The following is a 72,089-nucleotide window of genomic DNA, read 5'->3' as shown; positions in this document are numbered from 1 at the left end:
TAAAAAGAAAAAATTGAAAATTATAATCATGATAGTATATATAAGTCTTAGATAATTCAAATATATAAAATAGAAACTTTATAAACCATCTAAAACATGACATATGTCATAATCACGTTAAAGGATCGATGACCTATTTACTCCTCAGAAGTATCACATTGTACCAAAACTATTTAGCACTATGACCTCGTCTCAAATATTATTGAATCGTAAGTTCTCAACTTATTTCTACCCGAATCAAAAGTTCTTATATATTTCTCTATATATCTTGGTTTAAACGGTTTACTAACCAAATTCGATAGAAAACCACATAAATTCCGTTTGAAACCAATTTTAGAATGATTTACTGTTCCAACTTCCGAAATTTCAAAATCGCTTCTCAATTACTTGATCAAGCAGCTCTTGTTTCAGTACTGGAATCATTGACATTATCTAGAAGAGAAAACTCTAGATTTTGATCAGAAACATCAACCACCGACTAATCTTCAAAACTTATAATGCTACTAACTATAGAATCACTTTTGGAACCTCCACCAGTGTTTCCATCCTCGATTAATTTAGCGGGCTTTATATATTTTAATTCCATTTTATTGCATCTGATAGCTTCCACTGAACCTATAAAATGTCTTTTAAACAAATTAAACAACTTTTATATTGCTTTACTTTCATTTTGGCATGATTATAGTTCTTATAATTATTAAAATATTTTGTGACATAGTTTCTTTAACCATGAATTTTTTAACTCCAGAAATATTTTGGATGAACAACTGCTGAAAATTATCTACTTGATTATAATGATTTTATGACCAACCCAATAAAAATTGAGAAATTGAAACAAAGTTAATATAACATAATAAAAAGAAAAAATTGAAAATTATAATCATGATAGTATATATAAGTCTTAGATAATTCAAATATATAAAATAGAAACTTTATAAAGCATCTAAAACATGACATATGTCATAATCACGTTAAAGGATCGATGACCTATTTACTCCTCAGAAGTATCACATTGTACCAAAACTATTTAGCACTATGACCTCGTCTCAAATATTATTGAATCGTAAGTTCTCAACTTATTTCTACCCGAATCAAAAGTTCTTATATATTTCTCTATATATCTTGGTTTAAACGGTTTACTAACCAAATTCGATAGAAAACCACATAAATTCCGTTTGAAACCAATTTTAGAATGATTTACTGTTCCAACTTCCGAAATTTCAAAATCGCTTCTCAATTACTTGATCAAGCAGCTCTTGTTTCAGTACTGGAATCATTGACATTATCTAGAAAAGAAAACTCTAGATTTTGATCAGAAACATCAACCACCGACTAATCTTCAAAACTTATAATGCTACTAACTATAGAATCACTTTTGGAACCTCCATCAGTGTTTTCATCCTCCATTATTTTAGCGGGCTTTATTTATTTTAATTCCATTTTATTGCATCTGATAGCTTCCATTGAACCTATAAAATGTCTTTTAAACAAATTAAACAACTTTTATATTGCTTTACTTTCATTTTGGAATGATTATAGTTCTTATAATTATTAAAATTGTTTTGTGACATAGTTTCTTTAACCATGAATTTTTTAACTCCAAAAATATTTTGGATGAACAACTGCTGAAAATTAGCTACTCGATTATAATGATTTTATGACCAACCCAATAAAAATTGAGAAATTGAAATAAAGTTAATATATCATAATAAAAAGAAAAAATTGAAAATTATAATCATGATAGTATATATAAGTCTTAGATAATTCAAATATATAAAATAGAAACTTTATAAACAATCTAAAACATGACATATGTCATAATCACGTTAAAGGATCGATGACCTATTTACTCCTCAGAAATATCAAATTGTACCAAAACTATTTAGAACTATGACCTCGTCTCAAATATTCTTGAATCGTAAGTTCTCAACTTATTTCTACCCGAATCAAAAGTTCTTATATATTTCTCAATATATCTGGGTTTAAACGGTTTACTAACCAAACTCGATAGAAAACCACATAAATTCCGTTTGAAACCAATTTTAGAATGATTTACTGTTCCAACTTCCGAAATTTCAAAATCGCTTCTCAATTACTTGATCAAGCAGCTCTTGTTTCAGTACTGGAATCATTGACATTATCTAGAAGAGAAAACTCTAGATTTTGATCAGAAACATCAACCACCGACTAATCTTCAAAACTTATAATGCTACTAACTATAGAATCACTTTTGGAACCTCCACCAGTGTTTCCATCCTCGATTAATTTAGCGGGCTTTATATATTTTAATTCCATTTTATTGCATCTGATAGCTTCCACTGAACCTATAAAATGTCTTTTAAACAAATTAAACAACTTTTATATTGCTTTACTTTCATTTTGGCATGATTATAGTTCTTATAATTATTAAAATATTTTGTGACATAGTTTCTTTAACCATGAATTTTTTAACTCCAGAAATATTTTGGATGAACAACTGCTGAAAATTATCTACTTGATTATAATGATTTTATGACCAACCCAATAAAAATTGAGAAATTGAAACAAAGTTAATATAACATAATAAAAAGAAAAAATTGAAAATTATAATCATGATAGTAAAGATAAGTCTTAGATAATTCAAATATATAAAATAGAAACTTTATAAACCATCTAAAACATGACATATGTCATAATCACGTTAAAGGATCGATGACCTATTTACTCCTCAGAAGTATCACATTGTACCAAAACTATTTAGCACTATGACCTCGTCTCAAATATTATTGAATCGTAAGTTCTCAACTTATTTCTACCCGAATCAAAAGTTCTTATATATTTCTCTATATATCTTGGTTTAAACGGTTTACTAACCAAATTCGATAGAAAACCACATAAATTCCGTTTGAAACCAATTTTAGAATGATTTACTGTTCCAACTTCCGAAATTTCAAAATCGCTTCTCAATTACTTGATCAAGCAGCTCTTGTTTCAGTACTGGAATCATTGACATTATCTAGAAAAGAAAACTCTAGATTTTGATCAGAAACATCAACCACCAACTAATCTTCAAAACTTATAATGCTACTAACTATAGAATCACTTTTGGAACCTCTATCAGTATTTTCATCCTCGATTAATTTAGCGGGCTCTATATATTTTAATTCCATTTTATTGCATCTGATAGCTTCCACTGAACCTATAAAATGTCTTTTAAACAAATTAAACAACTTTTATATTGCTTTACTTTCATTTTGGCATGATTATAGTTATTATAATTATTAAAATATTTTGTGACATAGTTTTTTTAACCATGAATTTTTTAACTCCAAAAATATTTTGGATGAACAACTAGTGAAAATTATCTACTCGATTATAATGATTTTATGACCAACCCAATAAAAATTGAGAAATTGAAACAAAGTTAATATAACATAATAAAAAGAAAAAAATTTAAAATTATAATCATGATAGTATATATAATTCTTAGATAATTCAAATATATAAAATAGAAACTTTATAAACAATCTAAAACATGACATATGTCATAATCACGTTAAAGGATCGATGACCTATTTACTCCTCAGAAGTATCACATTGTACCAAAACTATTTAGAACTATGACCTCGTCTCAAATATTCTTGAATCGTAAGTTCTCAACTTATTTCTACCCGAATCAAAAGTTCTTATATATTTCTCTATATATCTTGGTTTAAACGGTATACTAACCAAATTCGATAGAAAACCACATAAATTCCGTTTGAAACCAATTTTAGAATGGTTAACTGTTCCAACTTCCGAAATTTCAAAATCGCTTCTCCATTACTTGATCAAGCAGCTCTTGTTTCAGTACTAGAATCATTGACATTATCTAGAAGAGAAAACTCTAGATTTTGATCAGAAACATCAACCACCGACTAATATTCAAAACTTATAATGCTACTAACTATAGAATCACTTTTGGAACCTCCATCAGTGTTTCCATCCTCGATTAATTTATCTGGTTTTATATATTTTAATTCTATTTTATTGCATCTGATAGCTTCCACTGAAGAACCCACATAAATGAAAGACCCACAATAGATCAGCAAAGTTATATCAGGAAAAAAAAATCAAAGATCAAAGGTTTTGATATAAACATGTAAATTTTATGTAGATATATTGTTATTTTTTTTTAGATTTTTTATTTTCTATTTATTGATTAATAATAACATACATGCTAAATGTATTATTTTTTTTGTTTATACATGTCAAAATCTAATTGAGAAAACATGTATAATATAATTATCGTACAATGGAATATATATTAGTTTTCTTAATTTTTTTTTTGATTTAGGAATTTTCATATATATCTAAACATGTAAATTTTAAGTAGATTTAATGTTATTATCTTAATTAGCTGTTTTGAAAATAATAATTTTTCGACACATGTCAAGATCTCATCAGTATACTTGACACGTGTCACGATCCTGTTAATGGCTAACTTTAAAAACCCAACTTTAAATAATAAGATTCATTTAAAAAAAAATCAAAGATCAAAGGTTTCGATATAAACATGTAAATTTTATGTAGATATATTGTTATTTTTTTTAGATTTGTTATTCACTATTTATTGATTAATAATAACATACATGCTTAATGAATTATTTTTTTGTTTATACATGTCAAAATCTAATTGAGAAAACATGTATAATATAATTATCATACAATGGAATATATATTAGTTTTCTTAATTTTTCTTTTTGATTTAGGAATTTTTATATATATATAAACATGTAAATTTTAAGTAGATTTAATGTTATTATCTTAATTAGCTGTTTTGAAAATAATAATTTTTCGACACATGTCAAGATCTAATCAGTATACTTGACACGTGTTACGATCCTGCTAATGACTAACTTTAAAAACCCAACTTTATATAATAAGATTCTTTTTCTTTTAGGATTAGGCCAAGAATTAATATAACGTAGGATTGTTTTGTATAAATATAATTATTGTAGAAGGATTTCTTTAGGAACTACATGTATCTTTATTTTAAGATTATTTTTATAATTTATTTTATGATTAGTAATTTATTTTTTTCTTGATTTTTTTAAAAATATTTCTTTTGTTTTAAAATTAAAAATTTGTGTAAAAATTGACACTTGTTATGATCTTATAAGTTAGTAGCTTTTAAAATTGACATGTGTCATCTGGTGAGTTAGTAACTTTTGAAACCATACTTTTATGTAATAAGATCTCTCTAATTTGAACAAACTCGAGAATTATTCTCAACATCTCTGCTTCTACCCACATCCTTTTTTAGTAATGCGTGATACAACAAAAAATTTTGTTCCCCACCACATTCTTCCAAGAAAACGAATGAGCGACGACAATTCAACTTTTATTTTTAAAATATCTTCAAGTCATGTTATATAAGCACAATTAAATAAACTTCCAGATCCAGAAATAGTATGACGTACCATATACCTTAATTACTTCCCCATATTTACAAGTCATGTTTTTGACGAGGTAGCATATTCAACTTGATTTATGTATGGCATATGAATATTTATGTATCTTACAAAAGTATGACCGGCCGAAGAAAATGTCAATCTTGTGACCGGAACAGTGATTAAAATCCTCGATATAACGTCTATTCTCAAACACTGTGAAGCAAGTATTACGCAGGCGCTGATAATCCATGCTGAGGAGGAAAAAAAGACCCACAAGATATGAATTCAGAAATAATTGAACAAAAATATATATCCATATAGTCATATATGTTATAATAACAAAAGGGAGAGTATCTAAATTATAAATATTTAGTCGTCTTCGTGATAGATGTAGGCGCCTAGGAGCGCAGCGGCGGAGTATATAATTAAAGACGGGCACAATGCTGTTTCACCAAGGAAGAGCATTTGGTGGTGAAGTTATTCCTGTTTTTGGAATTAGGGTTCTTCTTTGCTGGAAACTCAGCCATGGTAGGACTAAACTGATGATTCAAAATAAAATATGAATGAGGCTATATGCGTCTGATCTGAGAAGAGAGAGAGCGAGACGCAACGAGGTGGAGAAGCCTCTTGTGGGTCAGTTTAGTCATGTTATGGCTGTGGGAAGCTTCATTAATGGTGGGAGAACATAGCCGGAGTGAACAGAGATGAAAAGGAGAAAGAAAGTGGATGAAAGGTTGGAGATAAAAGACAGTGTGGAGGAGCCGACTTTGGAGGCTTCCCGCGCCGGATATGACAGAGGTTCATTAGGTTCTTTCTATAGAAGCTTACCAAGTCCATTAGGTTCTTTGGAGGTTCTTTCTACAGAGGATATGCTTACCGGCATGATATGCATCAAGCCAAAATTCTATAGGAGCTGACAGAGGTTCATTAATATAGACATTTTTAAATTTTTGAAAATGACAAATTCATAAGATTTTAGCAAATCAGGCATATACGTAAAATTTGCCTAAAATTAGCATTTTCTATAAGAATTCTTGCAATCTATCTGAATTTGATTTTTGGAATTCAGGAAGGACCATACGCTTAGTATTAGAGCGCATACAACACATATGGTTAGTTTTACTAATTAAAGTGATCATTATCAATTTATCAACTAATTGTAAACTACTGCTCGGATTGATTACAATATTCTCTAAAAATTTATGTGTGATTTGCCTTGTTTTAAATCCTCTTCATATCTAATCAAAGAAAACATTGTATGGAGTCGAACTAGCAGATAATATATCTATGTAAATTTTCGTTATTGAATTTATATATCTTGATTTTGTAAGGTGTATTATCCTATTTTGCCAAATATTATAATTAGCAGTCTCATTGACAAGCCCGACCATGCATAAATAATAAAGCGTTATAAAAGATAATTTTATTTTATTTATGGAAAATAAAAACTTGCATGCGGGTATTATTTCAATTTTTTTTTTAATAAATCCCTTCAAATCATGTTACACATAATATAAGCACAATTAGATAGCTAGACTTTCAGATCCAGAATTAGTATAACATACAATAAGATGTAGCATGTTACTTGAATTTTACTACAGTAGCATGTTACTTGAATTACATAGACTTCCATCGGATGTATTACGTATAGCAGATGAATACTTATGTATTTTATTATCAATATGTCATTTTTTAATTATCAATATGTCATTTTTTAATTATCAATATGTCATTTTTGTTCAGTGTAAAATTAATTATCAATATGTCATTTTTTTAGTTGCATTTAATTTTTTTGTCATTTCTTCTAAAATCTTATAAATTTATTATTTTGATGCTACAAAACACGTGAGATGCGTTTTATTTTGTTATATTTACGTTTAGTCGATTATATTTGTTCATAAGATTTAGTATTTGTTATAAAGTATGTATTTCAGCAAAAAAAAAAATCATTAATATAGACATTTTTAAATTTTTGAAAATGACAAATTCATAAGATTTTAGCAAAACAGGCGTATAAGTAAAATTTGCCTACAATTTGTATTTTCTATAAGAATTCCTTCAATCTATAGGAATTTGATTTTTGGAATTCACGAAAGACCATACTCCTAGTATTAGAGCGCATACAATATATATGGCTAGTTTTACTAATTAAAGTGATCATTATCAATTTATCAACTAATTAATAGTAAACTACTGCTAGGATGATTACAAGATTCTCTTATATGTGTGATTTGCCTTGTTTTAAATCCTCTTCATATCTAATCAAAGAAATATTGTATTGAATCGAACTAGCAGATAATATATCTATGTAAATTTTCGTTATTGAAATATATCTTGATTTTCTATTTCCCAAATATTATAATTAGCAGTTTCATCTCATTGACAAGCCCGACCATGCATAAATAATAAAGCGCTATAAAGGATAATTTGAAACAACCCTTTCCGTTTTTTTTTATAATAAATGCACTATATAATCAAGCATCCCATACTACTTAATTTAACCATTTCAACCCACAACTCCACATTACATCATCAATAACCATTAAGCACAGCGGAAACATACAAATAACACAAAACAAATACAACAACATTTCCAACCATTTTATTCAGCAACCTAACATAACTCTAACTAAGGTTCCATCAACATATCCAATAAATCTAATAACACACAAACGAGACCCTAGATCATCCTCCTCCTCATCGCCTTGATTCTACGATCACCCTTTGCCTTTACCTGCACCACAAACACATATTGAAATGCATGAGTATTGTCATAAACACTCAGTGAGGCAATCCTCCCATCTACTGGGCTATACACACAAGCAACTGAGATTCAAATGTTTAACAAACAACAAATAACCAAAACAAACCAGGAAATCACGAATCAAACAAGATGGTGTCGACCGACACCAGAGAGGTGTCGATCGACACTGGCCCAAACATGGTGTCGACCGACACCAACCTGGTATCGATCGACACCGACTCCGCAGACGCGTTCTGCTCAAAGCCGATCGTCGAATCTCCATTCCAATCCATCTCCAATCCATCCATAACTCACCCAAAAGTCACAGAACCATTAGAGACACTAAAGCAATCACAACAAACAAGAAGAACACCAAAACAACACCACACAAGTAAAACATAAGAGATCTCAGGCTTAGATCAGCCATGGTCATGCACTCACCTTATCAACTGATTATAACCACGAATACAACCAGTTGAGACTCTCCTAATGTCTGAAACAGCCCAGCAACGCCCTACAACAAGCCACACAACCAAAAACGACTTATAGTAAAACTGGACAGAAATATCCGAAAAGAACAGTCTCAAAGACGAAACCCTAAAATAAAAACCAACCGTTAACTATCAAATCTCTCCGGTGAAACGCTATCCCTAGACGTGACGAAGCTTCCGACAAAATTCCAGCACGATCAGATATCAGATGAAACCGCAATCGATCCTGAAACACCCGCTGGTCTCAATCCGCGAGTGAGAAGAAACGCCCCACGAAACTGCCGATATCTCTTACAATATTAACTCAAATTCACTTATGTAAAAAGGAAAGTGTACGAAAATCTCTTAGCTACAACCATACCAAAAATCAATACCTTTCAAAATTACTTTAGCAGTCGGATCTTCGTTCTCCCAAACCCTGACGATTCTGTTTCCTTTGCTTTGAACACCAAAAAAATCAAGTTTACTCTCCCTTCCCCTCTTTCCCTTTGTTTTCAGCGGCTATACAGCAAAAAAACACGACCTAGGTAGTTCTCCCACTTAAATATCACGGTTTAATGGTTCTCCTTAAACCAAACCGACCAAAATCGACAATTAAAACAATCTGATCGAACCGGATAACATTGGTGTTGATCGATACACCAAGGGTGTCGATCGATGCTCAGACAAAAAATACAATATTTGGTTCGCGATGTTACAATTCTCCCCCACCAATAAGAATTCGTCCTCGAATCCCGCAGCACCGTCCATCCGTCAGGGACCTCCGTGCCACCGTCAACACGGCCCGCACGTCCTCCGACCGCACTGAACACTGTCGGCTAAGGTTTCCCGTGGCACTGTCGCAACAGCCTGCACACCTCCGACCAAACCATGAGGTCTCCCTCTAGCCAATATACTCACATCAAAGACACTATTTCCTCACAACTTAGTGCTTCCCCCGTCCGTGGTCGCAACTAACAATCATGCCGGCTCGCTATCAGGCCAACCGCCTTAAGCTACGACATCTAGGAAGTCACTCACACACACTCCCCGGTATCCAGGGACTCTCAAATATCCCGCTCTTGGATCGTCACCCTAAAGCGCGCCCTCGGATCGTCATCGAAAGCAACATACCACTCCCACTCTCTGGCCACAAAGTCCATCGAGCTATCGGTATCACATGAGTTGGTCCCACACAGCCTTGAGCAAACAAGTCTAATGTCATCAAGTATCTCCCGACTAGATATACCTCAACAATTCCGCAAGAACATCGCAATGTCCTACGGCCAACACTCGCCACAAAGGCTACCGAGACGTCACAAAGACTATAAACACGTCACAAAAGCCACACCAACGTCTCAAAAGACCGCCACACACGGGCATAATGACTCAAAAGTCCGCCACGAAGGCCACACAATGTCTCAAAAGACCGCCACACCCGGGCACAACGAGTTAAAATTCCGCCATAAAGGCCGCACTAGCCCCTTCAAGGCTCACAACCACTAAAAATGAACAATACTAACTCCCATAAAACTTCCATTTCTAGAACTTTCTACTTTTGGAATCTTTCCTCTTTTAGAAACTTTATTTCTGGAACTTTCCCTTAACACCATCATAGTCCCAAAAGACTCTTATCAAAGGAATCTTCTTCTTCCGAAGTTCCTTAATCCTCCTCCCGAGAACCCTCACTGGTCTCGCCTCCAAAGTCATGTTAGGCTGAAGATCTTCAGGAATCTTAGCCAACAACTGTTCATCCTCATGGAGACACTTCCTCAACATAGAAATATGGAACACCTTGTGGAACGCGCGCATAACCTTAGACAACTCCAGCCTATATGCTACCGGTCCCACCCGCTCAATCACTCTAAACAGACCCATAAACCTCGGATTAAACTTAGTCTCTGTCAATGACCTGTTCGGACACCGCAACATGGCCATCTTGAGGTATACTTTGTCTCCTACCTGAAACTCAGCCTTCACTAGTTGGCACACGTCGCACCTGGCGACCCAACTAGCTACATCTTTCTTTATCCCGACCCAGTGATAGTACCTCTTGAGGTCACGGTACATCCTAGTCGCTCCTGTATGAATAGAAAACTTGCTCCCATGAGCCTCTCACAGGATCTCCTGCCTCAACTCCTCATCCTTGGGCACACAAACCCGACCATGCACCAAGATAATACATTACCTGAGACCTGATACTCTGAATCAACATCCCTAGAGGCATTCACCAGCCCCAAATCTTTCTCCTGAGCCAACCACACCCTACTCAGAAGATCTGCTCTATCAACTGCCTCCAAACCCAACGGTTCTCGAGAAACCTGCACACAAGCTCAACGCACTGATCTCTCATCCCAGAGACTTCATCTCCTGCTCCTGTAGTAATCTGCCAAACCACGGAAACTCTAGATCTCCATGGCATTCTGCAGTCTAGGCCAATCCCTGATAGCCTGAATCTTATCCGGACCTACAGAAACCCCCTCTGCAGAAACTATGTGACCCAGAAAACCCATCTCACGCTGCCAAAAACTATACTGATCAACTTAGCAAACAACTTCTGCTCCCGTAGCTTCTCCAGAACTGCCCTCAAATGCGCCGTATGCTCCTCAGAACTCTTAAAATAAACAAGGATGTCGCCGATGAAAATAATGACAGACACGCCCAAAAACTCCTGAAACACGCTGTTCATAAATCTCATAAACGCTGTTGGTGCGTAAGTCAACCCAAAAGGCATCCCCACAAGCTCATAATGCCCATACCTCGTCCTGAAGGCAGTCTTCCTTACATCTGCCTCATCTATCGGTATCTGATGATAGCCCGACGCCAGATCTACCTTAGAGAACCAAGTAGCACCCCTCAACTGATCCAACAACTCATCAATCCTGGGAAGAGAGTACTTATTCTTCACAGTGACCAGGTTCAAACCCTGTTAGTCAATACACAAGCGGAAACTCCCATCCTTCTTCATAACAAATAACACCGGCGCTCCCCATGGTGATACACTAGGACGGATGAATCGGTTGCTCCATAAATCCTCTATCTACTTCCTCAGCTCGACCAAACAAATACTCAAGTATGCCGACATCAACTCGCCACCAACTGAATATCCACCCTCTTGTTCGACCAAGAACCTCTAGTAACTTGCCTCTTGGGAAAACTTCCACAAGATAACTTATTCCAAAAATAGCTTTCTGCTTGGCAATTCTCCACAAAAAATCATCAATACGAGCGTAATAAAACAAACAAGTACCATACGTTCGCATATTCTGATTCACCGCGTCAAATGCTTTGCAGGCCGCTAACTCAAACCACTTGACTTATTCCCTTCAACAAGCTTACCAAAACCTTGAATCTAGCAACCCTGTCCATCTCCAATGAACTTTATCCACCATCGTCGCAACGATTAGTTTATCCTGCCATGAAGGCTTTTCGTGAATCTTATGTACATGGCAACCATGCCCTTGCCGGCTCATAGCTGCTGCAGCTGTCCTTCCCGGGACTCACCGACTACCCAATCATGGCACATCAACCACACCTTAATGACCACACCAATCATAAAACCCTGGCCCACCGGCCAACATAACTCCAGGTCTACATTCAATCGTTACGTTTATACTCATGTCCTAGGCATTGCTTGCTCCCAACTCTTCCACTCTTAGGTCACAACCTTTGAGTCATACCGATCTCACACTTAGACCAGCGTCTTCGATTTATACCGTCTCGCTCTTGGACCACAATCCTCAAGATCTCGGTATCAGGGGAACTACTCATCCCCTCAGGAGAACACCATCCCCTCTGCCACTCTCGGAGCCCTCAGCCCCTCGAGCTATCGGTACTCAGGGGAATAACCATCCCCTCAGGAGCAACAATCCTTAAGACTATAAACATCTCTCGACACAAAGTACCTTCTGTGGTCTGAGTATAACATTGCAATGTTACACCTGCCCACTCAACTTCTAATATCCAACTGGATTAACCACCAAATAGAGAAATATCTGCTCCAACTGCATATGTCCACCTATCCGCCTCTCTAGGCCCGATACCTTTTAAAAATAATCTCATACCGGTCATCTACAACTACTCCATCCTCTTAACATAAGATGGAAAGTCCTCAACATCCGCAGCCCTGGGCTGCCCCCACCACATGCGGCACAACAGGAGCCTACACTGGAACCCCTCCCGGTAACCGCTCCAACAGCACGCCTACAGATCCTCCAAGCGATCATCTCGACCATGGGCTCCACCTGCTGCAACCCCACACATGGGTTACCAGCACCCCCGGCACGCTCTCCGGCTAACCCTCTCTGGTCCCTCCTGATACGCTTGCAACCCCCTGACGTACCTCTCGTGGAACTCTGGACCACACACTCGATAGCCTCGGGACCTGCCCGACTATGACCACGACCACATCTCCGTCCACGACCATCAACTCAACCAACTTTAACCACTGATCTTCCAAGAACAGAGGCTAACAAGCATAGAACAAATCAAAACCACACAAGGAGACATAACAATAACTCACCGTGGAATCTCATTAAAGGCTCGAAGAGGATGATACTAGGACTCCAAACCACAAACAAATTGACTAATTACTCATAATCAATTTCATCACACAGCCTCACACATCAAGCAACAGGAAAATAATTCTACCAATTAAATTTCCTTAAGCCACTCTTAACAATCCATTAACCCGCCCTAGAACCGTAAGGGCTCTGATACCAAAATGAAACAACCCTTCCCGTTTTTCTTTTTATAATAAATGCACTATATAATCAAGCATCCCATACTACTTAATTTAACCATTTCAACCCACAACTCCACATTACACCATCAATAACCATTAAGCACAGCTGAACACATACAAATAACACAAAACAAATACAGCAATATTTCTAACCATTCTATCCAGCAACCTAACATAACTCTAACTAAGGTTCCATCAACATATCCAATAAATCTAATAACACACAAAGGAGACCCTAGATCATCATCCTCCTCATCGCCTTGATTCCACGATCACCTTTTACCTTTACCTGCACCACAAACACATATTGAGATGCATGAGTATTGTCATAAACACTCAGTGAGGCAATCCTCCCATCTACTGGGCTATACACACAAGCAACTGAGATTCAAATGTTTAACAAACAACAAATAACCAAAACAAACCAGGAAATCACGAATCAAACAAGATGGTGTCGACCGACACCAGAGAGGTGTCGATCGACACTGGCCCAAACATGGTGTCGACCAACACCAACCTGGTATCGATCGACACCGACTCCGCAGACGCGTTCTGCTCAAAGCCGATCGTCGAATCTCCATTTCAATCAATCTCCAATCCATCCATAACTCACCCAAAAGTCACAGAACCATTAGAGACACTAAAGCAATCACAACAAACAAGAAGAACACCAAAACAACACCACACAAGTAAAACATAAGAGATCTCAGTCTTTGATCAGCCATGGTCATGCACTCACCTTATCAACTGATTATAACCACGAATACAACCAGTTGAGACTCTCCTAATGTCTGAAACAGACCAGCAACGCCCTACAACAAGCCACACAACCAAAAGCGACTTATAGTAAAACTGGACAGAAACATCAGAAAAGAATGGTCTCTAAGACGAAACCCTAAAATAAAAACCACAAAATTCCAGCACGATCGGATCTCAGATTAAACCGCAATCGATCCCGAAACACCCGCTGGTCTCAATCCGCGAGTGAGAAGAAACGCCCCACGAAACTGCCGATATCTCTTACAATATTAACTCAAATTCACTTCTGTAAAAAGGAGAGTGTACGAAAATCTCTTAGCTAGAACCATACCAAAACTCAATACCTTTAAAAATTATTTTAGCAGTCGGATCTTCGTTCTCCCAAACCCTGACGATTCTGTTCCCTTTGCTTTGAACACCAAAAAAATCAAGTTTACTCTCCCTTCCCCTCTTTCCCTTTGTTTTCAGCGGCTATACAGCAACAAAACACGACCTAGGTCATTCTCCCACTTAAATATCACGGTTTAATGGTTCTCCTTAAACCAAACCGACCAAAATCGACAATTAAAACAATCTGATCGAACCAGATAACATTGGTGTCGATCGATACAACAAGGGTGTCGATCGATGCTCAGACCAAAAATACAATATTTTGTTCGCGGATGTTACATAATTTTATGGGAGAAAAACTAGATTGACCCAAATTAAGAGTTTAATTACTAAACTAACTCATAAAATATGAAGGTTAGATGAATTATTTTTTTGCCTAAAATACCCTTTTTTGCTTTATTAGGAAAAAAGTAAAGTGAAATTTACCCTCCCAGAAATTTTTTTAAGAAAATCTAAATATTTTCAAAAGTCTGTTGGACTAGTTGTGACAGATTTATTTGTGTATGACAGATTTGTTTTGGCACAACTGATTTATTTTTGTATGACAGATTTTTTATGATAGACTTATTTTGAATGACAGATTTTTTAGCTACACTTATGACAGATTTTTTAGCTACACTTATGACAGATTTATAATTGATGACAGATTTATTTTTCATGACAGACTTATTTATAAAGACATCACAGATTTTTACAATATATGACAGATTTGTAAAATGTCTGGCAGATTTATTTTCTACAGTTATTTCAAATTTATTTTCTTGATTAAAAGTCTGTCGTAAGATGACAGATTTTTTTACAGAAAAATAATTACTAGGTTGACCTCTAGTGATAACAGATTAGTTTTAAGTTACGACAGATTTTTTAATTGAACCAAAAATCTGTCGTTTGATAACAGATTTATAATATTTTTTAAAAATTGCTAAAATGACCTATGTGAATACCATATGTTATGGCAGGTTTTCTTACGCTATGACAGTTTTTTTTATTTGCTTCAAAAATCTGGTGTTTGATAACAGATTTATTAGATGTAAAATGTAAATATAGTGACAACAGATTTGTTTTGAGTTATATTTTTTCAGTCATATTTTATTAATTATATTTTCTATAAATCATACTATGAATCATATTTTTAATCTCATATATTTAAAGCATATTTTATACATTTTAAAATTTTCTTAAATCATATTTAAAAAATTAACATCATATTTTAAAATCATATTTTTATATATTATATTATATTTTCATAAATCTTATTTTAATACTTCTAATATACATTATTTTTAGTTATAATTTCATACACTATATTTTAAATAAAACTTATTTAAACTATATATCTTAAACCTCATATTTTTGTAAATTTTTTGAATATTATTTTAATACATTAGATTTTATATAAAAATATTAAATGCTATATTGTATTTTCGTTTTTGAATAATATTTTTGAATAATATTTTTTATAAACAATTTTTTGAATATATTTTTTATACATTATATTTTAAATCATACTTTATTTTTAAAAATTATATTAAAAAAATAAGCATCATATTTTTTAAATCATTTTATGTTTTTCATTAATCATATTTTTAAATCAAAATATTAGATGCTATTTTGTATTTTTGTTTATAAAAAAACAAAAGAAAATAATTTTTCTGTATTTTTAGTCTATTTTTAATCATTTTATGTTTTTCGTTAATTATATTTTTAAATCAAAATATTAAATGCTATATTATATTTTCGTTTTTTTAAAACATAAAAAAAAAAATTTTGGTTTTTAGTCTTTTTACCTAAAAATTGTGTCATTTTAGTTATTGGATAGGATGAAATGTTAATATAGCAATTAATTGCCAAATTTGTGTCAAACTAATATATTTTCACTAATTTTATTTTATTTATGGAAAATAAAAACTTGCATGCGGGTATTATCTCAACCCATTATTTTTTGCCATGGACGAGTCTCAGGCTTTTTTTTTACATGATTTTTACCAGTTGACTTGTAGCTAGAACGGGAACATTCTTAGACCTAACTTCTCAACCAGAGAAGTAGAAGTAGTAATAGTCGCTTCATCAAACTTTTTGAATATGATCAGTAAGGTTTTAGCCTTATCATTGGTAAGAACTAGTCGTGGTATCCCGAAAGCTCCTGGCTTAGTTCCAATAAGTCCGGCAAAGTTGGTCAGCTTATAGGTGTTTGCTCCGGATCGTTCTCCGGCTTTCTCAATCTTGAACCAGCTATTCTGTTCCTGCTTTGTACCACCAACGAGAATGGAAGGCTCTTCGTATTAGATTAGGTATAATCTCAATCGATGATTTGTGAGTATTGTTAGACAGAGGTTATATACAAAGCACAGAAGAATATAGCCGTTAGAGGCTAGTTAAGAGGTTCCCTAAATTACATACAGAGATATATAATTTCCTATTCTAATACCCTCCCCCAGTCTAAACGTTATGAATGTGTAACGTGGAGGCTGGACTTGAAGGCATTGAATAAAGGAGCAGGTAGCCCCTTTGTGAAGATATCTGCATATTGATGGGAGGAAGGCACATGGAAAACTCGAACTTGTCCTAGTGCAACCCGTTCGCGTACAAATAGGATGTCAAGCTCGATATGTTTTGTGCATTGATGTTGTATGGGATTTGTGGAGAGATAGACCGCACTAACGTTATCGCAATAGACGAGTGTGGCCGTAGATAGAGGACAGTCGAGCTCTAGAAGAAGATTGCGGATCCATATGGTCTCAGCGACAACATTCACAACACCTCTATATTCGGCTTCTGCACTAGAGCGAGAGACCGTTGGTTGTCGTTTGGAGGACCAAGAGATGAGGTTGTCGCCGAGAAAAAATGCAAAAACTGGAGGTGGATCGTCGTGTGTTTGGGCATCCGGCCCAATCCGCGTCAGTGTAGGCTGTAAGAGTTGAGGTTGTTGATTTGGACGTAAGCCTTGAGAAATGGTTCCTTTGAGGTAGCGAAGAACACGCTTCATTGCTTTAAAGTGTGGCTCTCGTGGATCATGCATAAAAAGACATAATTGCTGGACTGCGTATGCAATGCCGGGGCGTGTGATGGTTAGATATTTTAAGGCACCGGCGAGGCTTCAATACAATGTTGGATCTACGACTGGCGGGCCAACACCGACTTTGAGTTTGGCGGATGTATCAACCGGAGTGGTACACGGGTTGCAGTTTGACATTTTGGCACAATGTAAGATGTCTGCAGCATAATTTTTTTGTTGTAACATCATGCCATGAGCGTCCCTGCGAACAGATATACCAAGGAAATAGTGAAGTAATCCAAGATCGGTCATTGAAAATTCAGAGTTAAGTGAGGAGAGAATTGACCTGAGGAGAGTGGGTGATGAAGCTGTGAGAATGATATCATCCACATAGAGAAGAAGATACGCAATCGATGAGCCTCGACGTAAGACAAATAGTGAAGCGTCACTTCTACTGTTTTTGAATCCGACTTTGATGGCGTAGTGTGCAAAACGTTGGAACCAAGCCCGAGGAGATTGTTTGAGACCATATAGAGATTTTCGGAGAAGACAAACGTGGTTCGGTTTTGTGGGATCAATAAAGCCCGCTAGCTGATGCATGTAGACAGTTTCTTCTAGATTACCATGGAGGAATGCATTTTTGACATCTAATTGGTGAATTGGCCAATCTTTTTCAAGAGCTCGGTGAAGGACGGTTTGAATTGTCACTAGTTTAACAATGGGGCTGAACGTCTCATCACAATCAATACCAATTTGTTGAGACTTGCCGTTGGCAACGAGCCGAGCTTTGTAGCGAGAGAGAGAGCCATCTGCATTAAATTTATGTCTAAACAACCACATAGAGCGAACCACGTTAGTATTAGGTGGCCTTGGGACTAAGGTCCATGTGCCAGCAGACATTTGTGAATCATATTCAGCTTGCATTGCATTGGTCCAATGAGGATCTTTGAGAGCTTGAATGTGAGATAGAGGAAGAGGAGAAATGAGATCAGTGTGAAGAGAGAATATCTGTTTTGGCTGGTGGATGCCACTTTTGCTTCGAGTTTGCATTTTATGGGGTTGTGGGGGCAACGGAAGAGGTATAGGTGCGGGTTTGATCGGAGGAGACGTAGGCGGAGAAGGTGAAGGATGATGAAGAAGTGGAAGGTGTGGTATAGTAGGTTAAAAAGGATGATGGAGAGGATGATGGAGAAGTGGGAGGTGTGGTGGTGTTCGATAGAACGGGAGAGGATGGTATAGTAGGTTGAAAAACAGGGGAAGGAAGAGAAGTAGGTCTTGGTGGTGCAGGTACAACAGGAGACGGAATAGGGATAACCGTAGTTGGAGTAGAAGAGGTAGTGGAGACTGGAAGAATAGAAGACTGAGAGTGTGGTGAAAGAGGTAAGGTGTATGAAGAGGGACTATGATAAGAGGATTTTCACCCAGGGTATCAATTCCCTATCCAGTTGTAGTACAAAGGGTTATCAATCCAAATGGTTGTTATGATAGCAGATGAGATATGATCAGAACTATGCAAGTCAAGCCAAGCAATCAATGGTTTGATCTAACAATCCTAAATAAACAAAATAAAGCAAATAAACAAGAACCACACGACCTAAGCACTCGATGCAAGCATTCGAGTATAGGATCGGGTGGGGTAATTGAGTAAACAAGATGAGTATGAACAGCTTGAAGGTGTACTCGAAGCAGGTAATCGTGTAACTATTCGGTAAGTGATCGAGTTATGAATGAAAATGTAAACAATCAAAATGCGAAAGCTCCTAAGGATGGGGTAATCGACTCCTAAGCGTTCCTGACCAGAATGAATGTCCTACATGCCTCAAGCAAATATTCCCTAAACAATGAATATCTAAAATCTTGTTAAAACACTCTCGTGATAGAAACAATCAACCTTGATCACTCCCCTACCCAACTCTCATTGGAGAAATATGACCAAGCAGGCAATACAAACCGATTCATTATTGTCAATAAACTCCTTACACATCTAATCTCTTAGGCTAAGTGAGTAAATATCTAGCATTGATTGATTCAAGCTTTTCATCTACACCTCTCGATGGTAAAATACCCTAGATCTATTCTCAACCTCTCGGTCTGTTGATAGCATTAACAACACCAATCTAGAAGGGAATTTATAAAACATAAACAACCAAGCTAAGACATCCTAACCGATCAAGAACACAAAATTGTCTATCCCATCCCTAGAAACTTTGTTTCACTACTCAGATCGCATTGCAGAAAACACAAAAGCATAGATAAACGAAAATTGCATTCTATTGAAAATAGAGTAAAGAGGAAGAGTATAGAATCAAAAATGCAAAAGAAAATAACAAAATGAATCCTAACAAAGTGGAAAAGGTGTTTGAGTCGCTCAAGATCTCTCTCAGAAGCTCTCGCTCTCAAGTTTGAGTGTCTGCGGCGTGCTAGGGCGAGAGGAAGAAGAGGGGAGTTTATATATGGAAACCTTTTAACCCTAGCAGTCCAGTCATGCCCGAGGGTCTGCTCGAGGCGGTGCTCGAAGATGTGGTCGGGTAACTCCTCGGATAGGTCCTCGGGTTGTTCTTCCCGCCCTTTGATCCTCTTCGATCGGGTTGAGATTCGGACTGTTCTTCCTGCTCCATAGCTCCTTCGGGTACATGCTCGGATTTGACCTTGTTTCTTCCCATTTTAGGCTCTAAAGCACCTGTTTTCATCCAAAAAGTGCAAATGCAAGAATGAAACATCCTAAATGGCCGAAAAGTGGATTCCTACAGTAAATGACCTAAAAATGCGAAGGTTAGGGTAAATATTATGCAGATTATGGACAAAAAGGATGCTTAAAACATGTAAATTAGAGAGTTATCAGACCCCCAAACTTAAATCTTGCTAGTCCTCTAGCAAGGAATTAGGAGGAAGAGGTTAAAAATGGGACTCATAACCTTATGAGCTAAGCGAAGGATTCAAGCTATAGTCCCTAAAGATAGTTTAATGGTGCTAAGATCAATCAACATACTTACAATTTTTTTTCTATGCTTATCACCATGCATCGATCTAGTTCATCCTCCAACTAAAAGTAAAGACTTGCAATTCCAAAGAACATCTCTTTCACATTCATTAAAGTATTTGGCGAATTCTTGTAAATGGAAGGTGAATCAAGCTCAATCGGTTTCAAGGGTAAGGCTTTTTGGTAGGGTGATTTCGAACAATATCCTTGGGTGGTTTTCTCTCAAAAGAAGGAATGCTAGACTGTTGTGAAAACTATCCAAAATTGAGAACAATTAGTGCATACAAAGCTTAACTCTTGTTAATCTACCCTTTTTTCACTCACTCTTTTTTTTTATCAAACCCCCTAGAATAGAACTACTCACATCCTTGATTGTAACTCCCCCCCCCCCCTTTTTTATAAGGGTGAATGACACTCACACCTACTTTGTCAGTCAAGTTTTTCACTTACACCTATTTTTCTTCCTTCCTGTACTTTTACAAGTTTATTGCAAGGATAGACACACATTTTAGACGATTTTGCCTCTCTCCTCTTTCTCTCCTTCTTTTCTCTCTTTTCTCTTTTTTTGTTGTTAGCACTTTAAATGGTTATCATAAAACAAATTATCTATTTATTTATATCAATATATTATGATTATATATTTTCTATATTTTAAGATACATATTGCTATATTTTTGATGAATTTTTAGATTATACAGTATCTATTTGTCGTTGACCATTTGTTCAATGATAAGTGGATAATCAATTGCAGTATTGTTAATAGATAGTTAATTGTGTTCATTCATACAAAATATACATACATAAATTTGGTTAGATCTTTATCCATAGCATATTATCCATAACACAACATAGACCAAATAAGTACAAAACCCTTTAATTCTAAATCCTAAACCCTAGAACATAAACCCAAAACCAAACCTATTCACTTCAAAAAAAAAAAAACAAAGTTTAGTGGATAGAAAACCTATGGATAGATCTCCATGGATTTACAAACCATATCTAGACATTAAGATTCATGATTTTCATCCAAGCCCATCCAAAACGTGCATATACTTAAACAAAAGTTCTCCATGAACTTGATGCACTTGAAAGGAAACCTATTATATCTCAAAGGACAAACATCAATCATTTATTTAGAGTCAAACGAGTTTTAAAGCTGAAGAATAACAATTGAATGGTGGTTATGGATGTGATCATGTGGATATTTTTTGTGGATACCAATGTAGACAAACCAAAGAATCATCATAAAACATCCACAAAATAAAATCCATAGACACCATGAGCTCGTTGCTTCATGTTTTGTGTTGGTCCAGAAACATATGGTTAATAAACAAAATAAAAAACAACAACATTGATTTATTTAGAACATTGTATATCAATCATGTGGATTACTAGTTATGGATACTTATCTTATAATATCTTGCTCATTCTCTACATGAGGAGAAATTTGTCCAAGATAAATTAGCCACTTAGATGTCTTTTAATCAAATATTTTTATACTATTTTTCAGCTAGAAGTAGGGATATTAGAACTTAGAAGTGTTACTAGAAGCATACTACACAATAAGCATGATCATTATTAATCTCAAAGTCTATCCACCAAACTCTGACCACGTAGTCAATAGCAAACTCTTATAACATCTTGCTCATTCTTTACATGAGGAGAAATTTGTCCAAGATAAGTTAGCCACTTAGATGTCTTTTAGCCACATGTTTTTGTACTACTATTCAGCTAGAAGTAGGGATATTAGAACTTAGAAGTGTCACTAGAAGTATACTACACAATAAACATGGTCATTATTAATCTCAAAGCCTATCCACCAAACTCTGACCACATGGACAAGCAATCCAGATGAAATTTATTGACAAGTTTGTTGCATGTTCAAACATCACCATAGTTTAGGGTTTAGTGTAACATCCCCATTTTTTAATTAGTGGGCTATTTGAAGTTTTAGCCCATTGATAGCCCAAGTTAACCAAAGTTAAAACGACAAAGGGTTTATGGTGTAAGTGTGGATGCACTCATATCGCCGTCCTTGTTTTGTCGAGAGAAGAGAGTTTGTGAACCCTAATACTAAGTCTCTCTCAACGTCGTAGTTCACCATCATCACCGTCTTTCTCATGTTGTTGTCATTGCCATCGTTGAGAAGGAGAGCAAGAGGTCACGGGGATTTGTTGTTCGTCATCGTCGCTCACCACCGTTAGTCAGCAACCCATCGTGAATCACCGGAGTTTGAAACCATGTGTTAATGTCAGCCGCTGTCTCCGTAACAGCCATAGCCATTGTTGAGGCCGTTAAGGGTAAGGAAGCCCTAGTGTTCTTTTGTAACTTGCGCATGAAGTAAATGATGTTGTCTAATGATCTGTTGTTGTTGTTTGATTGTGAATCATGAGAACTGAACACCAACGTGAGCTTGAGCCTTTTTGGATCCCTGTTGCCGAGCAGACTCCGTTGCTTGAATCGTGGAGCAAACTCGTCCGAGTGTAAACGCCGAGAAAGGTAAACGGTGAAGCTTACTCTTGTCGTTGTTGTGTTGTTATTAAACCGGATCTCAACCAGAGTAAACCAAGAATTCTAAGTTGCGTAATTGACGTCTTGAACCGAAGTTTCAATACGTGAGTTGATTTGTGTTGGTGTGGTCACGTGTATAAGTTGAACGGCGGTGTAATGGATAGTGTGCTGTAATTGGTTATTGATTATACTAAGTTGTATGATTGTGGTGATGAATTGTGATTATTGAACTGAATCATGGTCTCGTGGAATTATTAAATTATTGGATTTTGGTTTGGTTTACTTACTAAGCTAGATCTAATTAATTAACTGGAATGTTACCCAGTCAATTTAAATAGAGATTTTGGGATGGATTAATTGATTATAGTCATCTAAACCGCTGCAGATCGAGGATTGTTGCTGAAGCAGGTTTCTGTTGTTGCTTTTTCTAAACCAAATATTAAATTCAATGGCTAAGGTGAGGGTGGTATTTGCGGATAACAGTAACCTCTTTCCTTATGTACTCTTCGATAGTTGCTGAGTATAGACTCAAGAATTGTTTGTTGATTGAAAGTGTTTGTGTGGATTTGTGTACATGGTAAAATAGGTTGTTAGTAACATGATATATGTGAAGCACATTAGCTACATAATCTGATGTTATGAATTAACTTATATATTTTTTTATTATAAATATAACTATGAATATACATGAGAATGAGATGAGATGAGAAAGGAAAAAATACTTGAGGATGTTGGACTGTAATGGACCGACGGGTTCATTGCAGGTCATAAACCGCTGACGAGCAGGGAAGAATCGAGCTATTGGCTGTGGTCTTCTAAGAAAGGGGGTTTGGGAGCTAGAAAAAGTGTTAATGGCCAAACCTATAAGGAACGTAAAACTTCTAAAATAATATAAAGAAAACAGAAATGTTTAAGTGTGGTAGTTGCCACAAAAGTATATAAAATAAAATCGATGTTATTGATGAAAAATAAGATGTTTGTTTGTTTGTTTGATTGATAAACATTTTGAATCTATGCTAAGTAATAATTGTTGATTATATTTGGAACGTTATAACTGTATGTCCAGTGGGCAGAGTTTGATCTCCTCACTGAGTAAACTTGTTTACTCACCCTTTTTTTTTCCTTTTTCCCAGGTTAGTAAGTCTCAAGATTTGCATCTCTAAGTTTGTTCGTTGGTGAATTTTAAAGAAAGAAACGTTTTTGGCCAGACTGGATGGATTACAAGTTGTCCCGTATTTTGAGACGGTCCGGGTGTTACATTTGGTATCAGAGCCGGTTAAGGCCACTCCGGTGCTGACCCGGAGGGTCAAGATTTCAAAAATGATTTGTTTTAAAAAAAAATGTTTTCAAAGAAAGTTTCCGGAAACGAGTTTTGTTTTGTATAAAGATTTTGAATTCACCAACAACAAACTTGTTCTTGACTTTCATTTTGTGAAAGTTAGTAGGATTCCAATCTTAAGCTCGATTTTGTGGCGAGTGGAAATCAATCCTCAAAAGCGGTGTAAAAACTTGAACCGCATTTGCGCGTGAAGCCAAAAGTGTGTGATGAATGTTTTTTTTAAAGAGGAAGGGTGAGGAGTCAATACCGTGCGAGAGTACTAGGGATAATTCCTCTAGTGGGGAAGGTTGGTGATGAAGAAGACGAAGACTTGCACTGTGTTTTATGTTTGTGTGCTTTGCTTGCTTTGATTGAAATTGAGTGTTGCATTATTTCTTTGAGTGGACTATCTATTGCGTGTTGGTTTATTATTTTAGAGAGTCTTGATTGCATCTTCTGGTTTTTGTAAAGAAAAGTTGAGGCTTTTGTCTGTAAGCTTAAAAGAGAGAGTAAGAAGTTCCAAGTGAAGATCAGTTCGTCAGGACAGTCAGGAAAGTATAGTAAATTTTTTAATAGGGACGGAACACCCTAAGATATGTGTGGCAATATTAAAGTGACAAATAACGTGGAAAGGAGCCTTATAAACTGTAGAGGAAAAAAAAATGGGAAGGAATCTCATATGGATGATAACACCATATAAGTCGATATGGTTTTGGCAAGAATGTATACTTGTGCGACATGCAGTAAGGTTAAACAAACTACTCAACTAAGTGGACCTGAATAGACGAAGGAGTGTGGGAATTGTTTCTAAAAGTTGGAATGTAAGTTGACTTGGAGAAGTTAATGTTGAAGACCACGAATGCTATTAAGATCGGTAGTTTTTGGTAGTTTTCTCAGAGTAGTAGATCACAAACGGAAGTTTGGTACATGATATGCTAGTATGGCTAAACCAATTACTCGATTCACATGGAAGGACGTGTTGTTCGAGTGGACGAAAGTGTGGGATACTAGCTTATAAAATTCAAATGGACATTTGACAAAGTAATGGTGTTAATATTGTGGAAGGACATTTTTTGAGGGGACCACAAAGTTTAAAGATGAGGTATTGTATAAAGATCACTAGTTGAGGTTATTCTAGTGCTTGGAGAGCACAAACCACACATTAATGTACATTATAAATTTCTAGAGAGTATTGTATGTAAGCGTTACAGATGATTAAAAAAAAGAAAAAAAAATGTGCTGTGACAGTGGAGATATGCTGTTTATAATTGGAAGTTGTCTTAACCCGAATTGGAAAGGGTATGGTGAAAATGGAGATTGTTAGTGGATTGATGCGGACGACTAGCAGTAAGGAGACAACTTGGGTAGTTGTAAAGCAGGATGAGTCACGAAGAAAAAAAAAAAGTGGTTCATTCAATTTTGGGGCTTTGGAGAGAGCTTTAGAAAATGGTTGTTATTCTAAACGAAAAAAAAATGATTTGAAGAAGAGAAAAACGCTAAGTCTACAACGTATGAAGTTTGATAGGTGGTATAGGAAGCCATTAAGGATAGTGAAATGGAGATCACAAAGAAATATGAGGAGGCAACATTATTTTGATTTGGTGTTTGAGTAATGCAGAATGGTCATCATGTCGCGAGGATTATATGGAAAGTACTACTTTGACAGGAAAAAAAAAATGCATGGAAGTGTGAAACCTAAAAGGAACCAGAACCGTAAGAGAGTGTTAGGAAAACACTATGTTAAATTTAACATTGGAAAACTTTCAAAGGGATGTCAACTTTACAAGGTGAGCACAATAGAAGCTTGGTGGATCACTTAGCTCTGTGTTGCACAAAACCGTAATGGTCATGGTGGATGTGTACACTTCAAAACAATGTTAGACCAGGTCGTAGGTCGTATGTTGGTGAACTGGTTATTTTCACAAGTCAAGGTAATGGAAGAACCTTTTGTTGGAAATTGGAGTATTATATTCAAGTTTAAGACCTTGTTTAAAGGATGTGTATTATGTCTACGCGATGGAAAGTTAAAGGAACTGTGAAAGTTGACGTTCCATGTTGTGATATTACTAAACGTCGGAACTAATCGTAGTAATGGAAGAATTAGTTTTGTATTGGTTAAAAAGCTGAAAATGAGAAGCATGAAGGAATTATTTCTAGTAAATGAAAACTAGAGTGATTACAGTATATAACCAAGTGGAACTTGCAGTTCATTGTTGTTCGGAAAAAGTTTGGAAAGAAGTCAAAACGAGCATATAGGAGAACGACACTCCAAGTTGGATTGGATAATCTAAAACGTTAAAGATCAAAGAGAAAGATACTCCTAAGTTGGGACGAAAACAAAGTGGAGGAGAAACTGTTTCGAAAATTCGAGGACGAATTTATTTTCAGTGGGGGAGAATTGTAACATACCCATTTTTTAATTAGTGGGCTATTTGAAGTTTTAGCCCATTAATAGCCCAAGTTAACCAAAGTTAAAACGACAAAAGGGTTTATGGTGTAAGTGTGGATGCACTCATATCGCCGTCCTTGTTTTGTCGAGAGAAGAGAGTTTGTGAACCCTAATCCTAAGTCTCTCTCAACGTCGTACTTCACCATCATCACCGTCTTTCTCATGTTGTTGTCATTGCCATCGTTGAGAAGGAGAGCAAGAGGTCACGGGGATTTGTTGTTCGTCATCGTCGCTCACCACTGTTAGTCAGCAACCCATCGTGAATCACCGGAGTTTGAAACCATGTGTTAATGTCAGCCGCTGTCTCCGTAACAGCCATAGCCATTGTCGAGGCCGTTAAGGGTAAGGAAGCCCTAGTGTTCTTTTGTAACTTGCGCATGAAGTAAATGATGTTGTCTAATGATCTGTTGTTGTTGTTTGATTGTGAATCATGAGAACTGAACACCAACGTGAGCTTGAGCCTTTTTGGATCCCTGTTGCCGAGCAGACTCCGTTGCTTGAATCGTGGAGCAAACTCGTCCGAGTGTAAACGCCGAGAAAGGTAAACGGTGAAGCTTACTCTTGTCGTTGTTGTGTTGTTATTAAACCAGATCTCAACCAGAGTAAACCAAGAATTCTTAGTTGCGTAATTGACGTCTTGAACCGAAGTTTCAATACGTGAGTTGATTTGTGTTGGTGTGGTCACGTGTATAAGTTGAACGGCGGTGTAATGGATAGTGTGCTGTAATTGGTTATTGATTATACTAAGTAGTATGATTATGGTGATGAATTGTGATTATTAAACTGAATCATGGTTTCGTGGAATTATTAAATTATTGGATTTTGGTTTGGTTTAATTACTAAGCTAGATCTAATTAATTAACTGGAATGTTACCCAGTCAATTTAAATAGAGATTTTGGGATGGATTAATTGATTATAGTCATCTAAACCGCTGCAGATCGAGGATTGTTGCTGAAACAGGTTTCTGTTGTTGCTTTTTCTAAACCAAATATTAAATTCAATGGCTAAGGTGAGGGTGGTATTTGCGGATAACAATAACCTCTTTCTTTATGTACTCTTCGATAGTTGCTGAGTATAGACTCAAGAATTGTTTGTTGATTGAAAGTGTTTGTGTGGATTTGTGTACATGGTAAAATAGGTTGTTAGTAACATGATATATGTGAAGCACATTAGCTACATAATCTGATGTTATGAATTAACTTATATATTTTTTTATTATAACCTGATATATGTGTTCGATAGTTGTTGAGTATAGACTCAAGAATTGTTTGTTGATTGAAAGTGTTTGTGTGGATTTGTGTACATGGTAAAATAGGTTGTTAGTAACATGATATATGTGAAGCACATTAGCTACATAATCTGATGTTATGAATTAACTTATATATTTTTTATTATAAATCTAACTATGAATATACATGAGAATGAGATGAGATGAGAAAGGAAAAAATACTTGAGGATGTTGGACTGTAATGGACCGACGGGTTCATTGCAGGTCATAAACCGCTGATGAGCAGGGAAGAATCGAGCTATTGGCCGTAGTCTTCTAAGAAAGGGGGTTTGGGAGCCAGAAAAAGTGTTAATGGCCAAACCTATAAGGAACGTAAAACTTCTAAAATAATATAAAGAAAACAGAAATGTTTAAGTGTGGTAGTTGCCACAAAAGTATATAAAATAAAATCGAAGTTATTGATGAAAAATAAGATGTTTGCTTGTTTGTTTGATTGATAAACATTTTGAATCTATGCTAAGTAATAATTGTTGATTATATTTGGAACGTTATAACTATATGTCCAGTGGGCAGAGTTTGATCTCCTCACTGAGTAAACTTGTTTACTCACCCCCTTTTTTTCCTTTTTCCCAGGTTAGTAAGTCTCAAGATTTGCATCTTGAAGTTTGTTCGTTGGTGAATTTTAAAGAAAGAAACGTTTTTGGCCAGACCGGATGGATTACATGTTGTCCCGTCTTTTGAGACGGTCCGGTGTTACATTTAGACTTTAGAGGGTATATAGATTCAGTGTCTATGGTTTGAGTTCAGGTTGTATTGTCTAAGGTTCAAGGTGTAGGAAGGTGTAGGATTTAGGGGTTAAGGATAAAAGTTTAGGATTTAGGTATGTGGATGATGTGTCTATATTTTTAATTTATGGTTTAGTATTTAGGGTTCAAGGTGTAGGGTTTAGGGTATAGGGTGTAGGTTTTTGGGCTTATATGGATTTTGTGTCTATGTGGTATTATGGTTACGAGCTAGGGATATATCTAACCAAATTTTAGTGGTGGAGAAGGTGGATGGGCTTTAAAGTAAACCCTAAACATGGTGATGTTTTAGGGTTTAGAGTTTAGGATTTATGACTTATGTGGATTTAGGGTTTAGGATACAAGGAAAACATCAAATCCATATATTCATGGTTATGTGGATACCAATAAAATTTGGGGGTTCTAGAGATTTAGGGTTTAAGATACAACGACAATATCAAATCCATATATTCGTGGTCATGTGGATACCAATAGAATTTTTGGGTTCTAGAGATTTATGGTTTAGGATACAACGATAGTATCAAATCCATATATTTGTGGTCATGTAGATACCCATATGATTGGTGGATTCTAGAGATTTAGGGTTTAGGATACAACAACAACATCAAATCCATATATTCATGTGGATACCAATAGAACTTGTGGGTACTAGTAACACATGACCATAAATGTGGGTATTAGTAACACATCAAAGTTTGTTATCAAATCCATATCACATGACCATAATTATGGTACTAGCAACACATTAAATCCGTATATTCATAGTCATGTGGATACCAACCGAATTTGCGGGTTCTAGAGATTTAGGGTTTATGATACAACGACAACATCAAATCCATATATTCATGTTCATGTGGATACCAATAGAATTTTGGGGTACTGGTAACAGATCAAAGTTTCTTAAAACTTATCCAAATAGATAACTATTTATGAATACAATATTTTTTTTATCCATTATGCATCTAATTTAAGTTTAAAGTATGTGGACAAACAATATATTTCATATTGAAATTTTAGTTAAATAAATTCATTAATTTCTAAATTATTTAATTAATTTAGTTTGAACTTAGAAATTGTTGATTTGACTATAAACACCAATTCAATTGTATTTGATTAAGATTAGATTCATAAGTTTTTTTTTGTGGAAAGAAAAAATATTGAATGATGCAAAAAATATTTATTTACAAGTTACTTAACTTTTTTTTTGTTTGGCAACTACTAAAGTTACTAAACTTAAAATTTAGTAATGAAAATGAAAAACAAATTTTTAAAAAAATATATTAAAAAAGAAAGAGAAAATAGAGAGAGAAATGAGAAGAAAAAAGAAAAAGTAGAAAGAGAAAGTTAATTTAGTTAGAGGGTGTAAGTTGTAATTTGACATAAGAAAAGTATAGGGATAGTAGAAAGTGGGTGTAAGGGTGAATACTTTAGGGAAAAGTGGGTGTAAGTGCAAAATTCTCTTTTTATAATCCCTAAAGGTCTAAACTTTAAATATCTAGCTCTTCTCTTCTTCTTTTTTTTCTTTCTTTGCTAAACTCCTAATAATATTCCTATATTTATATTTTTTTTTCTTTTTTTGGAGACTATGGCAAGATCTTTTTCTCTTCTCTTTTTTTTACTTAGAGACTTAGAGCTAATTGAATCGAACCTTAGGGACTTTCTTCTTTAATTTCTCTTTTATGCTTCAACCCAACCCCTAATGATCATGCTAGCCACCTATCTTTCAAAACCGATCCTAATAGCTAGTTCAAATGATTCTAACTTAGCTAAATCAAGAGCCAGTTCTTTGTCGTTCTCAATACTCTCAAGGTTTCACAACCTATAGCACAATGAAAAGGCCTCACTCAACAATTCAATACAAGGTTTGAAAGAAAGGTTTGGGTTCAAGGGTAGGGAAAAACGAATCGGGTTAAACGAAAAGATTGGTAAAAATGAAGTGTTAACCCGAGCTTAGAGTTACCATGAGCAAGTATTCAAATTCTATAAGCAAGACAATTTAAGTTTAAGTTAAGTCCAATAATATAGAGATGATGCAATCTTCAAGCAAGTTTCACACAAGTGGAGGGAGCTTTCAAAAGACACAAGGTTTTAAACAAAGATTTTTCATTTTTTTCCAAAGATTGATCTAGCAACAATGAACTGTGATTAAGGGCTATAGCTTCAATCCTAAGGTTTTGTTTTAAACAAGGTAGTTTTAATCATTGTCCCCTAAAATGCATGTGCAACAATCCTATATGAAGCAATCTAGACTCAATCCTAATATGGAAATGCAACTACATGAACACCCTTGTTTTTTTTTTTTTAGTTTAAATTTTTCAAAAAAATTTTTTTTTGGGTTTTTTATGCAAATAGATGCAGAATCAAATGAATAAAACTAGCATGCAAAATTTTGAAATAAGAAAATAAGAAAATAAAACACAATGTTATATACATTCTCAGACCTTCCCCCAAACTTAAATTACACAGACCCTTGTGTAAATAAAAGTCTAAAAAGGAAATCTGAGAATCACACAAAATGAAACAAAATAAAATGCAATGGTATAAACAATGGTTTGGATGAAAGTGGTTCCTCATGGGTTGGTGAAGAAGGAGGTTGTGGCAGCCTCCATGCTCGCCAAGGTATACCCATGATCGTCACCGGCTTCAGCAGGTGACGGGTTCGCTCATCAGAGAGCTCCGTTATGCGCACGGACGACCTGCTCGGACCAGCATCCGAGGGGTTGATCGGGTAAGGCGTCGCGTAGGTCATCGGGTACGGCATTGGGTAATACGACGGGTATGGTGGGAGAGGTCCGGAATGATCAGCCGTATAGCCGCTTGCAGGGTGCATCGAGTAGGGCATCTGTTATGGCATCTGGTAAGGCATAGGGAAGGTACCTGAGTGGTCAGCCGATTGGGTGTTCGGCTGGGGCATCAAATAGGGCATCGTGTACCCCATCGGGTTAGGAGTTGGATAGGCATCCGAGTGGCCTCTCCGCGATCTATCGGGTCTGGTGACATCCTCCTTAGCTTGGGGCTCGTAGGAGGATGCCCTGTGGGGCTATGGAGGTGCTAATCCTCGGATTCCTCCCAATGGTCCGCTCCTCCCCATCCATGTGGGTGCATAAGCCGAAGTGGGAGCTGAGGCACAGCTTGCCTTGTCTTGCAGCTCCTTGATTTGTACTCCTATCACCTTCACTAAGCCAGTGAGGTCTTTTACCTTTCTTGCCAAAAACTTGTTCATCCTTTTCAACCACCCGATTCTTTTGTGGGCTTCCCTCACCCCAACGGGTTGCTTTTGAGAACAGACATACTCCTCAAAATCATAGTCTTCCGAGTTATCTCCTTGTCCTTGCTTTGCTTGCTCTCCCTCAGCTTCGGATTCTTCTTCAGGGTTGTACAGCTCTTCCAATGGTGGTACAAAGTCGATGTTCTCCCCTAGCCGGATTTTTGTGCACACGACGTTGGGCAGAATCATTTGAGTAGCTCCGACTGCTGGATGAACAAACTTGAAGAGTGACATGTCATTTGGCTTCTCATAAGCCAAGAATCTCGCCAATGTGAGGTAGTCCATATCAAGCCATCTCGGCTCATGCACCACTCCTTTTAGGGGCACATCACAAGCTACCAAAATTGGTGTGACCAATCCTCCTATGGAGATCTCTCCAGCTCCCTCTCTTCTTTCGGTTTTCATCGCCCAAGATTTCAGATAGAGGAACTGATCGAGCAACACAAAGATCATGCTAGTGTTCGCTACATCCCCTACTAGCGGTTTACCATCCCTAGCATTGTCTAATACTCCATGCAAGGAAATGTCTAGCAGCTGGAGCTCATGATCATTCACATTCCCAGTCTCCTTCCTAGCGAATAAGGTGCACGCTAGAGACTTGTGAAAGTACCTCAAAACAGGGCTCCTTATTTGAGCAGATTGGAGCTTGTAGACTTGTAGGGAAGCTTGTCTCCTATTGTCAGCCATAGGGACTTTATCTCCTCCTTGCTCACTTCCATGTTTTCTCCACTCCCATCCTTGAATCCATACAGCTCCTCCATTTCCTTGTAGGTAAGTCGGTATTCATTGTTGCGCACGGAGAAAGTGATGAACCCGATCCCCCCATCGGGTACTAGGGTCGGGTGGTCCTCAAAGAAGTGTAACTGTAGTGTGGCAAGGAAGTGGACCGTCTCCTCCTCGTAGGTTTCAAGGTTGGCTCGCATAATCTTGCCCAGGTGGCACATGTCGAAAAGGAACTCGACGTCTCTAGCAATTCCCAACTGTTTCATCGTTTCACGGTGAGGGTAGTGGGTTCCTACAAAGCTCATCTTACGGACGACCTTGACGAGCTTGGCCGGAGTCTCCACCTCTTTCTGCTTCAGCCTCCGCGAAGCCAGGCGTGTGCGTTCTATCTGCTCCTCCTCTCGGTCATGGCTCTCCTCCTCCGGGTCTCGATCTTCTTCTTCTGCTGCCCTCTCAGCTACCTCCTCAACCCTTTCAGGGGCTGGTCTCTTTCCCCTCGCCACTGCAGCTCTGCCTCTCAACCTAGAAGATTGGATCTCCCCCGGTTCTCCTCCTTCTGCATTTGAATCGACCTCCATCGGGTCATTAACAGTTCGCTCAGACGTAGACAAGTCCCTACGTCGAGGAGATCGGTGGATTGCAACTGCTACTGGGTCGGGAGAGAGAACACGGGTATCTACCCGATCAGGTGCTCGAGTGCTAGAACGGGTGGATGGTCGGGTTGAGCATCGGGTTGGGGATGCGAAACATCCAGCCAACGGTTGGGAATGTGGAACGTCTCCTCTTCCTTGGGAATCGCGAGGTTCGACGGGATCACCTCCGGTTCTAGCAGCGGCGGAGGTTGATCTTCTCCCCTTCTTTTGGTAAATATTCATCTTTGGAGCCATTGTTGAATCCTTGAAAAGAGAAGAAGCTAAACTTCGAGATTAATAGGGTTTTCTAAGAGATTAAAGGCTCTCGATTCCCTTGAGAGAAGAATAGAAAGTAGGAAGGCAAAAAGCTTTTAGGGTTGAGAGACCTATTGATTTGTGCTACTGAGGGAGAAGGGTCCTAGTCCCTTTAAATAGAAGAGGGTTAGCTACTTGGGCTTCGTCGAGAGTGGGCTTGGGGTTGTGGAATTCGGACTCCACTTGCCACCCGAGTAGAAACACGATCAGGCGCGTCGGGTACGGATTTGGGTAGAGCTTCGGGTTCCCCAAAATTTCCTTTAACCTTTTTTTTTCTTTTTGTTTTTATAAAATAAATATATAAAAATCTAAAATAAGACAAAATAAATAAAATTAAAATAAAACAAAATAAAAGGATACCTTTGGGACTTTCTCCCAAGTGAGCTTGTATTAAGTCACTAAGCTTGACTCTTCATGCTCTTTAAGCAAGGGTTTGAGGAGGGAGAGGTTCTAGAATCCTCTCCACTGTAGCTGGCTGATTTAATGGATTTTCCAGGTCTTGTCCAGGTTCCACAGCAAATGTAGTATCGACTTCTTTGTGGTGCTTGAATCTTCTTTGCTTTGTCTTGGTGGAAAAGACTTGACCATCAAAGGTTGGCCTTTTAATTCCTTTCTTGATGCCAAATTCCATTTTGAAGTGATCTCCATGCTCAATTATGATCTTCCCTTGCTTCACATCAATCACTGCTCCTACAGTTTCCAAGAATGGTCTTCCTAGGATCAGCAGATCGTCTGGTTCCTTATCCATATCGAGGATCATAAAATCAGTAGGAACTTCCACTCTTCCAATCCTGAGAGGCAAGTTTTCCAGAATACCAATGGGGTGTCTGATTGTTCTATCAGCTAGAACCAAATACAGACTACTCATTTAAAACTGCTAAAACCCACCTTGTTGGCAACTGATAGTGGCATTATGCTGACTGAAACTCCCAAATCGCATAAACAGTTGTCAAAAATCTGAAGTCCTATTGAACATGGCAATGTAAAAGAGCCGGAATCCTCCAATTTTTCCTCAATTCGTATTTCAGGATCTAAACATACTCCACTCCTCAGAATTGCATTACCAATCTCTTTGACAGCTTCCTTAACCTGAATCTGCAGCTGAGCTGTATCCTTGATGATTTCCTCTCGAAGTTCGTGTGGTGGCAAGAGCTTAGGAGGTGGGGCTTTTCGCTTGGATATACGCTCTGCAAGCGCCTCTAACTGGATGTCAAGAGCAGCTCTGAAACTTTTCTCTAATTCCCCTTCCTCAGCCGTAGGTAGTTGAGGTTGATCTGTCATCTGAACGTATACCCGATGGATCATCCGATCACCATCATCGGGTATGTTATCGGGTTCAGCCTCGGGTGGTTCATTGGTTTGTGATTCTCGAACAAGTGCTCGATCATCAACTCGATCAGTCTCCTCGGGTGAAGGCTCGAGTTCATACTCGGATATGTAGTACCGATACTTATTCATCCCATAGTGATCCGTATCCTCCCCATCTTGAACATCGCTGTCCTCAGTGAGGTTATCCTCAAAATCATCATCAAGAAAGATGGCTTGGGCAGTGGCATAATCTTTTGAGTTCTGAACAGCTTTACCTAGAAGCTGGTTTATTTTCGGAGGTGGTTGGGTGTTGTGGTGGCCTTCTAGGTATCTCAGCTTAGTGTCGAGAGAGTCATACTTGGCGGTTAGGTTATTATATCCAGAATCGATCTTGTTGCTCATCTCCGCGAATCGTTTGGCATTGTCCATCTGCTGAATCAGTCCGCGTAAATCAGCTTCTTGAGATAGGTTTTGCGGACCTTGCTGTTGTTGGAAACTAGGTGGTGCAATTGGGTGATTGTAATTTCCAGAATACTGCTGCTTAGGAGCATAGCCTTGAATGTATTGAATAAAAGGCTTTTGCTGGCCTTGGTTCCCTTGGACTGTGGATGGGTAGACTTGGTCTTGAGGATTAGCAACATTGGAGTTACGGTATGACAAGTTTGGTTTGTAGTTGTTGTACCCTTTGTTGTAACCTCCTTGGTTGTTGATGTAGTTCACATCCTCTAGCTGAGCATTCTCCCCATCTTGTTGCAGAAACTCCTCTACCTCTTAGATGGCATGTACATGCTGCTGCTGGCTGAGCAGCTTATCCAATTTTTCATTGAGGGCTTTCATGTCTCTCTTGTACTTTGCATCATCCTCTCCAGTAGATCGCACAGTGAGATCATACTCCACATTGTAGTGGCCATTAGATTGAGCAAAGTTCTCCACTAGATCCCAACCTTCATCGACATCCTTGTTGAGGAAGTTACAATTGCTTGCGGTGTCCACCAACATCCGTATCTTAGGGACCACACCTCGGTACAGTATACTTAGCAATGAAGCATTGCTGAAACCATGATGAGGGCATCTGCTTGTGTATCCCTTGAAACGCTCCCAAGCTTCACTGAACGTCTCATTGTTCTTCTGAACAAAGCTGGAGATCTCATTTCTCAGCCTTGCGGTTTTGGAGTTGGAGAAGAATTTGGCTAGAAACGCCTTCTTGTATGCTTCCCAGGTGGTGATGGATTCCTTGGGAAGTGATTTATCCCAGATGTGTGCTTTGTCTCCCAAAGAGAATGGGAAAAGCTGGAGTTTGAATACATCTTCACTTACTCCATTTATCTTTGTTAGGCTACAGAGCCTATCAAACTCATCTAGATGATCCAATAGGTCCTCCATTGGCAGTCCATGAAACTTGTTACTCTGAATCATCTAGATGAGACTACTCTTTATCTCAAAGTTGTTGTTTTGGACAGCAGGTGGCACAATGCCATGTCATTGAGTGTGAGTAGATGGAGCATCTCCTGATCCTATGTTGGTCCTCTCTTGGAGCTGGTGGACCATTCTGTTTATTCATTTCCTCCTCAATTATAGTTGGTTATGGTTGCTGGACTTGTTGTTGACGTAGTAGCCTAGGTCTAACGATGCTGTCGATGAAAGGACTCAAGTGTTGGCTACCTTTGGATCTTGTTTGCATGCACAATCAGTTGACCAAATGAGTACACGAGGGTCTACTCGATCCAGGTGATCGAGTGACGGGTCGGGTGGGTACTCGGGTTGTACCTGTAATGCAAAACAAACAAATATGAAACTAAACCAGTCAGTAACTAACCAAAGTATATAATAGAACTTGATCTAGCAATTGCTGAAATCTTAAACGCAGCAAATAAAATTCAACCAAATGGCAACGGTGCCAAATTGATAAGAGGATTTTCACCCAGGGTATCAATTCCCTATGCAGTTGTAGTACAAAGGGTTATCAATCCAAATGGTTGTTATGCTAGCAGATGAGATATGATCCGAACTATGCAAGTTAGGCCAAGCAATCAATGGTTTGATCTAACAATCCTAAAATAAACAAAAGAAAGCAAATAAACAAGAACCACACAACCTAAGCACTCGATGCAAGCATTCGAGTATAGGATCGGGTGGGGTGATCGGGTAAACAAGATGAGTATGAACAGCTTGAAGGTGTACTCGAAGCAGGTGATCGTGTACCTGTTCGGGTAAGTGATCGAGTTATGAATGAAAATGTAAACAATCAAAATGCGAAAGCTCCTAAGGATGGGATAATCGACTCCTAAGCGTTCCTGACCAGAATGAATGTCTTACATGCCTCAAGCAAATATTCCCTAGACAATGAATCTCTAAAATCTTGTTAAAACACTCTCGTGATAGAAACAATCAACCTTGATCACTCCCCTACCCAACTCTCATTGAAGAAACATGACCAAGCAAGCAATACCAACCAATTCATTATTGTCAATAAACTCCTTACACATCTAATCTCTTAGGCTAAGTGAGTAAATCTCTAGCATTGATTGATTCAAGCATTTCATCTACACCTCTCGATGGTAAAACATCCTAGATCTAATCTCAACCTCTCGGTCTATTGATAGCATTAAGAACACCAATCTAGAAGGGAATTTATAAAACATAAACAACCAAGCTAAGACATCCTAACCGATCAAGAACACAAAATTGTCTATCCCATCCCTAGAAACTTTGTTTCACTACTCAGATCTCATTGCAGAAAACACAAAAGCATAGATAAACGAAAATTGCATTGTATTGAAAATAGAGTAAAGAGCAAGAGTATAGAATCAAAAATGCAAAAGAAAATAACAAAATGAATCCTAACAAAGTGGAAAAAGTGTTTGAGTCGCTCAAGATCTCTCTCAGAAGCTCTCGCTCTCTGGTTTGAGTGTCTGAAACGACCAGACCCATTTTTTTTTTAATTAATAGGTAATAAATATAAATATAATATAAACTACAACTAGTGGTCCCATACCCACTAGCCACCTATCCACAACACAAACAACAGCGAAAATAGCAATATCAATAAATATCCAATAATAATATAACCAATAAATTTCCATAACAACAATCCAATAATCAAACATCAGGAAATATGAAACCGACAACCTAACAATGTTCCTAAAAACCCAACTCTAGCAACCTAGCAATGCCAGACAATATACAATCGAGTCCCTAGAACATCCTCCTCTTCATCGCCTTGATTCCACGATCACACTTTGCCTTTACCTGCACCACAAACACATATTGAGATGCATGAGTATTTGATAAACACTCAGTGAGGCAATCCTCCCATCTAATAGGCTATACACACAAGCAACAATGATTCTAATGTTCCAAACAAACAACAAACAAAACATACAAACCAGGAAAACAAACATCGTCTCGGTGGAAGGGAGGTCTCGACTGACACCAGCCAAGTGTCGACCGACACTGGCATTGGTTTCGACCGACACTACCCCACAGTGTCGATCGATGCCATTTTGCTAGTGTCGACCGACACCACTTGGTGTTTATCGACACTCCACCTGCAACTACGTTCCGCTGCGAAGTCGAGAGTCGAATCTCGCTCCCAAACTCCACCAACTCGTCCAATACTCAAAACCCAAGCCGGAAACATCCTTAGAAACCTGTAGCAACCAATCCCCAGCAAGAAAACACACAAAACAACAACACACAAGCAAGAACAAGGAACTCAAAGGCTTAGATTAGCCATGGTCATGCACTCACCTCTTTGCAGGAAGATTTGGACCAACAGCAACGAATCCTACACTCCCAGCAACCTTCTAACACGTTCCTGGCCCTGGATCTTCACTCCCACAGCAAGATCTCACCAAAAACACCTTGAAATATCACAAACTCTCTCAAGAACCTTTAGGAACTGTTTTCTCCTCTTCCTCTCACTCTCAAGCGGCGTAAAAAACAAAAACACGACCCTAGGTCGTTTTCCCCCTTTTAAACCTCGGTTCAATGGTTTTCCTTAAACCAAACCGGACCAAAACGATCAAAAACTCGATCTGGTCGAACCAGAAATTAGTGGTGTCGACCGACACCCCCCCTTGGTGTCGATCGACACCCTCCCCCAAAATGCACAGTTTTGGTTCGCAGGGTGTTACAATTCTCCCCCACCAATATAGATTCGTCCTCGAATTTCAAACAACCATCAGCCAAGAGCTCCCGTGAAGCCGTCTCCACAGTCCACACTCCTCCGACCGATCTACGAAAGGTCACCTCTAGGCGATAGACTCACGCTCCAGGCATTATTTGCTCTCGACTTTTGGACTTTCCTTTACTCATAGGCCTAAACCTTGAGTTTTTATTGGCTCCTCATCAAACCTAAGTCTGCATGCCATAATGTTGGCTCCTCGTCGGGCCAAGGCCCGCATGCCATAATATATTTAAGGAAAATCCAATACTCGTCTCTTGGGTTGCCACCCTAAAGCGCGCCCCCTGATCATCATCCGAAGTCGATATACCAACCATACTCCCAAGCCACAAAGTCTCAGAATATGGCAGTACTAGGAGAACTTAAGTCCCCCAAGAGTTGTGAGCAAACAATTCTGAACATGTCTGAGTCCTATCCCTATCCAGGTTTCCTTCCTCTGGCTCGCGTAAGACAACACGATGCCCTACCAACCACATATCCTCTCACTGGGATACCTCATGACCACACAAGGATCATCTCACTGCCCAACGGGCCGCCATAAAGGCCAAACAAATGTCCTAAACATGACCGCCACCAAGGCCAAACAAATGTCCTAAACAGGACCGCCACCAAGGCCAAACAAATGTCCTAAACAGGACCGCCACCAAGACCAAACAAATATCCTAAAAAGGACCGCCACCAAGGCCACTCGTCCCAAAGGACCGTCACAAAGACCATCTGTCCCGAAGGACCGCCTCAACAGGCACTCTGACTAAACAGCCCACCACAAAGGCCACACTCTGGTTAAACAGCCCGCCACAAAGGCCACACAATATCTCGAAAGACCTCCACTAAGGCCATACAATGACTAAAAAGTCTGCCACTAAGGCCACATAAGCCCCTCCACGGCTTCCTCCACTAAAATGGACAATTTTTAACTCACATAAAACTTTCCACTTTTACCACTTTCCACTTTTGGAAACTTTCCATTTCAGGAAACTTTCCTCCAAAAACCCTGCCTCACGGAAACTTTGTACCCCGAGCACCACCTCATCTTGTTACTTAGTCGCACAACCAACCACCCCAAGCGACCAAGTAAACAAGAGAGATGGACTGGAATACTCTATTTCCGCTCCAGCCACAGATTACAGAATGGACCAGGCTAGACAAGCTCAAGTCGCGGCTTGCTTCTCATACCACTTCTTAAACCTTGCCTTCATCCTCGCCTCAGGCTCCCAAGTCTTCTCCTCAACTCCATCAGAGTCCCAAAGGACTCTCATCAAAGGAATCTTCATCTTCCGAAGTTCCTTGATCCTCCTCTCGAGAACCCTCACTGGTCTCGCCTCCAAAGTCATGTTAGGCTGAAGATCCTCAGGAATCTTAGCTAACAACTGATCATCCTCACGGAGACACTTCCTCAACATAGAAACATGGAAAACCTTATAAAATGCACGCATAACCTCAGGTGACTCCAGTCTATAAGCCAGTGGTCCAACACGCTCAATCACTCTGAACGGACCCATATACCTCGGACTCAACTTAGTCTCAGTCAATGACCTGTTTGTACCCCGCAACATGGCCATCTTGAGGTACACTTTGTCACCAACCTGAAACTCAAGATCTCTCCTCCTCCTATCGGCATAACTCCTCTGCCGATCCTAAGCTTCCTTCATGTTCAGCTTGAGAACCCGAATCTTCTCTGAGGTCTCCTGAATTTTGCCCCGTAAATGCTCCTCTCCCCCACCTAAGTCCAGCATAATGGTGTACGACAAGGCCTCCCATATAAAGCCTCATAAGGAGCCATCTTAATACATGCTTGATAGCTGTTGTTGTAAGCAAACTCTACCAAGCTCAAATGATCTGCCCAATGGCCTCCTCAATCTAACACGCATATCCTCAGCAAATCCTCCAACGTCTGGATCATCCTCTCTGACTGTCCATCTGTCTGGGGATGATAAGATGTACTCATATGCATCTTAGTGCCCATCTCTGCCTGAAACGCTCTCCAGAACACCGAAGTGAATTTAGAATACCTATCAGACACAATGCTCGCTGGCACCCCATGCAACCTGACTATCTCCTTCACATACTTCTTAGCCAAGACCGCTGCTCCATCAGTCTTCTTAATGGCCAGAAAATGTGTCGACTTAGTCAACCGGTCCACAATGACCCAAATAGCATCAAACTTCCTGGACACTGGCAAACCTACCACGAAGTCCATAGTAATAATATCCCACTTCCACTCCGAAATGGGAAGACTCTTCAGCAAACCGCCTGGTACATGATGCTCAGCCTTCACTGGCTGACACACATCGCACCTCGCAATCCAACTAGCCATGTCCTTCTTCATCCCGACCCAGTGATAGTACCTCTTGAGATCACGGTACATCTTAGTCGCTCCTGGATGAATAGAGAACATGCTCGCATGAGCCTCACTCAGAATCTCCTGCCTCAACTCATCATCCTTAGGCACACAAATCCACCCATACTCTGAATCAACATCCTTTGAGGCATTCACCAGCCCCAAATCCTTCTTCTGAGCCAACCGCACTCTGCTCAACAGATCTGCTCTATCAGCTGAAACCAAGCCAAACGGATCCTGAGAAACTGCACACAAGCTCAACGCACTGATCTCTCCTACTAGAGAATCCATATCCTGCTCCTGAGCCGAAGCCGCCCGCTTCCGACACAAAGCATCTGCAACCAAGTTAGCCTTACCAGGATGATAGGCTATCTCCAGATCATAATCTGCCACCAGCTCCATCCACCGCCTCTGCCTCAAGTTCAGCTCGGGCTGAGTGAATATATACTTCAGGCTCTTTTGATCTGTAAATTCCTGTACCTTTGCACCATAAAGATAAGATCTCCAAATCTTCAGGACAAAAACTACAGCACCCATCTCCAAGTCATGAGTAGGATAGCTGTCTTCATGCTTCCGCAACTGCCGCGAAGGATAGGCAATCACCTTCCCATGCTGCATCAATACACATCCCAAACCCACTCTGGATGCATCTGTATAAACCACATAGGGTTCTCCCTGCTCAGCCAAAGCCAACACCAGAGCAGTAGTCAACATCTCCTTCAGGCTTGCAAAGCCTTCCTCACACTCCTCTGACCAAACAAAAGGAACATCCTTTCCTGTCAACTTAGTCATAGGACATGCTCTGCTCGCAAACCCCTGCACAAATCTCCTATAGTACCCTGCCAACCCGAGAAAACTTCTGATCTCTGTGGCATTCTACGGTCTAGGCCAATCCCTGATAGCCTGAATCTTCTCCGGATCTACAGAAACCCCATCTGCAGACACAATGTGACCCAGAAAACCCATCTCACGCTGCCAGAAACTATACTTGCTCAGCTTAGCAAACAACTTCTGCTCCCGCAGCTTCTCCAGAACTGCCCTCAAATGCACTGCATGCTCCTCAGGACTCTTAGAATAAACCAGGATATCGTCGATGAAAATGATGACAGATACATCTAGAAACTCCTGAAACACACTGTTCATCAATCTCATAAACGCTGCTGGTGCGTTAGTCAAGCCGAAAGGCATCGCCACAAACTCATAAAGCCCATACCTCGTCCTGAATGCAGTCTTCCTCACATCTACCTCATCTATCGGTATCTGATGATAACCCGACACCAGATCTTCCTTGGAGAACCAAGTAGCACCCCTCAACTGATCCAACAACTCATCGATCTTCGGAAGAGGATACTTGTTCTTCATAGTGACCCGGTTCAAACCCCTGTAATCAATACACAACCGGAAACTCCCATCCTTCTTCTTGACAAACAACACCGGTGCTCCCCACGGTGATACACTAGGACGGATGAATCCCTTACTCAACAAATCCTCTAGCTGCTTCTTTAGCTCTGTCATCTCTGCTGGAGCCATTCTGTAAGGAGCCTTGGATAACGGCATCGTCCCTGGTTCCAGTTCAATCGTAAAAGGATCAGACCGAGATGGTGGTAATCCCTGCAATGACTGAAACACGTCCTAAAATTCCTCTACAACCGAAATACCGCTAACCGTAGACTTCCCCACTAACTCTGGCATAGATATAGTAACCAAATAAGCCTCACGGCCCTTCTTGATCATCTTCCCAGCCTGAATGGCCAAGATCACGAGACTCCCCAAAGTTGGTCTAATCCCATGATAAACCAACTTCCCTCCTAAGCGCTCAAACTCCACTCTACCCCGATGACAATCCAGATGAACCATATGCCGATGCAACCAGTCCATCCCCAAGATAACATCATACAGCTCCACTGGGATGATAAGCAAATCCGCAGGCTAAGAGTCTCTCGTGATCTGAATATCGATACCCCTCGCTCTACCAATGAGCCTTAGAAACTTGCCTCCAGCAACTCTGACAACTTATGTACGCTCCCCGGGATCCCCTCTGATTCCCGCGCTCTCTGCACACTCCGGAGTAATGAAGCTATGAGAAGCTCCAGAATCAAACATAACATGGGACTTAAACCCGCCCACCAAAAAGGTCCCTACACAAACCTCATGTGTTGAGAACCTAACACTTTATCACAGGACAACATAAAATCTGAACTTACTAAGAATTCACAAAGATTAAGTACCAGAAATTATACCTGTGATCGCCCCAGCACTGGTTCCACCAGTCTCTACAGTCGTGTAAACCCGTGGCACCTGCTCAATCTGTGCCACCTGCTGCCCTCCCGGCTGCACCTACTGCAACGCTGCCACTGCTACTGGCTACAACTTGGGACAATAGGGCCTGATGTGCCTTGGCTCCCTGCAATGATAGCACACACGATCTGCTGTCATCTGAGCACTCCTCTTGGGACAGCTAGCAACCTTGTGATCCTTGCCTCCACACCCAAAGCAACTCGGACCACCCGGCCTCTGCGTAGCCTCCCATCTCCTCTTGGTTCCCTGCGCAGGCTTGACGCCCCTGCTAGAACCTCCCTGATGCTGAGCCTTGCTAGGCTAGACTGCTGGGCTAGCCGCCACTGACTGTGCCCGGATATCCTCCTCAATCCCTGTTGCAGTCTCAACAAGCTCTACACGCGTAGCATAACTCCGCCCTCTACAGTGAACCCTCAAATCGTCACGTAGGGCCCTCAAAAACCTCCTGATCTGAGCCTCCTTGGACTCTATATCCCGACCCCCATACCTCAGAAGTCGACTGAACTCCAAGTCAAGCTCCCGCACTGACCGAGTTCATTGAGCTAGCTGAAGGAACTGCACCTCCAACCTATCTAGTGCCTATCTAGGGAAATACTTGCGGTTGAACTCCAAGATGAAGTCAGCCCAAGACATCTCCCTCTGCACTCTCCTGGCTGCCACAGAACTCCACCACAACTGAGCATCACCAGTCAAATGGTGGACCCCAATGTCCACCCAAAACTCCTCAGAACATCTCAGAGTATGGAAGTTACGTTCCACACTCGTCCTCCACGCCTCTGCAGCGGTAGGATCAGTACCTCCCAAAAACCGCTCGGTACGAATACGGCCCATCTCTGTTAGCATACTGATATAATGAGAATGGACCCCCACATCCACAGCCACTGGCTGCCGTTCCTCCGCCACCACTGGTGGCACTACCTGAGCCTGAGCCGGTGCCACTGGCGGCAACTGCTCTAACAACTGTGCCAGCAAACCCGCAAGGTCGACACCCGGGACTCCAACCACTGGGACACCCGCACCTGGGGCCCTAACATCACCGACTACTGGAGCATCAATACCGCCCCCTCCGGCCACACTCACGGAATCCCCCTAGACACCCTGCGACCCGCCAACACCCTCTGCTGTCACACTCTGGTCCTCGGTCTCACTAACCACTAGGACTCTGCCCCTACCACGACCACGTCCGCATCCATGACCACGTCCACGTCCACGACCACGACCAGCAACAGCACCCCCTCTAGCCATCTGCACTACCATGAACAGAAGACTAAGCAAACAATTTATTCTTTAAGACAGAAACATAAACTCACCGTGGAATCACACAGTAGGCTCGAAGAGGATGTTGTAGGACTCCATGGCACACACAATTGACTAACTCACATAATCAATCAACACATGCAATCCCAACATCACAGCAGAACCCTAGTGAACCCAAACCTAGAACCGTAAGGGCTCTGATACCAAACTGAAACGATCCGACCCGGCAACCTAACAATGTTCCTAAAAACCCAACTCTAGCAACCTAGCAATGCCAAACAACATACAATTGAGTCCCTAGAACATCCTCCTCTTCATCGCCTTGATTCCACGATCACACTTTGCCTTTACCTGCACCACAAACACATATTGAGATGCATAAGTATTTGATAAACACTCAGTGAGGCAATCCTCCCATCTACTGGGCTATACACATAAGCAACAGTGATTCCAATGTTCCAAACAAACAACAAACAAAACATACAAACCAGGAAAACAAACATCGTCTCGCTGGAAGGGAGGTGTCGACCGACACCAGCCAAGTGTCGACCGACACTGGCATTGGTGTCGACCGACACTACCCCACAAGTGTCGACCAACACTACCCCACAAGTGTCGACCGACACTGGCATTGGTGTCGATCGACACTCCACCAGCAACTGCGTTCCACTGAGTCGAATCTCGCTCCCAAACTCCACCAACTCGTCCAATACTCAAAACCCAAGCCGGAAACATCCTTAGAAACCTGTAGCAACCAATCCCCAGCAAGAAAACACACAAAAAAACAAAACACAAGTAAGAACAAGGAGATCAAATGCTTAGATTAGCCATGGTCATGCACTCACCTCTTTGCAGGAAGATTTGGACCAACAGCAACGAATCCTACACTCCCAGCAACCTTCTTACACGTTCCTGGCCCTGGATCTTCACTCCCACAGCAAGATCTCACCAAAAACACCTTGAAATCTCACAAACTCTCTTAAGAACCTTTAGAAACTGTTTTCTCCTCTTCCTCTCACTCTCAAGCGGCGTAAAAAATAAAAACACGACCCTAGGTCGTTTTCCCCCATTTAAACCTCGGTTCAATGGTTTTCCTTAAACCAAACCGGACCAAAACGATCAAAAACTAGATCTGGTCGAACCAGAAATTAGTGGTGTCGACCGACACCCCCCCCCTTGGTGTCGATCGACACCCTCCCCCAAAATGCACAGTTTTGGTTCGCGGGCGTTACAGTGTCTGCGGCGTGCTAGGGCGAGAGGAAGAAGAGGGGGTTTATATATGGAAACCCTTTAACCCTAGCAGCCCAGTCCTGCCCGAGGGTCTGCTCGAGGCGGTGTTCGAAGATGTGGTCGGGTAACTCCTCGGATAGGTCCTCGGGTTGTTCTTCCTGCCCTTGGATCCTCTTCGATCGGGTTGAGGTTCGGACTGTTCTTCCTTCTCCATAGCTCCTTCGGGTACATGCTCGGATTTGACCTTGTTTCTTCCCATTTTAGGTTCTAAAGCACCTGTTTTCATCCAAAAAATGCAAATACAAGAATGCAACACCCTAAATGGCTGAAAAGTAGATTCCTACAATAAATGACCTAAAAATGCTAAGGTTAGGGTAAATATTATGCAGAATATGGACAAAAAAGGATGCTTAAAACATGTAAATTAGAGAGTTATCAGACTACGAAGAGATGAACTAGATGAGGAGATAGAAAACGGGAAAATAGACTCATCAAAAATGACATGACGTGAAATAATTATGCGGCAGGAAGAAATTTCAAGACAATGGTAGCCACGATGATTAGACGGATATCCAAGAAATACACATATAGTGGAGCGGGTGAGAGCTTGTTGGTGGTGGTGGGAAGAAGATTGGGGTAACATAGACAATCAAAGACACGAAGATGATCATAACGAGTAGGTTTGTTAAAAAGACAAGTGAAATAAATTTGATTGTTTATAGCACTTGAAGGGAGAATGTTAAAAAGATGAGCAGCCATGTTTAAAGCTTCAACCCAATAGGCATTTTCATGACTTTGCTTGCTTAAGGCGATCTTCAGACACAAAACACAACAATGGGGTTTTGAGAAATCCCGGAAGAATCTTAAAAAACGTGGTCTTTTTTTTTTTTTGATTAATTTATTGTAAAGGATTTGTCATAATTTCTCTCCCATTCGTTCGTTATCATAATGGGAAGTAGTGGTGGGCATTCGGGTATCGGTTCGGGTTCGGTTCGGGTAATTTGGGTTTTGGGTAATTCGGGTTTATAATTTATAGAATCATATAGGTATTATGGATATTTCGGGTTCGGTTTGGATTTTTTCGGGTTAGGGTCGGTTTGGATATTTTTTTAGAATACCGAAATATATTTGATATGTTTTGGGTTCGGTTCGGTATAAGTATTTTTTAACCATTTAGAACCAAAATACCCATATATAGCTAAAATACCATATATATAAATTGAATAACTATATCAAATTTCATAAAGTATCAAACACTTGTGGTTAAATGCATCAAACTCTCGTTGTTAACTCTATATACAATTTAAGTGTCAATTGATTAACTAAATTCACTAAGCAATAGGATTTACCTTTGAATGAGTCTTTAACGTCTCTGAAAGAGGAGATTCAGGAGATGAAGAGAAATTTAAAGTATCCATATTCAAATTGTGGATTAGGGTTATAGAATTTATAAAGAAAAACATATCTTTCGCAGGTATAGCCATATAGGTAGTGGAGAGTGGAGACGAAGAACTGATAAATACGACTTCTTCTTTTTCAATGCAATTTCAACTGATAAACACACATAAAGATTACATATGTGAAATGATAAACAACATAGGTTCGGATGTACATGGATACTAATTGGGTATCGGTTCGGATCGGATAATACCTGATACCCAAAAGTATTTATAATTAAGATCCAACTAATATATTTGGGAAAATTCATACCCGATCCAAACCGAAGTTTTTCGGTTTGGTTTCAATACAAATATTTTGGGTCTCGTATTTTGCCCAGGCCTAATGGGAAGATGAGCAATCAAAGAAGAAGAGAGCGAGGGGAAGAGGGGAAGAGGGTGATGGCCTTTAGCGACTCTGGTTGTCGTAATCAAAATAAAGAAAATCTCAAAAATTGTATTTTATAGCCAGAAAGCGACAAGTAACAATAAGTGGAAGAAAAGAAGAGAGTAAAAGCTTGCTAGATCGAAGAGATAAAATATGCATGCAGACCACTCTGCATAATCTATACGTACAAATAGTGGACCATATGCTAATTAACACAATATGACTCCGTACGTATGATATTATTGCTCACAAAGAAACACGATGCCACTTGAGCGTTTTATAACCTTTCCAATGAAAAAAGTCCCAGTCCTTTCATATCGATGGACCATGGCTAGCAGACTGTCGGATTTTATCACCGTGTACGCAAGGAGACCATTTTGTGAAGTTCAGTCCCTCTTTTTCTCTCAACAAAAATTTGATTTTTGGAGTTCGCTAACTAAAGACCATAATGAGATTTTAAAATTAATTTAACGTTTATATACGAAAAAAAAAAACAAATTAACGATTATGATAACAAGACGTCACTTCGTAAATCATCATTCTATTTTTCTCTCCTAATATTGGATATGCGTTATTCATTGGTTTTTAATTATTACTATCGTGATTGATATCATGGATTTGCAAGAGATAACTATATCCTTTGACCTCTTTTTATCGGAAGAACACACATTAATTAACTTCATACGTTTGTCCAAAACAAAATTAACTTCGTACTTTTATGTTACTTGTGATATATAGATGTTATTTGAGAAATATTCATTCTTAAATTTATGTCATAATTGATTTTATGAAAGCTGTATATTATTCATTTCCTTGGTCTGACAATCCCGTTCATAGTCTGAATTCTAATAGTCTTTTTTCCTCAAATAAAGCATAATTTTATTTAGGTTATTCATGGATAATAAGAACATGGGTGCGGGTATTAATTAACTTCATAATTTATTTATCTCAACCCATTATTTTGGCCATGGACGAGTCTCAGGCTTTAACATAACGTACATGATTTTTATTAACCAAAAAAAAAACATAACATGATTTTTAGTAAAAAGGGAACATCCGTAGACCTAACTTGTCGACCCGAGAAGTAGAAGTAGTAGCCGTATTAGCATCATCAACCTTTTTGAATTTGACGAGTAAGGTCTTAGCATCATCATTGGTGAGAATTAGTTGTGGTGCGATTAACCAAACCCCTGGGGTGGCTCCAACGGTCCCGGTTAAGGTGGTCAACTGATAAGTGTTTGCTCCTGCTCCTTCTCCGGCGTTCTCGATCTTAAACCAACTATTTTTCTCTTGTGGTTTACCACCGATGAGAATCTTAGGCTCTTTGGGAGCCGATGAGGAAACATCGACTTCCCAGAACTTGGAAAATTCGTTGCAGACCGGCCAGATGTCTGACTTGAACTCGATAGTTACAGGTACAGATGTCTTAACGATGGTCTCCATGAGAGCGTATGGTAATTTGAAGCTAGCCGGTAGTCCCGGTTGGTACGGAAGGAGTGTTTGGGTGATGCCAAGTGGACAAAAGGGAAGTATATTAGTGGCCGCTGGGACAAGACCACCTCCGTTGTTACTTTTCGTCTTCACAGGCTGGATGAAGTACTGTTCACCGAGTTTAACTGGATTTCCGTCTCTGTCCTTCACCTCTTCCTGTCGTTGTCCTTGGATGCAGACGACTGATGCTGCGAACATGAGAGTGATGAGAATAGAGACTACTGAAGTTTTCTTCATCGTGATTGTTTTGTGTGTTTCTAGGATTTGAGTGAGTTGAGTTGTGGAGAGCTAACATATTTTGTATCAGTATAAATAGAAATTCTCAGCGGTTAAAACTGGACATGACAGTAAAAAGAGTAAAAACCTAAATTTATAAGCTATAATGTTTGATTATTGGTTTTTTCCTCATGTCACATGACTAGACTTCTGCGGTAATCGGTTTAGACTTAGTTTTTCAGCACGAGTAAAATGCACAAGAGTCCATGTTAACTAACTGTCGTACAACAATAATAATAATAAAAAAAAGGATGATCAAATAAATAGGAAGAAAATACAAGGTTCAAAAGCATAGAGATAAGGTTCGGTGAATCAATTAACGTACGTAATGTTTCTGGCCGTAAATGAGTGACTTTGACAAATTTTCGATCTATTTGAGTTTAACAATTCAAAATCCATATTGCAATAATAAACCAGTTTTCTTAAGAGCACCTTTACTAACCATATATAAAGAAACACGTAACCATAAGGTTTATTCGAAAAATTAATATAATTACTCCCAATGTTTGTATATATCATATTATAACAGCTACCTTTTTGCTACATACATGTAAACGATGACTGTATTTGTAATTAACAACACAACAAATCCTTAACAACCCAATCTCATGACATCAAACTCATCACCGTATCATGTATTTCGATGAAAATACACCTCTCTTTCTCTCACTCTGTACAGCATAAAGCCTCAGAACAACGAATGCCTTGTAATACACGTACGGTGTGACGATCTTAGGGCACCGGATCTGAACCCAATCAGCCCAAATCGACTCGGCCCAAAACAGACGAGATTTATGACAATGAAAACGACGGCGTTGAGCAGAGATGCGTTTTAGTCAAACGAATGGTCGTTGACTGGGAGGCGTTGAAAAGGGAACTTGGTTTTTAATTTTTTTTTATTACCTCATTACGAGAACAAAAGCATCCTATTGGCTAATGCACGTCACGAGATAAAAACAAAACTGGTTCCAACACGCGCCGACTAAGACAAAAGCGCGTGTTATTTAAAACCCCACGTCGCGCTGAAATGTCAAAAAAAAAAAAAAAGATGTGTCTCGCATTGAAGCTCAAGCTATAACGCATTTTCATGACTTTGCTTGCTTAAGGCGATCTTCAGACACAAACACCCAAAACACAACAATGGGGTTTTGAGAAATCCCGGAAGACGCTAAAAAAACGTTTGTCTTTTTTTTTTTTTGGGTTAATTTTATTCTAAAAGGATTTGTTATAATTTCTCTCCCATTCGTTATCGTTATCGTAATGGGAAGAGGAGCAATCAAAGAAGAAGAGAGCGATGGGAAGAGGAAAACATGGCGATGGCCTTTAGCGACTCTGGTTGTCGTGTTTTTGGCAGTTGCTGTGAGCTCAAGGACCGCTTCTAATGTTGGTTTCTTCTTCACCGATCGAAATTCTTGTAGCTGTTCACTTCAGGTTTTTGGATTTCACTCTCTCCTTATAATTCTCTCAATCTTTTTTGCTTTCAATTTTCTATCATTTTGATTTTTTAAGGAATTTTGACTTTTTATGGTTCGCTCAAGTACAATTTTTGGTGTTCTTTCTGTTTGTGTTTCTGGATTGGGTATTTGAGGAAATTTGTGGATATCTGTGACTGTGATGGATTCAGGGTAATAAAAAGTTTGAATCTTTTGATCACATTGTTTAGCCACAATGGTAATAAAAATTGAATCTTTTTGGTCACATTGTTTAAACACCAAAGCTTTGAAACGTTTTCTCTGTAATGTACCAATGTCTTTTTAAATTGAAGATGTGTGTAATTGTCAATGTTGTTGTATGATTCAATCTTTCAATGGATCAAGATTTGATTTTTAGTCTTTATTTTTTAATTTTGAATGCAGGGAACTGGTAAATACAAAGGTATGGTTGAAGACTGTTGTTGTGATTATGAAACAGTTGACAATCTCAATAGTGAGGTCTTGAATCCTTTATTGCAAGATCTTGTCACTACACCTTTTTTCCGGTACTTTAAGGTCAGTGATTGCTTTTTGAATCACATTATGTCGATAAAAAGCTATGGAATTGTGTACAGTGGTGTAGTTAGTGACTTTTTGTCTGGCTGTTTTTATATGTGTGGGGTATAGGTTAAACTGTGGTGTGACTGCCCATTCTGGCCAGACGATGGAATGTGTCGTTTGCGTGATTGCAGTGTCTGTGAATGTCCAGAGAATGAGTTTTCAGAACCGTTTAAAAGGCCACTTCCTTCTGATGATCTCAAGTGTCAAGAGGGAAAACCACAAGCAGCCGTTGACCGTACTATAGATAACAGAGCATTCAGAGGTTGGGTTGAAACCAAGAATCCATGGACGCATGACGACGATGACACAGATAGCGGTATGTAGTTACCTAAAAAATGCTCTTGGGACATCTTCTTTGAATATATGCTATACTGTGAATGCTCACCTATACAGGTGAGATGACTTATGTCAATCTTCAGTTAAACCCTGAGAGATATACTGGTTATACTGGACCGTCGGCTAGAAGGATTTGGGACTCCTTATATTCAGAGAATTGTCCAAAGTGTGAGTTTTCTTTCCCCACCATAGTAGTATTGGGGACAAATGCTTTGTAATATGATGTGTGTTGAAGTGTATATGGGTTTCTGCAGATTCATCAGGGGAGACATGTCCAGAGAATGTACAAATTGATATCTGGTCTTCATTCTTCAATCTCGATGCACATAGCTGCTGATTACCTTCTTGATGAGTCAAGCAACCAGGTTTGTGTTTCTGAGCAAAAGATAGACAAATTTCTCAACATGAATATGTACTTTGATCTTGAATCTTGATTGATATGTATTTTCTTTGAAATACAGTGGGGACAGAACATGGATCTGATGTATGATCGTATTCTGAGACATCCGGATCGTGTTAGAAATATGTACTTCACTTATCTATTTGTGTTACGTGCTGTTACAAAAGTGAGTAACTTCACTCTTTTTGGGAATTTCTATGTCTCTTTAAATAATCATTCTATTAGTCTTATGGACTGACGACTTGTTCCAAATGTTTGATTCAGGCAACAGCATACTTGGAGCAGGCAGAGTATGACACAGGAAACCATGCTGAAGATCTGAAAACACAGTCCTTGATTAAACAGTTGTTGTATAGTCCAAAACTACAAACAGCATGTCCTGTTCCGTTTGATGAAGTTAAGCTGTGGCAAGGTCAAAGTGGACCAGAATTGAAACAGCAGATCCAAAAACAATTCAGGAATATAAGGTTTGTCTCATAATTTTCCTTTTGGCAAACGTAGAGAGTGTGGTAATTAGTAATACAGCTAATTAGTAATGTATGTGTATGCAGTGCACTGATGGATTGTGTAGGCTGTGAAAAATGCCGGCTTTGGGGGAAACTTCAGGTTCAGGGACTTGGTACAGCATTGAAAATTCTCTTCTCTGTTAGAAATCAAGAAACCGGAGACGGAGACCATCAGACTGTGAGTTTGTCATTCACACATCGTTTTGTATTTTAGGCGTCAGCTGAATCTGAAGTTGTTCCTATCTTTTTTTCAACAGCTGCAACTGCAACGGAACGAAGTGATTGCATTGGTGAATTTGCTCAACCGTCTCTCCGAGTCAGTTAAAATGGTCCACGATATGGGACCAGACGTGGAGAGGCTAATGGAAGATCAGATAGCTAAAGTATCATCAGCTAAACCTGGAACTGGAAGATTAAGAAGAATTTGGGATTTAGCTGTCTCCTCGTGGTGAATTACATAACAAAAACAATCTGTCCAGCTTTTTTAGGCATTCATGCTCTGAATCATTTACAAGCCTAGGATGGATAGCATTATAGAGGAGGTCATACAAAAGATTTTGGTAAAACAGATAAAAAGAAAAATATACATTAAACAGATAAAAGCCATACTCATTTGGTTCACACAACTGTTTTAGTAACAAACTATTTTGGGCCAAGACCCAAACAATTTCTAGCATACAATTTCATTTTGATGGGCTAGCAAAATATAAATTTAAAGAAAATTAGTACTATGAGCTTCAAACAAACGTTAAAAGGTTAGAGATAAGTTGGTTTGGAGCAGGTTGAAAGGAAGAAACACAAAAATCACGTTTGTAACTACTTGACTTTTCTCTTTTCTCATGTGCTAACTAAAATTCTCGTCATAATGTTTTTCCTAGTATATAAGCAAGTCTGGTCTCAGGAGCACTTCATCAATACAAGCTTCATCTTGTGATAAAAACAAGTAACCATTCAAAGATGAAAGGAACAACTTTGATTTTCAGTTTGCTCATAATGAGTCTCGTCATGGCACAAATTCAAGTAGAAGCAAGGTCCTGCTGCCCGTCCACCAAAGCTAGAACTGCTTTTAATATATGTCTTGCGTTGGGATATTTCTCCAGTGAAAATTGTATTTCAATGAATGGATGTCAAGAATCTGATACATGCCCTCCCGGCTGGGAAAACGGCATTCTCGAAAACTCAGGTTAATAGGAAAATGTCTTTGATGTTATTTGTTAAAAGATCGCTCAAGGTTTTATAATTTTTGATGCAATATTCTTTTTTTCTTTTTCTTGACTCAGGTGATGTTGTTAATGAGTACTGCAAGTTAGGGTGTGAAACTTCCGTTTGTGGTGCCATGAACACTCTCAAAAACTCTGGTAAAGCAAACTCCCCAAGCTCCTTTTCATTGTATTCTTGTAAGAATAATGGACAAGAAACATATTAATCCATTCTAATGTTTGTTTTGGTGACTAGATGCAAGTGAGATTGTGAAAGGAGCCCTTGAACAATGTGCTAAGGCATGTTCTACTTTCTGCACCAAGAGCTCTAAAGCCACACTTGAAACAGCCTAGAGTACTGTTAATTGTGGTGTATGTGACAAAAAAATGCTAGACTCTTGTAATAAGTTGTACTTCTTGTTTGTGTGTGTGTGCATGTGTCGTAAAAGGCTGTCGATCTCTAGATTGTACATGCCTTCTACTTCCCTATCATCTGAATAACATGTCTTTTATTAATCTTTTCTCTCGAAACATTTTCATTTGCTTTCTACTAATTAATTTTTATTATTTTACACAAAGAAGATAGTATGAGATCTCTCATAAGACAAAGATTATGATTTTTGCTGATTAAGTGAACCCACAAACCAGTCTAACCGGAGGATGATAAAATATCAATCATCCTCCCAAGAAATCAAATTGAATGAGAAGTTAATTCATATCATCAGGTCAGTTAACAGCTGCAACTGCAACGGAACGAGGTGATTGCATTGGTGAATTTGCTCAACCGTCTCTCCAAATCAGTTAAAATGGTCCACGATATGGGACCAGAAGTGGAGAGACTAATGGAAGATCAGATGGCTAAAGTCTCATCAGCTAAACCTGGAACTGGAAGATTAAGAAGAATATGGGATTTAGCTCTCTCCTTGGGGTGAATTACATAACAAAACGAACTGTCCAGCTTTTTTAGGCATTCATGCTCTGAATCATTTACAAGCCTAGGATGGATAACATTATAGAGGAGAAGTCACATACAAAAGTTATGTTGACGCAACAGAACGAAGTCACTCGAGCTACATCTTTGGGGTTTTTTTTAAATCACATGTATTCAAACTGTGATTTTTAAATTAGGGAGAATAACTAGAATCACTTCCTAATATTATGTTGGAAACCTTTGTTTAGAATGTGGTGTGAAAAAATATAGGCAATTTTTGAAACATTTTACAAGTAAATTTTATAGATATTATCTTTCTTTTATTATGTAATGTGAAAATGATACTTTGCTTTCAAAATGAATGAGAAAAATAGCTCCTCCGACATTTTGAGGTGAATCTCAAAATTGTACTGAGGTTAAACTATGTCTTATGCGCACCATTTATATATTAAAGTAAAGAGAATTGCAAACTATGCAATTTGGTAAATCAAATTTTCTGAATGTGTGCTTGATAATTCAAATAATTTGCAATTATGCACTCTCATGGCATACCATTACCGAAAAAAACTTAAAATTGGATTCAAATATACAAAATTACAAATGCTAAATTGTGGTAGTTAAAAAATTCACATCCAAAAATAACTAATCAATCTAAAAAATTTAAAGAATATAATTTGAGAACTTTTTTTGGATTTTGATAGATACAAAATTCACATCCAAAAATAATTAATCTATCTAATCTTTTCAAAGAATTTAAATTTGAAAGTAGGGAAAATATATGGATAAAAACTCTTAACAAATTTAGGGATTTCAAAAAGCAAAAGCCAAAACATATGATATGGTTCAACTTACCCAAACTTTAATATACACTCATGTTGACAAATGTTGGGAGATTTTTTTTTTTTTTGGTAGGACTCTCATTTATTAAAAAAACATAATATAGAAAGCATACATCAAATTAAATTAAAACATACACATGCATCGGTCCAATAACATAAAAGCAAAAAAGACTACAAACAGAGTAAACAAACCTTCAAATAGAAAGGGCAGTTAAGTAATTTTATTATGTACTGTGATAATGATACTTTGCTTTCAAGAAGAATCAGAAAACTCTGCTAACATTTTGAGGTTAGAATCTCAAATATTATATTTTTTTTTTTGTCATCTGAGATTATATATATATTAATTTCCAACAATGGAATCCGAGAATTACAAGTGCTAAACTCAACAACATGAGAAAGCAGTTAGCCTAACCTAGACTCCCATCACAAAATGCCTGGAGAGACTATACAAAACTGATCTACTAATCAACCATTAGTTATCCCAACAGAGAACACTCTCTCCTCTAATAGGGATAATACAAAAAAAAAAAAACTGCCAATCAAACAGAGGAGAGACTTAAATCTTCTCGGAATACAGCTTGAAACCAAACCGGATAACCTTGAGCAACATAGGATTGAAGTTTTGATTCTTTCGTGACACTTTGAGCAATAAGGTTTGCTCCTCTGTTTGCTGCAGCAACTTCTACTACCAATCTCCAATCTGAAAAGGGTCTTAAAGATCTTTTTACTGCTACCGATTGAGGTTTAAAAGCTGGCCAAGACCTTGGAGAATTAACTGCTCCCACTAATGCTTTATCTTGCAAGACGAAGATGATCTTATTAACATTATGGCTTGCCATGCTTTCCAAATCCCAAAGCAAAACCCTTAAAGTTGCATCTCCTCTACTTGTTATATTCGCAAAAGCTCTCCTACTATGTAGAAGTACATTCCCTTGATCATCTCTTAGAACCCAAGCTCCTCCTGCCAAGTGATTTCTTTTTGACCAAGAAGAACCCAGATTACACTTTAGCCAAGATAAAGGAGGTTTTTCCCACCTTCTGCGTATAGTAACCGAGATCTGCACACTAACTGTTTGGTTTGTTTCCTCAAAGCTCCCATCCTCTCTCACTACGATCTGAGCCTCAAACCATTCCTCGACCTCCTCTCTAATCTTTACCACAGTCTCCAAAGGAGTGAAGGAGGAACCCTCAAAGATTAAAGCATTCCTGTTTTTCCATATTCTCCAAAGAATCCATTGAAAACTTCTCCTAAGGTCATGGGGCCATAATAAGTTGTCTTTGTTTTCAAGAAGATGGTATATATTGGAATAAACCGATCTGATAAACTCCTGGCAAGGAATCTGCTCCCAAGAACACACTTGCAAGGTCTTGAAGATAAACAGACGGATTGATGATGATCAATGGATTGAAGATGCAGCGGAATGGAGAGATGAACGACGATGAAGGTGAAATAGGTGGAATGCAACGGATTTGAAGGGGAATTGAGATGTACTTCCAAGAGAGGTGAAAGTCTCTTAGACTACAGGCTTGGATATATCTTAGATATGACACACTAAGAAATAAACAATTTGAGAAGATATTACACACTCCTCAGATCAAACAAGTAGAAAGAAGTTTTTGATTAAAATGTTTGATGGTTTACAAAGAAGAGTTACATTGTCTTTTTATAGGAGAAGGGGTGGACGAGATAGAGGAGAGAAATAAAGGCATAGGAAATCATGCAAGAGCTTTTCCAAGGTCTAGCTCATGCATAGTGTCTAGGAAATTACAAAACATTAAATGCAAGTTTGTTAAAGAGAAAAGATAGAAAATGGGCCAAGGCTTTTGTATTTGACCTTGGACCACGACTTGGGCTGGCAAAAGGGGTCTAAAAATGTTACTTAGGCCTCATTAAAAACCTTGTCAAGAAAACCCAATGGGACAAAACTTGACCAAGGGAAAAAGAGCACCAAAGTAACACTTTATCCTTTACCGAGCACCTTGAGCTGTGAGCATGGTGAATGTGGTTTGAGTCATGTCTTCTAGCTTCTTGTCCAACTCCTTAAGTATTGCATTGATGGCTTGGTTGAACCTCTTAGACCGTGACCTTGTTATAGGACCCGCCGGGACGATCAATGCTTCCTCCGATGCTTCCGCTGGTACAAGCTGTTTCTCTGGTGCTTCCTCTGGTTCAAGCTGGTCCTCCGGTGCTTCCTCAGGTTCAATCTGCTCCTCTAATTCTTGCTCGGGTTCAAGCTGGTCCTCACGTCCGTGTGGTTTGGTTGAGCTGGCCATGGTTTCATCATCCTCTCCCACTTGAAAAGGATTTGACCTCAAATCCGAATTATCTGCACAATAAGGAAAAAGATCAGAAACATTGAAACTACCACTAACTTTATACTTACCTTGGAGGTCGACTTGGTAGGCATTGTTGTTTATTCTTTTGAGCAGAGTGAATGGTCCATCAATCTTTGGCATTAGTTTTGACTCCTTTTCAGCTGGAAATTGTTTACTCCTCAAGTGTACCATTAGTTGTTCGTCAACCTCAAAGATCATCCTAAAACAACCAGGATTTATGATCATGCATCAAAATATCTCCAATGCCGGTTCTCACAAAGATTTTGGACGAAAGAACTGCTAAATCTGGGGGCTCCTCTTTTGTACCTGCAAAGTTGTCAATACCTTTGGCAAAGATCAAGTGTGTCATTATAGTCATGGATTCACTATAAACATGAAAATATATCCTAGCTTGGTACAAAACACTATCCTTGTCATGTTCAGAATTTTCTTTGAATAAACCTAACCCTTTCCCATGATTTTCTGAATGTAACAAACTGATAATCAAAGCTCTAGCATCATGAGAAAAAAATTGGGTTAAGGAATTACTTAGCTGGATAATGCCTTGGGTATGATCAATGCTCATCATGATTAATGGAAGTGGATCTGGCGGTTCTTCTTGGATTAGTATGAAGCTGCTGATATCTTGGTGCTCATCTTGATCCAAATCAGGTGGCTTAAATCTTTTGTCTCCCACTTTCTTTTCGGTTTTGATTATGCGCTTCTTGACCACTCTAAAATCTGTATTTGGCTCTTTTGACAAAGACAAGCGAATCATATCTGTGTGATCTTGGATAAAAGTATCCTTGATAATAAAAATACTTATCTTATGACAGTTTGGTATGAGCACAAGTGTTGCATCAGGTGGTTCATCTTTGAGCGTTAAGTAAGCTTTCACTATTTTTCCATGCTCCGCAAGATCTCCTACATCAAAAGGAAACAGTTTAGGCACATAGGAAAAGATCAAACAGATATTCATGTAGTTGTAATCAAAATAGAGTTTTAGAATGGAGCATCCTTTGGTGATCATAATGTTTTTTCTGAAATACTTCCAGCTTCTAACTCCAAAATGATAAATCATTTGTTGGCATATATCTGGTGGTTTCTCCTTGATTTGAACAGAACATCTTTCTTCTCCAAAGTAATTTTGCTCCTTCATGTAACCTGTTCCTTTCGTAGCAATCATGGGAAAGAACAAGTGCATTATACTTGAAATAGAGAAATCAAAAACTTGATCTTTCACAATTGGTTTCCAAAGCTCATTGAACAGTTTAAACTCACACAACTCTTTTTCAACTAAATAACTCATTTTAGAAAAAGGTTTATCCATTACATGCTCAGTTTTAGTTCCAAACGGCTCAATCACAATGCTACTCAAAGAAACTCTAAAAGAAGAGTTAAATTCAAGAAACTTTTCAAGTAACAACCCTTTTGGCTTAAAGAACTTTTTAAATGCAAATGTTTCAAACTTGGAATCATTTTGTTAAAAACAGATTTTGAAACACAAAATTCTTTCACATTTTCTAAACCAAAACGTTTTTCATCTTGAGCAGAAAGCATCACAAAATAATTAGGATCTGTCCTAACCAAATCAATTTCCTTACAGTGCTTTCTTGGATAGTCACAAAGATATGGTATAGGGGTTGGGTTTGGCACAATGTTGTTCTGCTCCAAATCACTAATCAATGGAAAACTGATTTGTGTTGTTTCTAGTGATTCTTCTTCCTCAACCTGTAAAAAGGAAATAATGCTACTCGGTTGCTCCGGTTCACAAAGGGTTAGTTTTTCAAGCACAAAATCAGATTGGATAAAAGAAAGATCACACTTAGCTTGAGATAGAGTCATAGGTCCAGTTGGTATAACAACATCATCCTCAGCAATGAACTGTCTCTCCTTGGCTTCTTCTCCAAGCTGTTTCTCCTTGGGTCCGTCTCTGAGCTGTTCTTCCTTTGCTTCCATTGTCCTCCATTAAAATCTGTACCTATCTCAACACTTTTGGGCAAAGACAAGTGCATCATACAAGAATTGAAATTTTCTAAACCTTGAACAGTTACTTGGATTTTGAAAGTGTAGAAGACTTACATTGCTTTGGTTCCCTACTTGATTCAAGCGATGATTTTAGATTTTGCTCTTGAACGTTAATCTGTTCAGGGACCTTCTTTGGTTGAGATGTTGACTTAGTCTTCTTCTTTTCAAGTTTAAAGTACTTGGTTAATGCCTCAAGAAGATATGATTGCGCCTTAGCCTCCACAGATGTTGGGTTTTTCTTTTGGGCTGGTATTTTGACTGGTTTCTTTTCAGGAACTGCTTGGATTGTGACATTGGCTTGGGCAGTACGGTGTAGCGCTTGTGGAGCATACTTGTTCCTTAGAAGCTTCTTAAGATCTCTCCACAATGTGATATTTGGCTCCTTGTAATACCAACGGTCATCAACTTCTTGCAACCACCATTTGTAAGCGTCTCCTGTGAGTTGGGTAAGTGCAAAAGCTAATCTTTCATTTCTTGGGATATCATTGTAGTAGAACCAATCCTCCATGTGTTTCTCCCATTCAAGGTAATCTCCTTTTCCTGCAAATTTATAGAGTTTATGAGCTAAAGAGATTTTAGAATGAACCACATATTTAGATTTGGGAGTATGAGAGGTTTTCTGTAAGCTGCTCCAGGTTGATCTAGATGTGTCATCTGGTGGCTTGGGTTTAAGATCCTGGTGTTGCCTTCGACGCTGATTTGGTTCTGGGTTGGTTTGATTCAAGTGTAGATCGCCAAGTCTTGCATCAAGTATGGATGTCATAGCTGCGGTGGCAGACTTAAGAATCCTCCTTTCAAGACTGGATGTAGATGACTCTTCCTCTTCCAACGTCACCATGGTACCTGCAAAGAAAACAAACATCCACCAGTAAATAGTTCCAAAAACGCGTAAATGAAAACAGATCTGGGAAAATTATGAAAACGAATCCAAAAATTCTCAAATCAATTTTCAAAAATACTAGACCCGTTCCTGGTTCTAAAACAGTTGAGTTTGTAATTTTTGAACGAGTAAAACATTTTATAAAACTCTCGTAAGATAAACGAAAAATCTGGGAAAAACTGAAAGTGACGATTGGAATTTCAAAACCTGGTTGCAAAGTGGTTGCTCTGATACCACATGATAGACTCCTGGCAAGGAATCTGCTCTCAAGAACACACTTGCAAGATCTTGAAGATAAACAGACGGATTGATGATGATCAATGGATTGAAGATGCAGCGGAATGGAGAGATGAATGGCGATGAAGGTGAAATAGGTGGAATGCAGCGGATTTGAAGGGGAATTGAGATGTACTTCCAAGAGAGGTGAAAGTCTCTTCAGATCAAACTACAGGATTAGATATATCTTAGATATGACACACTAAAAAATAAACAAGTTGAGAAGATATTACACACTCTTCAGATCAAACAAGTAGAAAGAAGTTTTTGATTAAAATGTTTGATGGTTTACAAAGAAGAGTTACATTGTCTTTTTATAGGAGAAGGGGTGGACGAGATAGAGGAGAGAAATAAAGGCCTAGGAAATCATGCAAGAGCTTTTCCAAGGTCTAGCTCATGCATAATGTCTAGGAAATTACAAAACATTAAATGCAAGTTTGAATAAGAGAAAAGATAGAAAATGGGCCAAGGCTTTTGTATTTGACCTTGGACCATGACTTGGGCTGGCGAAGTGGGTCTAAAAATGTTACTTAGGCCTCATTAAAAACCTTGTCAAGAAAACCCAATGGGACAAAACTTGACCAAGGGAAAAAGAGCACCAAAGTAACACTTTATCCTTTACCGAGCACCTTGAGCTGTGAGCACGGTTAATGTGGTTTGAGTCACGTCTTCTAGCTTCTTGTCCAACTCCTTAAGTATTGCATTGATGGCTTGGTTGAACCTCTTAGACCGTAACCTTGTTATAGGACCCGCCGGGACGATCAGTGTTTCCTCCGATGCTTCCGCTGGTACAAGCTGTTTCTCCGGTGCTTCCTCTGGTTCAAGCTGGTCCTCCGGTGCTTCCTCAGGTTCAAGCTGCTCCTCTAATGCTTTCTCGGGTTCAAGCTGGTCCTCAAGTCCATGTGTTTTGGTTGAGCTGGCCATGGTTTCATCACGATCCAACTTGAAAACCCTCTAAGGGGGAGGGATAATCTGATAACGCCCAAACCTGCCTGGACAGAGAACAGAGGAACAAAGTGTGGTTAGTTGATTCACCAGCCTCCCCACATACCTGACAGTTATCATCCACCCTCATGCCTCTGCCATTTAAGTTTATCGCCATTGGTAAGATACCACTCAAGACTTTTAACAGGAAGACTTTCAATTTTGGATTGGTCTGAAGGTTCCAAACCTTTCTTTTCAATTCAAGGGTAGAAGGTTGAATAGAAGCTTCTTGTATCAATGATCTACTGTTCTCTTGATCTGCTAGCCAATACACCGATTTCACCGAGAAATCTCCACTTTTATTACGCTGCCCGACATAATAGTCTTCCTCTGAAACCACTGGTTTTATTGTTGTGATTCTAGCGATGTCCTGTGGCAAAACAAGTCTTCGAGAATATCTCTATTCGAGAAACCCATGTTAGGATCAATCAAAGAGCTAACCTTTAACCCAACATCGAAAAATTGGTTTTTTCTCCAAGGAGCCTGAAAACCATTATCGTTAATCCACGGCTCTTATCAGACAAACATGGATTTTCCATTTCCTACTTTCTTTGTCAAACCTTTAATCAGGAGCTCCCTTCCAAACAGAATACTCCTCCATCCGAAAGAAGGTCTTTGTTGCAAAGTAGCGTCTAAGAACCCTATGTTTTCATAGTATCTGCTTTTCAAAAGGCGGGACAAAAGACAATTTGGAGATTTCAGAAGTCTCCATGCTTGTTTTGCCAAAAAAGCTTGTTGATTGAATGCATGTTCCTGAAACCTAGACTGCCAAGATCCTTTGATAAGCACAGTTTCTCCCAGCTTTGCTAATGGATTTTCCTAGAATGCTCACACGAGTTCCACCAGAAAGAGGCCATAGCACTTTCCAGATTTTCACAAGTGTTCTTTGGCAACTTGAAGCACGACATGGCAAACACTGGCATTGAAAGAGCCACTGATTTGAGAAGAACCTCTTTCCCTCCCTGAGACAAACTTCTGTTATCCCAACTTGAAAGCTTTGTCTTCAATCTGTCTTTTAAGTAATCTAGCATAGCAACCTTCGATCCACTGAAATATTCTGGAAGACCAAGGTAAACTCCTGCACCTCCTTCAGCCGAAATACCCAAACAAGCTTTGATATTACTCTGGTCTGCTCTTGAACGTTTGCACCAAAGGTAATGGAAGATTTATCCAAATTAATTTTTTGTCCTACAGCCGCTCCATACCTTCCCAAAATGTTTTGCAATTCTAAGCTTTGCTCTCTCGTTGCTTTACAGGTGAACAGACTATCATCTGCGAACAGTAAGTGGTGCACCATTGGAGCATTATCAGAAAACTGAATACCCTCCAGACTACCTTCTAATTGAACTTTGTTTAAGAGGAGCGTTAATCCTTTTGTACATAAAACAAAGAGAAAAGGAGATAGCGGATCGCCTTGTCTCAGACCTCTTTGAGGAGAAATCATGGCAAAAGGGTTGTCGTTGATAAGAACTGAATAAGTTACGGTGGAAACACAAATCATGATCCAATTTACCCATTTCTGATGGAAACCGAGGGCCAACAAGAGAGATCTCAAGTAACTCCACTCAACTCTGTCAAAAGCTTTTGACATATCCGATTTGACGGCCATGAATTCCTCAGAAATCCTTGGGTTAACCTTTAGGCTATGCACCAGCTCATGAGCAACTAAAATGTTATCTGAGATTAACCTTTCAGCTACAAAGGCAGATTGAGTCTCTGAAACTATTTCCGGTAGCCACGGTTGTAATCTCTTTACTAAAATCTTTGAGATGATTTTGTAAAGGACCGAGCAAAGACTTATAGGCCTAAGATTAGCCATCTCATCAGAGTGTAAGGTATTTTGGTATCAGAAAAAGATGAGTAAAATTCCATTACGAAGGGAGCACACCATTGAGGAAGAAATTTTGCACCTCTATAGAGACTTGAACGCCTACTGTTGACCAATACTGTTGGAAAAATAGTGCTGACATCCCATGAGGACCTGGGGCACTGGCTGGTTTAATTGAGAAAACAGCTTCTTTGATCTCCTGAATACTGACCTTTTTCGTCAACCTAACATTCATTTCATTTGTCACCCTTGGTGTAAGGCCCTCAAACCAATTTTTGAAGCTAGAAGGATTTGACGAAGTAAAGAGATTTTGGAAATAAGCTGCTACAACTTCACCTTTAGCAGCCTTTGAAACCTGAAAATTCTCGTTTATATCCTTTAGCTTCTCAATTCTTTTCCTTTGTCTGTTTAACTTCACTGATGCATGGAAAAACTTGGAGTTTCTATTCCCACATCTTAACCATTTATGTCTGTTTTTTTGTTTCCAATAAGCTTCCTCTTCTCTATAAGCTTTAGCTAAATCTTTTTTAAGAAAAGCAACCCTTTGAGTACCTGGCCAAACCCGCGATTGTTCTGCCTCTAGGGACGCTTCCAACTTCTGGATCTTATCTTGCGAATTCATGGAATTTTTCCTCTTCCAATCGCTTAGAGATCTTCTGCAAGCTCTCATTCTGTCTGCCACCGATAAGTTGATTCCTTCCCTTCCCAAATTCCAGGATTTACAGATAGCTTCTTTTACTCCTTTTTTGTGAAGAAATCTTCTATCAAACCTAAATTGACCTCTGTAGGAATCTTGAGAAGACATTAGCTTTATCAGAACCGGTCTGTGATCAGATCCTCTCAGTTCTAGGAAGGATTGATTTGAGGCTGAGAATTGTTTGAACCAATCATCATTACCAAAGGCTCTGTCTAATCTGCATTGGATCCAATGTTCACCTCTTCGCCCTGCCCAAGTGAACCTATTCCCTTGGCTTGGTAGTTCAGACATAGCACAAACTTTAATCATATCGATAAAGGGTGTGAATTCTTTATCGCTTCTTCTTGATCCACCATTATGTAGGAGATCATTAAAATCTCCAAACATACACCATCTATCTCTTCTTCCACAGCCAATCCTAGAGATTCTCTCCCAAACAGCCCCTCTTTTTTTCTTATCCGGATCTCCATAAACAAAAGAAACAAAGAAGTTGAATGCTCCAAACTGTACTTGAGCATCTAGCAAATTTTTATCTACAAACTTGATGTCCACCTTTACACTACTTTTCCAAAACAGAGCCAGACCTCCACATTTACCTATCGGCTCCACCGTATATACTTGGTCGTAGCCTAACCATACTTGTAAGTCCACCAACACATCTCTATTGTGCATCGTTTCCATCAAGAACAACATCTCCGGGAAGTACTTTTTACGCATCTCCCTAAGACGAGGAATTGTCAAATCATGATACCGTCCCAATCTTTGACAATTCCAACTGATGATGCTCATTGGAGTTTAAGCAATCCCCCCTTTGGGATCACCTCTTGAGGGTTAAGCTTTGCAAATTTAACAGTGCTTGTATCCACAATGTCTGCTTTTTTTTTTTTTTTCTTCATCCCCTTCTGCAATCCTTCAACCGGCTCCTCTTTATCACTGGCCAAGATTAAAGCCGCTGGTTTATGTTTCCTATTGCTCTTAGTTGGTCTATTCCTGGTCTTTGTCTTTGGTTTATTCGAGACAATCCCCGAGGACCCTGCTACAAAAGAGCTAGGTCCATAAACCGTTGAATTGTTCTGAAACGGTTGAGACAAAGCCAATAAATTACCTGAATCTTCTGCTGAGAAGGATAGGTCAGCTTCCATCTGCCAAAAGCGACTTGGTCTCTGAGAAGGCGATGATAAAGTGGGATTAACCATCTCAAGATCTCCCGGATCCCTGTCTTTTCCTGAAGCCTTTTCATAACTGAAAACCATTCCTTTCCTTTGGACAGTTCTTGGTGAAATATTGGCAAAGGCTCCAACCTTAAGATGGACTTTTTTTGCTAGAGGATCCTTTTCCACCGCACTGACCGACGATTTAACTTTATTCATCCTTAAGAGCTTTTCCTCCTCATTTGCTACTCTTAAATACTGCCTCATTCCTTCCAATACCATAGGAGCGATTCTAGGTCTCCCTGTATTAGGATCAATCCCCACTTGATCTTCTTTAAGCACCCCGGACAGTGGATCTGACTCCTTCAAAACTGGAGCTTTCTTAACTTTCACTATCGGAGTTCCCGCTCTACTTGCATCAGCCTCTAATTGCTTCTTCATCAGAGTTAAGGGGCAGGAAACATTATCATGCGTCATCCTTTGGCATTCGAAACACCTTTTCTGAACACTTTCATACTCAAAGTAAACTGAGGCTGTTTCCCCCTTAGGTAGATTAACCACTTTTGTTCTTCGAAGAGGTCTCGAGACATCAAAGAGAACTTTAGCTCTGACAAACTCCTGAAGTTGTGGCTTCTCCGTATCAAAAGCCACCTCTAAAACTTGTCCAATCTGCTTCCCTAACGCAGTGAGAGCCTCTTTAGTATAGAAGTTTATCGGTAAATTTCACATTTGGATCCAGATGGGCGTGAACTGTAGGAAATTATCTGGAGGATTCTCAGACCATCTATCCACCATGATAGTCCATTCATTGAAGGTGTGTAAACCTTTCTCTATAACTTCCACCAGGTCATGCTCAGAGTTGAAGAAAAACTGAAACTTTTCTTTTGATAGAGCGACACCTCTACACCTACCAACCTTCTGCCACTTTCTTAGCATACAACGAATCAATTGGTCCATGGGCTGAGCTTCAGGGTTGAGAGTGCGACCAATCAAGTTTAAAACATTTCTTTCGGAAGATGAGAATTCAGGTAGAGCTGGCATATCAAAGGGAACATCTTCTTCCTCTAGATACATCTCCATCAAAGCTCTATCCATAGTAGAAGACATCTCTTTTGCTGGTGATTAACCAAATAGATCTGAGATCTAAGAACTTGAAAGCAACTAAAAACATTTTCCTTACTCGATCCGAAGACTACCCAACACAAGAACAGATAGAAACTAAGATTAAGCAAGAAAATACCATTTTTAGATTTTTCTGGAAGCTTAATTCTGATGAACTCTTGTCAAGAACTCGAGAAAACTGTGAAAAGTAACTTGAACTGGATAGAAAGGTCTAAAGGAAAAATGTTCTGCCCCTAATAGAAGACACTAGTACAAAAAAGAGTCTTAAGAGATATTTTACTTTTTGAGGAAAAAATGTATACTTAAGATGCATTATTTGTATGAGCACCATTTATATGTTAATGTAGGAAAGAATTGTAAACTATGTGGTAAAAAAAAAAATCCCAACGTTTGATAATTCAAATAATTTGCAAGTATGCAGTCTAATGATATACAAAATATTGTACTTATAATTTGTTAAAAGATACAAAATTACAAATGCTAAATTTTGATAGATATATTAGTCACATCCAACAATAACTAATCAATCAAAAATAGTCAAGAAAATTAAAATTGGGGCATTCTCAAAAATGCTCCTTTTTTAAAATACCCCTCCATGTTGACCATTTTTAAAACTATCCATTTTTATGTACAAAATGACCAAATTACCTTTTCTTTGAGTGACAGCAAGAATGTACAGTCATCAAAATTGAAAATATTTTCCCGCCAAAAAATGAAATTTTTTCACTCCATAATATTTTTTCCCGCCAAAAAAAACTCTCACCAAAATTACAAAATTAGATTTCCCGCCAAAAATTTAGAATTTTATATATTTGAAAAACCTTGTAACCGCTTTAATAAAACCTTTTAAAAGAGTTTACAAGGTTTTTAAAAGCATTTACAAGGTTGTTAAAAAGCTTTTAAAATGTTTTTAAAAGGCTTTTAAAATGTTTTAAAAGGCTTTTAAAAGATTTTTAAAAGGTTTTTAAGAGATTTTTTTAATAATAACCTTTTAAAAACCTTGTAAAGTAAACGCTTTTAAAGTTTTTTACAAGGTTTTAAACCTTTTAAAACCCTTTTAAGAGCTTTGTAAAAAAATTTTGGGGGGAATTTTTTTTTGTTAAAACTTTTTGTCTAAATTTTTTTGACAAAAGAAATTTGGCGGGAAAATATGTCGGAAAGTTTTGTTTTTCATTTTATTAATTAAATTAATTTTCATGTAAGGGTAAAATGATCATTAAAAAAAAGGCAAAAATGAAAATAGCCAAAAAATGGGATATTTTGGAAATAGGTATAAAAAGGGTATTTCTAACAAATTTCTATTTTGAGGAATTCTTGGTTTGATTTGATTCAGAAGTTTGATAACAAAAAAATTCCCATAACTAAAACAAATCCGACAAAAACACAAACGATTGTGGTTTATCGACGAAATTTTTATAAATCTGAAAACCGGATTTAATCCAGGTGAGTCTTTAAGCGGATTTACTCTTTTGGTTCATGCAACTGTTTTGGGAAACGGCTAATTCCCCCTCCCCCCGAACTTAGTTGTTTTATCGTATTCATACACAGATATTTGGAGTCTGCCTAAAACTACATGAACTTAACTAAAATTTGAATTTTCCACATGAACTATCTCAGCTTATCCTTTCTTCTCTCCCCCTCCCCCCCCCCCCTGATCTTCGTTTTCTTGTATCTACGCACTTCTTTCGCCGTGTCTTCAACAATTATGACGATTAAGTTTTCTTAATTTATGACGATATTTATGACGATTAAGTTTTCTTAATTTCAAATCAGGATGTCATATATCAACTGCAGAGGTTAATTTCAAATTAGGATATCAAGAGCTGAGAAATTTATCACCCAATTCAATTTCAGTTACAATTTTTTTTATATAAAATCAAGTTCAGCTATTAAGGATCGGATTTTATACATGATTTTAATCAATTTTGATCTAAACTAACAAAAAAATCTCAATTCTTGATCCAATCCATGAAAAATCAACAGTCAAAGTCGCAATGTTATCGGAGAAGAGAAAACAAAAGCAGAGAAAAGGGTTTCCTTTTTTTTTTTTAATAATTTCTGCGTTGTCTTAGATATATTTTTTATCCATTTCATTTTCAACGAAAAGCTACTGTAGTTCAGCTGATTTTATGGTTGGTCGTGAGTATTAGAGGTTGGGGGTTCAACTGCCTATTCTGAACAAATTGATTTTTTTTTCACAAAACAATAAAACGACATCGTTTAAGGGTCCAGTGTGGCATCCAGTCATCATATATTAACGGAACAGTAACACCATTACTCAATTTGATGGTTTTGGCTTGATTTCGATAGTTCATGTGGAAAATTCAAATTTTAGTTAAGTTCATGTAGTTTTAGGCACACTTCAAAGATCTGTGTATGAATACGATAAAACAACTAAGTTCAGGGGGAATTAGCTGTTTTCCCCAACTGTCTTACCAACAAACTATTTTTTGGGCCCAAGACCCAAACAATTTCATTTTGATCGGCTAGCAAAATAAAAGTTAAAAGAAAATCAAAACTACTCAAATGTTACTCATTTTAGGTAATATTACCAGAATCTACAAAAAATTTTGGCTGATTTATCACTACGACATGGCTGAGTTGTCAAAATTTTGGCTGAGTTGTCACTACGACACGGCTGAGTTACCATTTTCCGACTGGCTGAGTTATGAAAAACGGCTGACTTATGAGCATAACTCAGCCGTTATAGGTTGACTTATCGTACAATTCAGTCGTTTGACGGCTGACTTATCAGCAAAGATTAATTACTAGAATGTTATTCAGTTACGACTGACTTATCAAACGATACGGCTGAGTTATATATTTTCAGCTGATGAAGCGGCTGAATTTGACAGCAATTTTTTTGCTATTTAATTACTGTAATGTTTTTCATGATGTGGCTGAGTTTTATTTAGGCTGAGTTATGGTATTGTTTGATGGCTGACTTGCCACGTCGGACGCAGCATCCATGTCAGCATTCCATGTCATCATCTTTTTTCTCCGGAAATACAAACGTCGTTCGACTCTTGTTCTTCAACTGGTTAATAAGTGAACTATTTAGCTTCTTATTCTACTTGTTCTTCTACTTCTTCTTCACTTTCTTCTTCACCTTGTTCTTCTACTTCTTCTCCACCTTGTTCTTCATTATCTTTCATGGATCCAGTTCCGGTACTAGTTGTGTCCGGTAATTGGATAAAGACACAGAGATGTGTATTTAACTCCAACGATAGAGGGTGTATAGTTGTGCAGATAGACGGAAGCACAACACACGACAAGCTTGTGAAGCTTGTTCTTGAAGACTACGGATTGGACACGTTTAGCCATGAGCTAAAGCTGAGCTACATGTTCTCGAACAGGGCAATGATACATTTGGCGCATGATACTCCACCAGTTTTTGTCTCCAATGATCGACAGTTGCAATGTTTTTTGGGGCTATGGAAAACCGATCAGCTACGTCTCTGTGTAGAGTTTTCGGCGAAAGAGTCTACAGAAACTAGTGGAGCTAGGCGAAGCAGAGACTCAAAAGCAGAATCTACATACGAAGTGTACGGTGGGGGATTTGAAGGCACTTGCTTTGATTATGGTAAGATCGTTGACAAAGAAAACGAAGAAGAAACTGTCGAAGTAGCATCTGACGAAGAAGAAGACGATGAATTTTCAACCCGATTTGATGTTTTCGACGACTCCGATGGTGAATCATCTTATGATGAGAAGTTTTCTGTATTGGGTGAGCCTCAGAGTAAAGAGGAAGACCCACCTTCTCCGCCTCCTCAGAAGAAAGCTCATAAAGATGATAACTTTGCCGGATCGAAGATGAATCCGGAGGCTATTAGGTTGGAGGTGTCAACGCTAAAAATTGTTGTAGGACAACGATTCAGTAGCAAAAAGCAGTTCAGGAATCACGTGAAACTTATTTCGGTTAGGGATGGATTTGATTTTAATGTACCAACCTCAAATCCGAGACAAGTGGTTTTTAGGTGTTGGGTTAAAGGATGTCTTTGGAGAGTTCGTGCATCTGTACAAGGGGATGACCCGGATTTTCATGTTCGTGTATACGATTTGGAACACACATGTTCTGTGACGGAACGTTCTACTAGATGCCGCCAATCAACAGCTGATGTATTGGCAGGTCTTTACAGGGACTATCTTGGTGATCTTGGTCCGGATGTTAAACCTAAAAGTGTCGGAGTCATTTTCAATAAGCAATTTAGTCTAAAGGTAATTACAATGTTTCGACTGACTTGTTAATAATAATGGCTGAGTTAAAGGTATGTATAGGCTGAGTTATTTACATTTTACTATGTTTCGACTGACTTGTTGATAATAATGGCTGAGTTATAGGTATGTATAGGCTGAGTTATTTACATTTTACGGCTCATTTATTGATTATTTATGGCTCATTTTACGGCTCATTTATTGATTATTTACGGCTGACTTATTTGAATGTATCGACTGAGTAATATATATACTATGGCTGATTTATTAATTTGTTGGTATCAACAGATGGGTTATTGGAAAGCATATCGAACGCTGCTGAATGCAAGGCAGATCGATCAGGGAACTCCTGAGGAAATTTTTAGCGAGTTGCCTTCTTACATATACAAGT

The 72,089-nt window shown here is 38.5% G+C and overlaps 5 protein-coding genes, 1 non-coding gene and 1 pseudogene across 6 annotated transcripts; 3 read left to right on the top strand and 4 right to left on the bottom strand.

Moving 5' to 3' along the window:
* The first annotated feature begins 36,105 nt into the window (after positions 1-36,105).
* LOC147941188 (small nucleolar RNA R71) lies at positions 36,106-36,212 on the top strand. Its single transcript, XR_015563054.1, has one exon. It is a non-coding gene; the product is annotated as a small nucleolar RNA R71 (small nucleolar RNA).
* A 12,897-nt stretch (positions 36,213-49,109) lies between these two features.
* Positions 49,110-50,109, bottom strand: LOC104700950 (kunitz trypsin inhibitor 2). The gene has a single exon (XM_010416561.3). It carries the CDS (start codon positions 49,913-49,915, stop codon positions 49,226-49,228), a length of 690 nt encoding a protein of 229 aa, XP_010414863.2. The 5' UTR covers positions 49,916-50,109; the 3' UTR covers positions 49,110-49,225.
* Positions 50,110-50,968: 859 nt separating this feature from the next.
* On the top strand, positions 50,969-53,850 carry LOC104700949 (endoplasmic reticulum oxidoreductin-1). Its single transcript, XM_010416560.3, is given in 10 exon segments — positions 50,969-51,385; positions 51,811-51,942; positions 52,054-52,303; positions 52,381-52,491; positions 52,578-52,602; positions 52,604-52,688; positions 52,785-52,889; positions 52,988-53,190; positions 53,275-53,407; positions 53,487-53,850. Coding segments are annotated over 10 exon segments (1,410 nt in total). The 5' UTR covers positions 50,969-51,214; the 3' UTR covers positions 53,682-53,850.
* Positions 53,851-54,008: 158 nt separating this feature from the next.
* On the top strand, positions 54,009-54,944 carry LOC104700948 (thionin-2.1). The gene is made up of 3 exons (XM_010416558.3): positions 54,009-54,412; positions 54,510-54,587; positions 54,685-54,944. The coding sequence occupies exons 1-3, from the start codon at positions 54,187-54,189 to the stop codon at positions 54,780-54,782; spliced, it is 402 nt and encodes a 133-aa protein (XP_010414860.1). The 5' UTR covers positions 54,009-54,186; the 3' UTR covers positions 54,783-54,944.
* A 1,796-nt stretch (positions 54,945-56,740) lies between these two features.
* Positions 56,741-58,092, bottom strand: LOC147941187 (uncharacterized). The gene is made up of 2 exons (XM_087458415.1): positions 58,082-58,092; positions 56,741-57,407 (listed from the first exon to the last, which is right to left on the bottom strand). Exons 1-2 carry the CDS (start codon positions 58,090-58,092, stop codon positions 56,741-56,743), a joined length of 678 nt encoding a protein of 225 aa, XP_087314541.1.
* LOC147941186 (uncharacterized) lies at positions 57,806-62,166 on the bottom strand (annotated as a pseudogene).
* Positions 62,167-65,995: 3,829 nt separating this feature from the next.
* Positions 65,996-67,468, bottom strand: LOC147941185 (uncharacterized). The gene is made up of 2 exons (XM_087458414.1): positions 67,186-67,468; positions 65,996-67,056 (listed from the first exon to the last, which is right to left on the bottom strand). Exons 1-2 carry the CDS (start codon positions 67,466-67,468, stop codon positions 65,996-65,998), a joined length of 1,344 nt encoding a protein of 447 aa, XP_087314540.1.
* Between the last annotated feature and the right edge of the window lie 4,621 nt (positions 67,469-72,089).

This window comes from Camelina sativa, chromosome 7 (assembly GCF_030686135.1).
Source record: "Camelina sativa cultivar CO46 ecotype springtype chromosome 7, ASM3068613v1".
Taxonomy (NCBI): domain Eukaryota; kingdom Viridiplantae; phylum Streptophyta; class Magnoliopsida; order Brassicales; family Brassicaceae; genus Camelina; species Camelina sativa.
The sequence above is the reverse complement of the archived record's forward strand: the minus strand, read 5'-3'. Positions and strand labels throughout refer to the sequence as shown.

Coding starts and splice junctions, on each gene's coding strand:
- LOC104700950 (XM_010416561.3), bottom strand. CDS start 49,915: ATGAAGAAAACTTCAGTAGTCTCTATTCTCATCACTCTCATGTTCGCA.
- LOC104700948 (XM_010416558.3), top strand. CDS start 54,187: ATGAAAGGAACAACTTTGATTTTCAGTTTGCTCATAATGAGTCTCGTC. Junction 54,413..54,509: donor CGGCATTCTCGAAAACTCAG/GTTAATAGGAAA, acceptor TTCTTGACTCAG/GTGATGTTGTTAATGAGTAC. Junction 54,588..54,684: donor GAACACTCTCAAAAACTCTG/GTAAAGCAAACT, acceptor TTTGGTGACTAG/ATGCAAGTGAGATTGTGAAA.
- LOC147941185 (XM_087458414.1), bottom strand. CDS start 67,468: ATGTCTTCTACTATGGATAGAGCTTTGATGGAGATGTATCTAGAGGAA. Junction 67,057..67,185: donor GGTGGAAGTTATAGAGAAAG/GTTTACACACCT, acceptor TCTATACTAAAG/AGGCTCTCACTGCGTTAGGG.